The sequence below is a fragment of the Chenopodium album genome, chromosome 11 (assembly GCF_948465745.1).
Source record: "Chenopodium album chromosome 11, dcCheAlbu1.1, whole genome shotgun sequence".
Taxonomy (NCBI): Eukaryota; Viridiplantae; Streptophyta; class Magnoliopsida; order Caryophyllales; family Amaranthaceae; genus Chenopodium; species Chenopodium album.
Genome location: NC_137844.1, coordinates 53,758,456 through 53,828,345, shown reverse-complemented (window position 1 = coordinate 53,828,345; position 69,890 = coordinate 53,758,456). Strand labels below are relative to the sequence as shown.

Genomic DNA, 69,890 nt, shown 5'->3' with positions numbered 1-69,890 from the left:
CAATGGTGCAAAATCAAAATTAAAATTATAAGTTGTGCAGTATTACATGCTCCCTTCATTTTATACTCTTAATAATTCAGACTAATTGATACGGTCAAATTTAACACAAGTAGGTCAACGTATGAGTTTGACCACTATTACATGCAAAGTATAATTAAACATTAATAATAATTACTAAAAAGTTGATATTAATTACTCCATGTTAAACTTCGCAGTTAAACTATTTACAAACATAAAAAATGGTACAAAACTATAGATTGCTTCAAATGTTTTTCATACATTTCTTAAAATATAAAATATAGTAAATAAATAGTTGTTAAAGTCAAAAAATGTTATCCTTTAAAAAAAAGGTCACAAAATGTTAATTATTATAAAGCGAATGGGGTAATATTTGGGTTTGTGGCAACGATTGTATTTTACATAGAAATTTCCAATTACGGTCACTTTTGAGGTGGATATTGACTAATTAAGGGCCTGTTCTCTTCAGGTTAATTTCAGTTCAACTCAGTTCAGTTCCTTGTTTCTTTCTCTTATAAATAATTAATTTCAGCTCTATTCAGTTTAGGTTCAATCAGTTCAGTTCAGTTCAGTTCAGTAAATCAAAACATGCCTTAAGACTCTTAGACAAGTGCAAAAAAACAATACTCCCTTCATCCCTTAATTATATGCCTATTTCTTTCATCTAATATTCACATAATAGAGAAAAATAGATAAGGCATATAGTTAAGGGACGGAGGAAGTAAGTTCTAATAAGATCGGATAAGTAATAAATTCTAACAATTTTAGGCAAGGCAATACAAGTATTTATATTATAACTAAAATAAATTCTAATACGGAGTAAGATTTAGTAAGTTTTAATAAATTTAGGTTAGACAATACAATTATTTATGAAGTTTTAATAAATTCAGATTAATAATAAAACTCATCATCGTAAGAACAAATTAAGTGGAGGTGAGTATAGGGTAGACTCTAATGACCTTTTATATCTTTTGCTTTGGCACCATTATGACATGTATTGAAAATTACGTACAAACAAGAGCATACATATAGAAGAATGTCGGTTTGATTTTTTTTATCTTTTAAATCTTTCTAGTTCATTTGATGTAATAATCTTCTGGTTTGAAAAAAGTTAATTTGATTGATTATTTAAATTAAACACTAATCTTAAAAATAATTTATAAATAAGTCTAAAGTGTCTAACAAGTAACAAGCTTGAAGGTGAAGAGGAAGAAGAAGAAGAATGATAGTGATGAAATGACGCGTTTCATGGTTGTTTGTGAAAGGGAAAGGGTAGAGTGGTGTGTTTTAGAGGTTGGAAGTGAGAAAATGGGGAGTGTGTTGATTTATAAGAAAGATTGGCGTGGAGGGTGGTTGGAGTGTTGGACTACGGTTTGCTATTTTGGGAAATTTTATAGTAATGAGACTAATGACTTGCTCAATGGGATAGAAATATAGAACTTGATGTTAGTTTTGACTACGAGCAGTATTTTTCTTGGAAGATAAATTGAATGTGAGAATTGACGTATAGATCTCGATCAAGATGTTGATCATGATACTACTAGGAATTAGGAAGCATATGATCTTGAGCCTGTAAGGCTATAAATTACTACCTCGGTTTCCTTTTATTTACAATATAAGCATAAGAAACTGAGGTATGTAGTACTTGGGTTTTTTTTTCTTTTTTCTTTTTTTTTTTCACAGAAAGAAAGCATAGATTGTTGAATACACTTTTTGTTATCCTCAAATTTGCCATACAGATATTGGTTTAACTAATTTTGAATCAACAAAGTAAAAGAGTTATGGATCTTAGATTTGCCATATATGAACTTATTTGTGTCCTTGTATGAGAACTTCATTACCTCACCTAGATGTTTAGTTTGTTTATTACTCCCTCCGTCCCTTATTTTTTGCCCTATTTGACTTTTCACGTCTCCAAGACGCGTGTTCAAACGAATATGTATCCATTTCTATACGCGTAAAAATTTTAAAAACTTGATATTAATTAAATATACAATGAGACAATTCTAATAAGATCTTACATGAATATATTTTCAGCTTTTCACTTATAAATTATGAAAATTCATGATCAAAGTTATAAAAGTTGACCGATATACTCCGTATTTGCCATGGGGCAGAAATTAAGGGACGGAGTAGATCTTATCGCATATTCGCATACGCTTTCCGTCCCTCAATCTTTCACCAATATTATCATCTTTTGAGCAAACATTTCAATACTCGCTCCTACAATATGTGAAATCATCAATAGCAAGAATTGATGTTAAACTCTTATACGTATTATCTCATCAATACAATAATACAACATCAAAGAGAAACATCAGATCATTCAACTTTCATATTATATCTAATCATCTAAAACCCACAAAAATTAAATTTTTTAAAAAAAAAAAAAAAAACATTTTATTCATGGTAATAATAATACTACGTACTTTTGTGTGTCATCATTATCTTATACGTAGTATTTTTAAAAGTAACTCAAAAACTTGCCAATCTTTTTCAAAATTTGTTTCTTTCTATCCTCATGATCATCAATTTTATAATCCTTTATCTCTTCTTCATTCACAGCCTCTTTAAACTCAATGACCTCATCCTCCTCGACAGTAGCAAATCCCACCTCGCCAACACCAATGAACCGGACTGGGTTACGGTGGCGGCGATGGTGGTCAAGATCTTCCTTGGCAATAATCTCCGTCTCTTGTGATCTGTTGTGATCGGGTAGTACAGAGGTTGACTCCATATGATCGTCATGATCTGAAAGCTTGGTGGCGCGGGCGAGGTCGAGTTTTGTAACACGAAAAGCAGTTGAGAGGGTGAATAGGAGGAAGAACAAGGATAGGGAGAAAACGACGCGTTTCATGGTGGTTTTGTGAAAGGGAAAGGGTAGAGTGCTGTGTTTTAGAGGATGGAAGTGTTTTGATTTGATTTAAAGACAAGATTGGCGGGTGGGTTCAAATTCTTGGACTCCGTAAATTATTTTTTGTTATTATTACTTTGTATTATTTTATTTTTTTAACAAATAAGAATGGTTTCTTTTATAAAGGAGTGCACTATGGGATAGACTCATAGACTTTTATGTTACGTATTGACTACTACTACTCAGCACTCCGTAATTGTCAACATGTCAATGGTGCTGCATTAACTAATCCAAATTATAACCATGGAACACTTGGATTAATGGTAATAATAGTATTTTGTGGGGGCAATCTCTATTACGAATCTTTTGGCAAATTACAAATTATGGGCCTTGACAGGCTGCCCGTGGGCTTTAGATTAGGCCTCGAGTGGACGCAAAATAAGCTTTGAGCTTGGGGCAGAGCCTCCTACGCCCAAGTTACATACCAAACAATGAGTATTTTGAAAAAAAAGTATGAGTGTGGTCCTGTTAGAGCAAGAGAATGTCCTCCCTTTACCTTTACCCTAAAATGGTATGTATAGTGGTAATAATGGGTTTTTACAGTGTATTTCGCTTATTTAGGTTTTTGGTGTCCATTGGGCTTATAGGAATACCTCCCACATCAAAAGTTGGAGAACGAAATCATCTTTATATGGTAGTCGATACCAATTAGTATTATGTGCAATATGGTGCACCTAGAAATAGGTGCACCACGTCTATACTTTTGAACATTTAGTAAAAAAAAATTAAATATTTTACAAAAAAAATGAACATTTAGTAAAAAAATATGAACACGTCACAAAAACAAAACATAAACATGCAATTATTATGTTCATATTTTATAAAAAAAAATGTTCATTTTGTATACAGTAAATGTTAAGTTTATTTTACAATATTATTGAATTATTACGAGTCAGACAAACTTCTTTCAAAATTTGTCTAACTCGTCAAAATTTAAAATTTGAGATTGTTCAAAATTTTTTTACCAAATGTTCAAAATTTGTTATTGTTCATATTTTTTTTTACTAAATGTTCAAAAGTATAGGTGTGGTGTATTGCGATTGTTCAAATTTTTTTACTAAATGTTCAAAATTCGCGATTGTTCAGATTTTTTTTTCTAAATGTTCAAAATTCGCGATTGTTCATATTTTTTTTACTAAATGTTCAAAAATATAGGCGTGATGCATTGCGATTGTTCAGATTTTTTAACTAAATGTTCAAAATTTGCGATGTTCAGATGTTTTTACTACGTGTTCAAAATTTGTAATTGTTTAGATTTTTTTACTAAATGTTCAAAAGTATAGGCGTGATGCACCTATTTCTAGGTGCACTATGGTGCATCTTAAAATTTGCGTAGTCGATACCTCAATATAGTAGAGGTTTTTTGGGTAAAACTCCTATAGTCCTATCCTACATCAAAGTAAATCTTTATGGGCTAGGGCCTACAGAGGACAATATTTATTAACGGACTCATGTTGACCGAGTTGGGTTAAATTTCAACTTTCCAAGTAATTCGATAGTAGAGATTGAATTGAGGAGCTTTAACCATTTTGGTTTATTGTAGGTTGTAGAAATCTGAAGCTTAAATCTCATATTAGAAGAGTTGATGGCTGAAATCAAACTCTTGACCTAAAGATTAGTCGACCTAGGATCTGAAGAAAAGCCGCTCGATCGGGCCCAATCTTTTTCATGGGCGGTCCTTCTTCTTTTTCCTTTGGGCTTGAACTTTTAGTAGCCCAACTCTTTCTTCTTCCTTGGTCCAATACTTGGTCCATTTTCACGAATCGAGCCCTTAATCACTGAAATCCTCAATCTTGGGCTACGAACAACGGTCATAAATTTGATCATAGCTCTGATACCTCGTAGTGGCTAGAATACCTTAGAAATCACCAAAAATCCAAAAAAATCTACAAAATAAATGTCAATTCTACAAAACACTCGAAATCACACATTAGTATAAAAAATAGCTCCAAAGAGCTCAAACATGCATAAAAATGACCGTGAGACGGAGGATATAATAGCATATAAAATACACATATTAGTGTTAAATATAAGGCAAATTCTCTTTGCAAAAAGACAACTAAAAAGAAAGATAGAGCAATTTTAAAGAAACAAACAGATTATTACTTATTAGCAATTTAGCACAAGACCACAAGTGTTAAGTAGAAGGCAAAGAATCTTTATAAAGTGACTAACTAGTTGGCTACAAGCCCACAAGTCACGGAAATGCAGAGATTTTAGGAGGATTTAGAGGGGACCGAGGGCCAAATGAGTGTGTGACATATTCAGACATGTTTTTCTCAGATGTACAACGCTACATCCTCCCAAGTACTAAGGCAAAATTTGTAGTAACTTCATACTCCCTTTGTTCCTATTTTTTTGCCTCATATCTAATTTTTGAGTCAATTTTTAATAACTTTAACCGTAAATTTCCATTAATGTATAAGAGATAATATAGTCAAGTGGGATCTTGTTTGATTCGTCGAATTATACATTTTATTAATATCAAGTTTTTATAATTTTTACACTTATAGATCTTGAAATATATACGTTTTAACACGCGTCTCGAAGATCGTGAAAAGTCTAATGGAACAAAAAAAAAAAGGGACAGAGGGAGTACTATATTTTTTTTGACAAGTCCTTCATGCTATTACTATTTGGTACTTGTATAGTTTAAAATTTATATATAGAGTACGGTGTAGAAGTAAAACCAGAACTTGTGTGCATAACACGTGCGCGGTCGCGGTCACGCGTGCACGTAAAAGCATTATATTTGCCATACGCTCTTCCACGGGCACACGTGTTGTGCACAAATTGGAGCGTATATATACCATCTTGTGTATTTCTTGATGCATGAAAGGGTAGGGGAAGTGGAGAGCTAGCATTGATAGATGTACTTAATCACAATCGTCCCATTAGTAGTAGTCTCCTTTTAGTGAAATAATTAGGGGTACAAGGTTACGACTTACAACGATGATGCATGTAGTGCAATATAGAGTTTAGAAAAGTACAGCTAGCAGAGTACACTAGTTGTGAGCATTATATTGTACAATTTACCAAGTACAAAAGTTAAACACAGTGTCAACAAGACAACAATATATTCATTGTTTAACTAAATAAAATCAAATAAATGATGAAAATAGTTTATAATTTATTGAAAAGTCAATGTGGCTTAGAGTTGACAAAATTTGATCCGATAATTGACACAAACTAAATACAAAATATGCAAGTAAGCGTCAAGTAAGCCTTTTTAATCTACCTAAATAAATTGTTTAACACAAGTATAACCTCAGAAAGAGATTTCGGCACACCAAAAATTGATTTTGGCACACCCATTGTGAGAGCACGGTTTCCAAGACTCTTCTCACATGAAGGTGTGCCAAAATCAATTTTTGGCGTGCCAAAATCATTTCCCTATAACCTCATATCATAACACTAATTTAATTTCAATATGGTACAAGGACTCGAAAATCCACAGAACAGTACACCTAGCCATAATGTATCATCCTTGGTAATTGAATTGAATGGCCAGCCTAGCTTCAAATCTTTCACCAAACTGTCCTAAGGGATTACAAAGTCCAGACACATTCTGAACTGTGTAAGTGCAACTGAGACTTGAACAAATTGTACATATATACCACTCTGAAATCTGATATTACCAAGCTTTGGTCAGTGAAATATATATGGGCATAGGGAGCTTAGGACGAAGTTGGGCCAATCAACTAACGTAACGTATATTATTCCATTATCTAGTTGGTCTACTATTATCATGGAAAGTTATTATTTGGTAGGTCCATGGTATATTTTTTGTGGGGATTGAATGCTTCTGAGTTCTGATTCTTACTTACTACCCCCTCTTCTGCTGTTGTGACTCAGGTGACATGTATTATTCAATCTCTCTTTGTTTCACATGATTTGGATCTGGTATGGAGTATGATCTTGAATCGGACTTTAACCTGTATGGTTTTTTTATCCATATTTTATAGGACAAGCACTTAATATTGCTCACACAGTTTATTATTCCGTATTTAGTAAGGAGCATGGGTGACCCATGTTCCACTACTTAAATACAACAATAAATGAGTATGCATTGAATGATTAAATTAACATTTTATAAGAGTTCCAACAATTCGTAATCTTATACTCAACATTAGCCGTAATTTTTTTGCAATTCTTAGAATTTTTACAATGTATTGTGTTATGTATAATTGTATGTATTCGGTTTTCCAGATTAATCAATAATGAATTCTCACTAGATTAATACTTCAATATTATTTAAACTCTTATTAATTAAGTTTTTCAATTTTTTTAATTAATTTATTTGGCCTCTTTATCTTTCGATTTGAGGGTTGAACTGTCACACAACATTCCAGCAAACGAAGGGGAACATTTTAAATTAGTATGATAGTGTTAATGGTAATTAATTAGGGATTTTATTATTACACCTAAGGCCGACTAATTTAGCTAGCATTGATTATACATTCATTCATTTTTAGATCAAGATTGGACGGTGCAAAACTTAGCTAGCATTCACACTTAGTGTAATCGTGCGTGTGCATGCTCATAAAGTCATAATGGATCATCAAATCCAAACAGCTAGTACTTCACGTACTACTTCATACCGGAATCTTATAAGCTTAATTATAGCGTTAGGGGAAAAAAAAAAACTATACAGTAATTATTTTTAAATAGGTAAGATGAATTATCCTAGTAGACCGAAATCTCTCATCAATTAACTTAATTTAAGTTTGCAGGCTAGACACATTGAGAGGGGGGGTGAATAAGGAAAATCCCTAGCCTCAAAGTGTATGTTTCTAGTGGAAATTAAACTTCCAACCTCACCTTCAATCCTTACCACTAGGTAAAATACTTAATCAATCATATGAGCAAGATAAGATTTATATTTAAATGAGAGAGATCAATTCAATTGCTTTTAGAGTCTTTCATTACGTTGTATATAATTCGTATAACAATAGGTCACATATGTAAGATGGAACATGTGTTCGAACTGGCTTTACACAATAATGTCTTTACTCTGTATATAGGTTCAATATTACCATTATGTTGGTCATGTATGTAGTTCATTCTTTATGTTTATTCGTAATAATTAGATTATCACACAGCTAAGATTATAAAATTTTCATTTTAGGTATTTTTTTTTTCTTGTGAAAGGTACTTTTGATATACTCTTTCTTTGATCATCAAAGTAATACTTCTTAATAAGGATTGTTGTCATACTTGTCAAAAAAAAAAGGATTGTTGTAGTAGTATAATTAGAACAATAGATAAGCTATGAGACGGTGATTAGTTAAATAAACAAATAATGTTTGACCGGATAATATTATGAATTAAAAATGTGCCTAGATTATGCGTTTGATTGATTAATTATTTACTGTAATAAACATGGAATAGTATGGGTTACCATTAGTGTTGCCAACCAATGGATTCATTCTATTCACATTGCTAAATTCAAGGTACCTACGTGGGGAGGAACTCACGTGCAATCTAAACATGTCGTACATTTGACTGAGAGCTTGTTTATCACTCATTGATTGCATCTTTGACTTAGCATTCATCCCATGAAATAAGTCAGTATTTTTTTTTATTTTTTATTTTTTAAATTTCTATATAAGGGTATGTAATGATAAATTGATAAACTCATTATAATTAAAGTTGCATATGAGCATTCAGTATATGTCATGATATCAAATGCATGATAATATCATGCTACTACACTCAGACATAAATAAATGTTCAATTTTGAGAGAGAGTGATAACTCAAGTGGTTAAAGCTCCTCTCCCGATTTCAAGAGATCTTGACATCGATTCTCATCACTCGTCCTTGTGACTCTCCGAACATTAAAAAAAAAATTGGTTAATTGGGTTCGTTTGGTATCGCCGTAGTTTTCTAGTTTTTTGGTTTTTTGTTTTTCAAAATCATATGATATATATCATGTAATGAATAAAAAATTAGTCAAACTTATCAAAATTATGATAATTTTGAAAACTGATAACAAAAAAGTGAAAACTCCTTTTTATTCTTCCTGCTTTTGGTTTTTAAAAAAATAAAAAAACTGAAAACAAAAAATAATGTCAAGATGTTTCAAATATTTTCTTTTTGCCATAGAGTATTACAATGCAACTAATACATAAAGTAAAGACTTTAGCAAGTTGCAAATTCAGTTTCTAGTAGCTTAATACTTTATAATTAAATTTAATTTGAGATTTTTTTTTTTTTTAAAAAAAAATCTTATAACAAACTCATTGGCTTTTTTATTGTCTCAAATTGAGCCTTCTAAATATGCAATAATTTAAAGAGTCCCATGCATACAGACGATACAGTGATACAGCTTTTTCTTTTTTCTTTTTGAAACTTCGAATAATAGATGAATCACATTAAACAAGTAGTATTTGACAAGAGCTTCGCATTAAGCATAGACGAAGTAGCATTTCAATTACTCATTATCGATAATGAGTATGTAATTGGGTTTAATTATCTTTTTAGATGAGTTCCAGTTATTTGCTGTTCTTAACCGTGAAATTTATCTAATTTAAACTTTATTTTTTTCCCAGATGTAACTCATTATCGTTTTAATAAATGTTGTAATTTCTATATGTCTCTACTAATTAATTTGCCTCCTATAGTCCTATTCATTTTTAATTATGGCTCACATAGTTAGTTGAAGAGCCAAATTTAATTTGCCAAACATATATAGTACACAATTACACAGTTAATTAATCAAATTCTATAATACAATTAATAGTGTGTAGACTAATATTGTAGGTCACGTACGTACGTCCTGTTAAATTAATGATCCAAATGGATCCTATTAAATTGGAGTCAGATAATTAGGCAGTGTAAGCGTGTGCATCTAATTTTTTTAGATTTAAAAAATTACATACAATGATAAAGTCTTCCCAGCAGGAAGCTTCTTGCGGTGAAATAATAAACTATCAATTAATTCCTTAATCTAATTGTATAATACAATAAATAGTGTATAGCGTAATTTATTTTTATTTTTTTGGGTGTTTTTTATTTTTTTGGGTGTTTATATCATAGACTCATAGTATAGAAGTTCTAAAATACACGTCCTTAGTGTTTTTGACCCATGCATCTAACAAGTTGCCCCCATAAAGACGATCCCAGAGAAGACAAAGAAGCTAAGGAAACATAATTTACTACTACAACTACATTGCACGAATATAGAACGGTAAGAAATAGGGACTTCATGACTTAGTCAAGCTAAAAAGTAAGTTATAGACGTTAGGGTCATGTTTTAAAAAATAAGGATAACATGCATATTACATTAATTAACCATTCTTTGACTACAAAGTTTTTATAACACAAGTGTAGGATTGCTAGTCAATATAGTTAAATAAGTCAAAATCTTTGAATAAATCTCAACCACTTAAACCAGTCTTTATACTACGGAGTAAAAAGTGACAACTCATTGTACACTTTAGAGCATAACACAGTATATACATAATATCTTAGGCAATTTTTTTTTTTTTTTTTAAATGACAAGAGGTTGTTAAGCAATATTATACGCGCACGTATCATATTGACGGGTATATAAATTCTTCCTCTATATATTAAAAGTCACCTTCTATATTTACAATGCTATTATGCTAGACAACAAATATATACTCAAATAGGAAGGTAAAAGTGAAAAAATGTTAGTTAAACAAAAGAAAACAAAAGGAAAAGGTAGATTTATACTCGACTTCAATTATGAAGCTCTTGTATTATCTTGACTTCTAGTATGACTTTGTGGTGTAGACTTCTCTATAAATAGCAAACATGTGAAGCTCATACTCATTGCAGTGCCAATAATATCTCAAACAACCAAAAACAAAAGTTAGAGAGAGAGAAACATAAATTGCTTAATAATTTTTGAAAAATTAAGCTAAACTAAATTATAATGGCAAGCAAACAAAAGGAATTATACTTCGTGTTCATGAATTTCGATCCTGAATATGAGCGTCTTCGAGCTGATAGGTATGATTATTATAACTTTTACATTAGACTTTGTATTAATTATGTAAATTTGTAAATAAAGCTAATTATGAGCTAATAATCACATTTTCATCCTTAATTTGGTTGATTAATTTGATATTGTTGTGGTTAAACAGGACAAAGAGAGGAGCATACGAGTTAGATGTGTATCTAAGTAGGAAACATGATGAACTTCTAGCTCGAACCCTTCAACCAGGGTCCTACAACAAGACTTTGTCTCTGGTTATTGTTGATGGTTTTGCTGTTGAAATCACTGATGATCAGGTATTATATTCCTAATTAAGCTGTAATTATTATTGTGATCATGTGCGCGCTTAATTTAACCTACATTGCCTGATATGTACATATACCCGAACTTACGGGGTATAATTAATAACTCGATCTTAATACACAGTATGGGTTGGTAAGAACGAAACTTATAATGTAGGTACAACAACCTAATACATTATCGCAAGAAATATCAATTTTCACCTTAATAAAACAAAGTAAAATGATACAAGTATTAGATTTTGAACTAAAAATGATTAAATGAATATTTGTTTTAAATTTTTAATGATCAATACGAGTTGTTTCGTTATTATCTGCTTTAAGCCCAGTCCGGCCCGGTTAGAAAATATTAGAGATCAGTATACTTTTCTCGCTCTCGTCCTTTTTTTTTTTCTTTTATTATTTTTAATATATATACTTCGTATATACTACGGGTCTACGAGTATCTTTTATATGTACAATGAATTGATAATAATTGGTCTTGTCAAAAAAAAAAAAAAATGATAATAATTGGTTAGAGATAAGATTTTATATGAGATTTTACAAAGTTATAAAGTTGTTGATAAGCAGCATTCTATTCTGTAATGTTGCAGCTTAATAATGCTGCTTTTTTCTTTTTTTTTTTTTTTTTTTTTTTTTTAATCTTTATTATCTGTATTTTAACTTATATTTTTGGTGTACATTTATCATTTTAATGTACAGGCAAAGTTGCTGAGATCTGCGACGGAAGTGCGGGTAGTGGAGAAGAATCAAGAGTTGGCTTAATTACTCATTTTATTTGGCTTATGATGTTTAATCATCAATATAATTAATTAGCATATATACCAATATTATTGGGGCCTAAATATCAAGAAAGTAGGTTTAATTTGTGATTATTATCGTGTGTTTGCATTTTTCTCTTTCCGAAGGCCTATTCTTAAGGTATATATCATCCTAAGTAGGGTATATAAATACTTTATATGCAATGATGATGGCATTATATTATAATGGTGCTTATATAATTTTCTTAAAGTGATGGGATGATTTGGATCTTCTTAAATTGACTACTCTCTCCATAGTAAACCCCTCTCTTATATATTTATTTAGTTAATTGCTTGATTAAATTGAACGAATTAATTAAGTATGACAAATACGACGTAACGGTATAATATTACAAAGTATATACTGAATATCAATACTAATCAAAGACAGCATGCTTGAATTCATCAGAATTAATTTATGAATTGATTTTTTTTTTAGAGAAAAAGAAGTTATTAATTTACATATCTAATTACGTAATTTATCATTTTATAGCTCACAAACACCGCATACTATAATAAATTTTTTTCTTAGTTGTGTTATAGTTACCTGTATTGTCATGTTTGAAAAAGTCTTCTCACGCATCCATAAAAATGATCATATCAATATATCATACAAATTACACTACTTATTAACAATTAGTTTAAGTGAAGAAAACCTTAAATTCATAAATATGGGGTTATATGTTTATGTATTTCAACCTCTATGGTTGAAGCAGCCCTCGCCGATCGGTAGAACCATAAAATGGTTAAGGTTGCTTAATTATATGTTGGATCATTTCAAACTTTACACACATTGTTACATTACATATTTTGGAGTTTTTTTTTTTTTTTTTTTTTTTTTTTTTTTCCTTCACGTTTTTACTCCGTACTACATTCATTTGTATCTACAAACAAAAAAAGAAAAAAAAAATTTTAAAAAAAAATTCAGTCTGCACATGAATGGGTCATTAAATAATTAAATTCCATTGCCCCCACATGCAACCATGCAAAACAACAATGAAATGGATTCAAAAAAAAAAAAAAAAAAAAAAAAAAAAAAAAAAAAAAAAAAAAAAAAAAACTAGCAGTAGACTTTAATTTGATAGGCAAATTGACAAATGGAAATATACGTGATTTGATGTGTTGCAAAGATCACTTGTTGTTCATTCATAGGCTGGTTGAGAAAAATGACAGCCCCTTTATCCAATTAACTACTTTTTCCGTCCCATAATTACAGGCAAATAACTCTAAAAAGTACGGTTTTTAAGGAGGATGGAAAAAGTAGAGGAATTTTGTATGGAAAAACTAAAAAGTGTAGAATGTTGATAAAAAGTAGAGAATATTGTATGAAAAAGTTAAAAAGTAAGTAATGATTTTTTGGGTATATGTGTATTTTGTATGAAAAAGTGAAAAAGTAAGTAATGATTTTTTAGGTATGTGTGTAATTTGTATGGAAAAGGTAAAAAGTAAGTAATGATTGGGGTGTTATTTTTAGTAATAGGAGGAACATTTTGGGACACCCAAAATAGTATATTTGCCTGTAATTATGGGACGGAGGGAGTACTAATTAAGGTTTAGATAAGAAGCCTTAGACTAGACACTTAAAATGGCATCATTTTTTTGACAAAATTACTTCAGAAAGATAGAGACTATTTTGTAAACCCGGACATTTGTGGGACTAGCCTCTTTTATTATCATCACATGCCTCAATTACTTTCACATCAATCTAAATATTTTGCAAATTTTTGTTGTGAGATTAAGCTTGTCTTCTCTAATCTCTACAATTATGGATCTAAGAATAAAAGTATTTGTTACTGGGAATAGCAGGTTAATTCATTGATGGATGTGTGTAATAAACTGTCTTATAGAAGTCAAATAATTTTTTACTTAATTATTTTTCTTGCACATCATAGATGGATGTTTAATTTCACCAGAGCAACCCTGTAGAACATTAACTTAAATTATCTTCTCCTATGATAAACATGTTTTATAGCATGTTGAATAGATAATAGTGCAACATTTAAAAAAAAAGTATGCTTGTCAAAATACAAAGTATACAACCTTTTGAATAGGAAATTTAACAATTTGTTGTAGTTGTCTATTAGGATGATTTTCAATTGAATCGCGTTATTGTATATGACAAGTTGAGAAATGTTGCAATTACGTAACTCTTTAACAACAACCAATTTTATGATATTCCACTTCACCAATAAAAAACCCCGCAAAACTCAAATAAAATTACTGTCATATGGATAATCACGCTCAAATGATTAAAGTATGTTTATTGAAATCTATTTAGGGCCTGTTCTCTTCAGATTATTTTCAGTTCGTTCAGCTCAGTTCAGTTCCAACAAGTTCAGTTCTTAATTTCCTTCTCTCATAAAATATTCAGTTTAATTCAGTTCAGTTTAGTTCAGCTTCAATAAGTTCAGTTCGGCTTAACTTAGTTCAGTCAATAAGAACAGGCCCTTACAATAGCATAAACCTAAATTAAATTAACATATGTTGTTTATACGTCGAATGTGACAAATCAAGCTACAAATATATTATGTAATATGGAGGCTAATAACTTTTTGGTTAATTTCGTGCATCGCACAGACACTAACCTAATACTTCATTATAATCGAGTGTAATGCACAACTTAAATTTTATTAATGCTTCTAGTTCAACAAATTCTTCATACACATTGCTTTTGTTATACTGTACGTAGGTTTTATTGCCACTCTGATCTTATTTTCTGCAATGGACCACGATGGAAGTATTAAGTATACTCTGTTACTTTCTTCTGCAATATACTTAATACAATAATACTCCATCTTCTTTCTATACTTCATCTTTACCATATTTTACGAAAAAATAATTGTCTTCCTAAAATTAGTAAATTACCATAAAAGAGTTACTCCCTTGACCATATAATTGCAGTACAAGAAATGAATTTGCAAGTTGCAACCGGAGTGTTACCTTCCCCTGCGTAATTCCTCATACCATCCCTTCCAAACTTCCTCATAAGTTCTCAAATTTGTTAACCCTCTTCGTTTATTTATTGCTAATTTCAACCATATACTAAATTGGAATTCATGATTTTGAGTACTAATTACTCAAAACATCTAAAGTTTGTATATAATGTTGTGAATTTCAAGTATTAATAGTTTGATTTTTGGGTATGAAATCAAAACTAGGTTCCTTGTAGGAGTAATTTTTTATTTTTTTATAATTTAATTATAGGAGATAATCGCTAGGGAAATCATCGCCAACTCTAGTGCGCTAACTCCTGTAAATTTTTTCTAAAAAAAGTCTTTTTTTTTTTTTTTTTTTTTTTTTTTTTTTTCTTATACTTACGTGGTCAATAGTTAGGGAAATATGAAAAAGTAGCCAAAGTTATGGAATGGAAGCTTTTGCTAGCTAAATTGTGGGAAATCATTACAGTACTTTTTTTAATGTTTGAAGCAGTTATCAAGTTGGAGGGGAAGTTTGAGGTTGAGGTAGTTGAAGCTCTTGCCATGAGACATGCTCTAAACATTGCTCTGGAGTCTGGATTTAGGCATGTGTGTTTGGAGACCGATTGTCTGAAGTTGCATAATCACCTAGTGAAAAGAATCGTCCCTAGTACTGCCTTTGGGATGATTGTGAAGGATATCCTTCAACTTACCCTCTCTTGTCATTCAATTGCTTTTTCTTTTGTGAGAAGGAGTGGTAATTTTGTGGCTCATAATCTTGCAAAACTTTGTATTTCTTTTAATGAGCTTAGAGTGTGGATGGAGGATTATCCTTGTGATGTAACCGAATTTGTTTTGGCTGATCGGAGCCACATTTGATTGAATAAAGCGCTTGCTTCCCGTCAAAAAAAAAAAAGTTTAATGGAAAAGGTAGCTGAAACTGTGTCGTCTGTCGACCTGGAGAGGGACGGCGGTGATATGCAGGAGGCGTCGACGACGGTCCTCAAGAAGTCAAGAATGTGGGTGTTCAAACTGAACACGACAGTGCTGATGAGGCAGAGGCGGCGACGACGACAGTTATGCGCAGCCCCTTCCTGGAAATTTATGGGCCCTGCTTAATGTAAGAAAAAGGCTCCTTACGTAAACAAATTTTTTTTACACGTAATAGCTTTTGAATATAAGACAATGAAAATAGACTATATTATTTGAATAGTAAGTCTTCATACACAATATCGGAGTAATAACTTGCATAATATTTTGGTAATTGAATAAATATGAAACGGTGTAATTGAAAAGATTAATATTTTGAAGCATATACTCATATCGGAAGATTAGAAGAAGAAGTGAAGATGTTATATTGCATTATTATCTCCACCTAATTGACATCTAAGTAATTTAATTAATGTTAATTGTTAACTATGCAGTAATTATCTTTTTAAAAAGTAGCTGTTTTTTAACAAGTAAAAACTACAGGGTAAAATTCTACAGCTATGCAAACTGATTTTTTTTTTTTTTTTTTAAATTTTGGACCCCTTTCTAACGTGGGCCCTAAGCGGTCGCACTCGAGGCCTACCCCTCCAGCCCTCCGGACCGACCCTCGTTATGCGGAATGTGGATGTTGCTCAAGATCCACCTCCTCCCTCTCAGACACTGATAGATATTATATTACATGTTAGACTTCCGTTTTATGATTCAAATACTCATACTTATTCCCCACCACCTATGCGTGGTATACCGCCCTTGCATCCTACTCGACCCCCCCACCATCCCCCCGCATCACCCGTAGTCAACGGGGTATATACAAGCCTAACCCGAAATATTGTAACCTCACCGTTCAACCTTCGAGTCCACCTCATCACAAATCACCCCCTCCAAAGTCTTATAAACAGGCCTTAAATGACCATAATTGGAATGCGGCGATGAAAGATGAGTATAGTGCTTTAATTAAAAAAGGGACATGGGAATTGATGCCTAGGCCTACGGGGGTGAACATTGTTAATTGTATGTGGCTCTTTAAACACAAATACAAGTCTAATGGTGACTTCGAAAGGCACAAAACTCGTCTTGTATGTGATGGCAGGTCGCAAGAAGTTGGTGTGGACTGTGATGAGACTTTTAGTCCGGTAGTTAAACCAGCCACTATTCGCACTGTTCTCAGTTTAGCTCTGGCTAAAAAGTGGTCGATACATTAATTAGATGTCAAAAAGGCCTTTTTACATGGTGACTTGCAGGAAACTGTTTATATGCATCAACCTCCAGGTTTTGTTGATCGGAGGGCTCCCTATCATGTTTGTCGGCTTCGCAAGGCTCTCTATGGTTTGAAACAAGCTCCTAGAGCTTGGTACCAACGATTTGCGAATTTTCTCTTAAAGTTGGGTTTTGTCATTTCTAAGAGTGACAACTCTCTTTTTACTTTTCGGAAGGGAAATGACATGGCATATTTGCTCTTATATGTTGATGATATTATTTTAGCTACCTCATCTGACAGGTTGCGTACAGGGATCATCTCTCAGTTGCAAACTGAGTTTCCTATGTCTGACTTGGGGCCTCTGAGTTACTTTTTGGGGATTGTAGTGACCCGAAAACCTTCTTATTTGCTACTTTCCCAGGAGAAGTATGCCCAGGAAATCTTAGAGCGTGCAGGTATGGCCTCTTGTAAACCTGCAGCCACTCCAGTTGACACTAAGTCCAAACTTAGTGCAGATGCAGGACCACCTTTTTGGGATCCTACCTTGTATCGCAGTTTAGCAGGTGCTCTTCAGTATCTCACTTTCACTGGACCAGATATTTCATATGCGGTATAACAGGTGTGTCTTTTTACGCATGATCCCTGGGAACCTCATTATGAGGCATTGAAACGCATTCTGCGTTATGTACAGGGTACCATTGTTCACGGTTTACATTTATATCCTACTGCTTCCCATCGCTTGATTACTTACACTGACGCTGACTGGGGAGGTTGTCCTGATACCCGATGTTCCACTTCGAGCTACTGTTGTTTTCTTGGGGACAACCTCGTATCTTGGTCATCTAAGCGTCAGCATACATTATCTAAGTCGAGTGTAGAAGCAGAATATCGAGGCGTCGCAAATGTTGTCTCTGAGGCATGCTGGCTCCGTAATCTTTTACTTGAGCTACATTGTTCTCTACGATAGGCTACTATCGTTTATTGTAATAATGTCAGTGCTATCTACCTTTCTGGCAACCCAGTACAGCACCAACGCACCAAACATGTGGAGATGGATATTCATTTTGTTCGAGAAAAGGTTGCTTTGGGACAAGTTTGGGTTCTCCATGTTCCTACTAGATATCAGTTCGCAGACATTTTCACTAAAGGCCTACCGCGAGAATTATTTCTGGAATTTAGGTCCAGTCTTAGCGTACGACCTCCTCCCGCTACGACTGCGGGGGTGTGATAGATATTATATTTAGGATAATATTTGTCGTAGATTAGGATATTTAATGTACCATTGATCAAATATATACAGTTTGATCAAATATATAGAGTTTGATCAATGCTACACACTCCAAATTAAGGAGTTTTCCCGAAATCTTACAGACACAACCTTTCTGGATACGACATCAGTGTTATTACATTACGTTGCTTGTCTTTGTCATACTTTGGCTATGGTATTCTGTTACTCGGCCATTGCATGTGATAGACTGATAGGTAATTATTACTTATATTGTAAAGATATCAAGAATATCAATTAATGGAGTTAATTGATGTATTTTCCTTACTAACCTTTTATGTATAATAAGCTTTGACTTGTATCCTTGTAATCTTTTTAATTAGTTAGCCAAATATTCCTTGTTAGCTGTACTTAATTTTCCCTCACAATGATGTTACTATTTTCCTTAAGTGATTCCTTGCACATATTTAGGCCATAGTTTGTTAATGTGTTATATAAATATATAATCAATTAATCACCTTCATTCCTTCTTACAATTCCACAAATATTGGTTGATATAGATTATTTGTGATATGCATTAAGGCTTGGTTTCTTAACAATCCGTGGATTAATTCCCTTACCGAAAAACTCAATTAATTAATAACAAAAAAATAGTTTGGTTTGTGGTTCAGGTGAATTGAATCACACTGCAAACAACCTTAATGTTAAGAAACTAATGACAATGGCTAATACACTCATATTTATTGGTCTAAACATTACTTAAAATTCACAGTAATTAAGCTTATCTTAATATGTAGCTTATCCTTTAATTAAAGTTTTGAGATGTACACAAGTTCAATACTTAAAAATTATTAACTAACGAAAAATAACAATAAACATGTGTATAAAAGCAATATGAGTTGAGTATACGGCCCAGGCCCATGTAACTTTACGGGCTTACGGATTACACTATATCCATTTGGCGCGAAAATTAAGAAACTCTGAAACTTATTATTTTATTAGGGTTTTTATTTCCTTTAATTTATGGTTTGATTCTCCAGAATTAAACTCAGCAACAATGGCGGATTCATTCCCGTCGTCAAAACGCCGTCGTACTAACCAGCTAGAAGCCCCAAACGACGCCGTTGAATCGTCGAATCTCGAGAATTTGTCACCACTAGTCGTCTTCGCTCACGGTGCTGGTGCTCCTTCCTCTTCCGATTGGATGATCAGGTTTTCTAACTTTCATCTTTCTCGTTTTGCTTCAGATTTTGGTTAAATTGTTGAAATTACAATATGTTACAACATTTGATTTGAAAATTGTGAACATTAGTGGAATTTATCTTTATACTGCTTTAATTTTTGTTTGCATGAATTAGTGGTGGAATTTTTAATGAATTTTGCATGTAATTTTACTCAAAATGATGGTGTATATCTTCTATTTAGTAATACCTAATAATGTTAAGCTATGATTGTGAATTTTATGTTGAACAAATTATATGTTATGTGTAGATGGAAAGAGATGCTAGGAAAGGCCTTGGATGCTGTTGAAGTTGTTACATTTGACTATCCTTGTGAGTTCAATGCTTCAATTTCTTTAATTTTCGAAATCGAAAGGACTTAACGGATTTGATTACATCAGTTTTTCGATTTCGTGCCTGAAATTTATGCTGTTTTTAACTCTTGGAAAATTTATGTGTTGGTAGATTTGGCCGGTGGAAAGAAGAGACCGCCTCCGAAGGCGGAGAAGTTAGTGGATTTTCATGCTGATATTGTTAAGAAGGCGGTTGACAAATACCCCGGTCATCCTTTAATTTTGGCCGGAAAATCGATGGGCTCAAGGTGATAATTGATTTTTGATGTATGCCAAATAGATAACTATTTTTGGTCATTTTGTAATGTTGTTTTTACATATGGTAAATCATGCAGAACAATATGAACTCTATGAGGTTTTGTGCTAAAAATCTGTTTTAAGTTCCTTGCAAATTTCAACTCTTTGTTTGTTTATGGAATCAGCCAATAAGGTATGGTTTTACGAACAGGTTGAATGTACTCTGTAGCTGTTGCTACATCAGTGAAGTAACTATTGAAATAATCAGATAAAATGAATGATACTTTTAAATTTTATTGGTGAATTAGTTGCATGTTCTTCAAAAATTAATATTTTTGTATCTAACTGTAGAATTAGCTGCATGGTGGCCAGCCAAAAGGACATTTTTGCATCAGCAATAGTCTGTCTGGGATACCCATTGAAGGTTCATCTTTAACTTTTGATCCCTGATTCTTATTTATTACATTGATAATTTTGTTGATGTAGCTCAAGATGATGAGTCACAGTAGTTTTTGATAAAGGCAACTTATGATTATGTAGAAAAATGTCACATTACTGACACTAGTACTTTTAGGGATCAAATGGAGCAATACGAGATGAGATACTGGTTCAGCTCACAGTTCCTGTCATGTTTGTGCAGGTATTTTTTACTAGTCATTGTCTCCGTGACCCGTTTTCTGTGATCTTTAAGATTTTAGAAATTAATTGTATTGTGAGAATATTGTGATGTTTATCTTGACAGATTTTATATTGACAGATTTTATATTTCTGTTATTTTTTGGGGGATTGAGATGTGGTTGCTCTGTTGCAGGGTAGCAAAGATGGGTTATGCCCTCTGGGTAAGCTGGAAGTTGTTCGGAAAAGGATCAAAACAGTCAACGACTTGCATGTCATTGAAGGAGGAGATCACTCCTTCAAAGTTGCTGAAAAGCATCTGCAATCAACTGGAACTACTCAAAATGTTGTTGAGGAGTCTGCTGTCCAGTCTATCGCCTTATTTGTTTCCAATAGTCTATGTGATTTGTGATAGTCTCCGGTAGTCCAGCTCTTTCAGTATTAGCGGTGAGAAGCTTTTCTGGTGGGATGATTTTTGTAGTGAGTGTCATACATGATGAGGTCAGTCCAATCTTGATATAAAGTTCTAGTTGGCATAAATCACGATCAGTCTCTTTTTGTATGATATAACCAGTAAAGATATGCTGTTTCATGGCACTTCCTTTTTGGTTTATGCTTTATGTTCATATGTTTGTGTAAATTAGTTTTGGAGATTGTTGCTAGTTATTTCTGTTCATGTAACTTGTAAATATTTCAAGTGTGTAATGATATATTATGCAGAAGTATAATTATGCCTTTGGACTCTTCTTGTTGGTGTTTGTGAATCTTACAAGTTACATAAATGGATAAACATGGAGATGGCCTCCATATCCTGTACTATTCTTACAAGTTACAGGAAATGGAGATGGTCTTCTTTTTGATTGTTGCTAAAGTAATAACCAAGCTACACAAATTGCTGCCAAATTATTCCCTTTTAAAGCTATGTTATAATTCTATATTTTTTTAATAAATTACAATGTATTATGCAATGTTACATAAAATCAAAATCTGATGAAATTTTGAAGATTTTGTTTTAACTGACCATATTGGTCTCCCTTTTTAATTCCGTTTGTAACTACTTTTAGCAATAAACTTTTTCAATGATTATTTTTGCTCCTTATAATTTTATTTAGTCAATGTTTTCATTACAAGCCGTGCATAACCGGGTTATTAACTTGTAGTACTAATACTCATATTATGATATAGGATGCCCTAATGTAGTTATGTATCAAACTGACCATAATGTAAAGCTTTTGCAAACTAAAAAACAATGCCAAAGCAATAGAAAATTTCATCCTAAAAGGAAGAGGGGCTTATTGTTGGAAAGTAACATTTCAACCTTGTACTATAGCAATACACATTGTTCATACTTATCATCTTTTTCCTTGCTGATTCTCCAGAAGTCTCTCTCATTTAGATGAGGTTTTGGTCCCTTGGGAATGTCTCTTCACTCTCTTGTCAGTCTGCAAGAATAAGGTGAAAAAAAAAAATCAAATTGTATGAATCAGACAGTCAAGCATGCCAGTATACCACATAACCTTTTTCTGGGCGGATTTGGAGGGGGATGGGTTAAAGGGGATTGGTGGACATGGACTTATGCTAATATTTACAAAAGACGAACATCTGTAATATCTTTTAATGTATTTTCCTCTCTATGTTAAGCATAGAAATATGGATTATTTTGTGTGAATCATGCTGGAAAGTTAGTGTATGTAGGGAGTTACATATGATAAAATATCTTTATTTGAATATATACCTTCATTATCCCACAGGACTCATCTTCACTGTTGCTGTCACTGCTGCTGCTGCTATCTTTGCCCTTGCTTTCCTTTGGCTTCTTCATTATCGTGATCTTCTCCTTCCAATGATCTGCCATGGTTGAAAAGCAGTGGCTGGTTGGTTCTTCCTTGTTTTGAATGTGCACTTTATTGCTTAATTTGTTGCATGCGTTAGCTGTGTTGCTTTTTGCATGTTGCTCCTTTTCTTTCTTCTTCATCTCAGCATGAGCAGGCTGCTTAGGATCCTTTATTTGGACATTTGTTGTATGCTGTTTTCCCTTCTTCCTCAGCGCAATGCAAGTTGTATGTTTGGCATCCTTATTGACTGTACTTGAGTGCTCTTCCTTCTCCTCCTTTGTCTCCGTGCACAACCCAGGTTTAGTATTTTTGACAGGTATGGTGTCAGCATGTTCTTTCTTCTGCATATGAACACATTTTGGTTTTGTATCCTTGGGTGCCGAGCATTGACATGTAGTACAGTGTTTGGCCACTGCTTGGTGTTCTCGTTGTTTGTGTCCGAACACTCTGCCACCCCAAGCGGTCACCTCTGATATCTTCTGGGTAAACTTGTGTTCTTCATTTGTGGGTTTTTGCAGTTTGTTTGAGGCCATTATATTGAGAATGTTGAAAATTTTCAAGGAGATTTTCCTTTGAGTTCTCTTGCTTGATTCTTTGAGGGAATTGCAACACCAAACTATATAGAAGGCACAAAGTAGTAAGATTCCCTTTTTTTATTTTTATTTTTAAATGGTGTGAAGTCACAAGTGGGTGGAATAACTGCAAGTCTGCAAGACATCAGCTGCTGCAGAGGATCATTGTAATGGAAAAGAGGAATATATCAGTTTGGAATTTGGATGGTGGAGATAAAAAGCATGAGCAGCCATGTTGGAGAACAGCTTTAAATTTTGGTCCTGAAGACTAAGAAACATTAAAGCACAATGTTTAGACATTAACATCAACCCAATACTTCTGATGAAACTTCTGTTTTATGTCAGGAATCCACTTTCGTGCCATAACAGAGGTCATTTCTAGCTGATCTTTATTTGATACGATAGAACTGTCTGTTAAATTAGGTTGTGTGGAAGGTTCAATGAGCCACTTATATTAGTTAAGATCATTATAATCCATATTTTATTTTGTAAAATTCTTATTTAATAACTGTCACCCTTTTACCTAGAAGGGTTTAGGAACCACTTTGAGCTATACTAAAGCCAGCTGATTTTGATCAAGTGGTATACTGTTAAGATTCAAATGAGGTTTATATATATATATATATATATATATACCCTTTTACCTAGAAGGGTTTAGGAACCACTTTGAGCTATACTAAAGCCAGCTGATTTTGATCAAGTGGTATACTGTTAAGATTCAAATGAGGTTTATATATATATATATATATATATATTAGACTAGAGAAGATCTGGGCTACATGAATCCTTGAATGAATGAAAATGACTGGAACATTTATAATTTTGACATTATACAAGAATCAATGTAGTATGTAATGAACTAATGGCTAGTCCATTAGTAGATGCTAGATGGTTTACTTTTTCTTTGTTTCCTCTCTTTTTTTTTGAGAGGGATGTGAGGCAATGGGGTTATGGAGGAGTAAAGAAAGGGATGAAACATATGTTTTGGAACAATAATCAACCTATGGATCATGTTTCCACTTAAAACGTGAGTTCTAATCCCAGTTTAAAAATAGGGATATTACATTAATAATTTTTGTTGTCTCTGTGTGTGTGTGTGTGTGTGTTTGGGGGGGGGGGGGGTGGGGTGGGTGTGGTGCCACTGGGAAATGAAAGCTTCTCAGAATTGGCAATAATGCTTGTTTACGGTCATTACTTTCTGTTGCTTTCTTAACTTCTGCCCCCATATGATTTTTAGCTGCCAAAATTTGTTCAGAGCCATTGAACTAAAAAATGATATCGGTTGGCCAACTATGGGTTTGCAGTTTAAGTTGGGATATGCAATTGCATGGAGTTGTCATGGTTGCTACTTGAAAAGGGGAACAGTTTCAATTTTTCCTTAATATGTGCTGTAAATTAGGGAGAGAAATTGTCTACATTAAGACATACTAATCTTTGATATTGATACTCTTAAGTCTTAATCCTTCAGCCGTGGAACTGCATAACTCCATAAATGCCATTGGTTTTGGATAATTTTTACCAAAAAAAAAATTGTATTTATAATTAGTGACATTTAAGTGTTTACTTTTATTATTTTACCCAATTCGTGTTTTACGACCTTTATTGATTTCCTTTGCTAAAGTTTCCTCAAACCTTTATGTTTTTTACTCACACACTTTTACCACTCTTCCAAAACTTTCTTGAATTTTATTCTTGGTTCCGTTTTAAAACTCTCTTAATTTTTACTCGTATGCTCTTTCTTTTCTCACTTTACACACCTTTTTCAAACTCTTTCAACTGATTATTTTGTTATGTCCCTTAGCCTCATTTTGGGACTATGACTTTGTTGTTGTTTAGTGACATTGTAGTATAACCTGGTGTGGATTATGGAGAGATTGTAGATCAACTTGATTTCTTTCCCCTTGTCTCTGTTAAATTCTTGTTTGAAAGCCATTTCAGTATTTAGTACAAATTTCGTGCTCTGTAACAAGAGGATTAGTTGAATTACAAATGAAGCAGAGGTATTTGCAACTTGCAATATTTTAGGTGATAATCCAATTTCAAGGATTTTTGTGTTCTTATGTTGTTTATATAGTTTGATAAAATTTTAATGCAGAACTCTAGATATTTATCCCTTTTCCTTGTTAATTTGATGGTTGTTTTCAGTAGTTTTAGTTTCATGATATACATATTCTTTGAAAAGTCTAGAGGAGCTTATTTAATAGCAGTGCACCACTGCATATCATGCACTGTTAATTTAAAAGGAAACACACATAGTACAATAGGGACAATTATTTATACTTGGATAACATGCACTAAACCATATCCACCAGGAAATGGTTATGGTGCCTCAGCTATGCTTGTATTTGGGCATCTAATCTCCAGTCTCTGGTCATGGATTGGCTGCTGCTAACTGCTGAGATCTGCTTGTTTAGCACTTCTGTAAACAATATAATAAAGAATTAGCATATGCTGTTATTATATTAGAAGCCAATGTTAAGAAATTTTTGAATTGTGTTTGAGACGATATAATCAAATACTTGCCTTCCCATAGCCTTCATTGTCACTCTCCCTGTCACTGCTGTCATCACTGCACTTCTTGGATGATTTCTTCTTGATCTTCATCTCACTCTTATTGTTTCCTGATTTGTAGACTTTGTATTCTTCTATCTTCTCTTCACAGCTTACATGGTGTGAAGAGTGATGGTGGGTAGCTCCATGATGAGCAGAGTTGTGGTGGTTGATTTCATGATGGACAGTTCCATGCTGGCTAGAGCTATGATTGGCACAGCCATGACCATGGTGGCTAGAGCCATGGCTGACATGGCCGTGGTGGCCAGAGCCATGGCTGACATGGCCGTGATGGCCAGAGCCATGGTTGACATTGCCATGATGGCCAGAGCCATGGCTGACATGGCCAAGGTGACCAGTGCCATGGCTGGTATGGCCGTGATGGCCAAAAGAATGGTTGTTGTGGCTATGATGGTTTTGTGGTATGCCTCCCATGTTGTGAGTCTTGTGACCAACTTGGTTAGTTGCACATCCAGCAAAGCCTCCACTGTTGTGGTTTGCAGCTTGGGCCCTTGGGGTACTGAACACCCACCTGCTTTGTGCACTTCTTTGTAACCCTGAGAGCCATTGCCGCACTTAATTTTTTCGGCTTCGCTCCTGGACATCTGCATGCAAGCCATGGTGGTTGTGAATGTGCTGGCTACTTTAATTTTTACTTTTTAGTGCAAAGGAGATTTTATTTTATTTCTAAGCTTGAATTTTGATGATCAATGTGAGCTAATAAAGCAATCTGTAGTGTGCTGACACCACCTTCTTTTATTGCAAGATGCTTGATAGTTGGTAGTGAGGTGCTTGCCTATCACCTTTGAATCTGCTTCCCTTTCTTCCTTTGTTTTGTCTTGTCTTCTTTTTGGGAAGTGGAGTTAAGTGACATTGATTCTGTTTTCCACTGGCATTCTGATTCAAATGATGCCACATGCGACCATTTTCTAGTAATTTTGCTCTCCTGCTGTTTTGTTTTGTATGATCGAGAACTTTACGGGTTATGCTTTGCTATCCTGCCAGTGTACTGTGTACCTAGCTCTGAATTTGGATAGCAAGGTGGTGCATGCAAAACTTTTACATTGTATGGTATTTTTTCTGCAATTTGTACCATTTGACCTCTACCACTATCCTCTTGACTGCCCTTGATTTGCAGATATTCTCCCTCTCGTGCTTTGTTGCATCAGTTCCTTAAGTTTATGGTCTTTGTCCATTTTGTCAAAGGTAAAGCATTATGGAGTATGTTTTCTCTTGAAAATGGTTGTAATTATGTTTTTGGTGATTTGTCTCTAGCTCTTGCTATTTATGAAACTGGAATTAAGTGTTTGATTTGTATGATTTCTGTATCGAATTACAGGCACTTAAAATTGCTTATATTGTCAACTTCGTAGTGTTTTGTATCACATTTTCTTTTCAAGAGGAAGGAGATAATTTAAGCGCTCATATGTGTTGGTATTTTATTGGTTATTTTAGGAACAAGATAAATTACGCCAACTTCCGAGGGCATAGGGACATGAGGCTTGCCTACTGTGTACGAGAGTACGAGTTGCTGTGATATTCTATGCATCCATATCATAGGTGAATTTTTGGGACTTACAGGTATCATGGAGGTTTAGTACAGGTATATTTTGGTAATTTGGGGTTGTGATATGCAAAATTTTACATGTAGCAATAAAAAATTTGGAGTTTATTGGCCGCATTAACAAAGTTAGAAGTTTGAGATAGTTAATTGTTATGCTAAATGCATATAGTTCAGTTGAGCACAAAAATTATTAATCAAGTATTTTTTAAGTTTATTTGGAGATGAAACTCTTCTTTTGGAGTTTTGGGTTAAGGGTTCACCGTCCATGGAGTGGGAATGTCTCAAATTTTTAAGCTGCTGAAATTGAAAGTGCATATTTCTTACCGCTTAATTCTGATAGGATGATCATGTTTTTGTAATTCTGCAGCTACATTATTATATGCTGAGACCGAGTGTCTGATTTACTGCCTGTTAGGTTAGGTGATCTGCAATTAGATCGTCAAATTGTAGTTGTTATTGGGCGAAAATGGTAATGGCAATGGGAAAAAAATGAGCTATACCCAGTTAATTCCCTAGATAAACAAAATTTGTTTATCTGGGGGTATAATCGTCTTTTTAAGTACCAGTAGAGGGGTACATGCGTCTTTTCATGTATTAGTTGAGGGGTACATGTGTAATTTCCTCACCAAACAGTAAATGCAAGTTGCAAATAATAATTGGACAGGTCATCAAAAGTACTGAATAAATGACCACGCGTTTTCAACATATTTACAGAAATGCTATCAGATTAACAAAAATTCGTTTATCTAGCAGATAAACTTGTATTTGCCCAAAAAAAATCTTTGATTTGCTCTTTTATTTATTTATTTATTTTGTTATGTGAAGTGTGAATATTAGATCTGGAAGTACAAGTGTTGGTTCAAGTTTCCACTTGGACTAGCCATCGCAAGCACGGGTTTGGTGTGATGGACTAATACTAGATTACTCTAATTGGATATGAAATTTTGACCTATTTGAAATAAGTAATTTGATGTCAACCTAAATCTAGATTGTTGTGATTGGGATATAACTTAATCAATATTTGAATTGGGTATTTAATGGTTTGAATATGAGCTTAATGAATTTAATTTGAATGAACAAAATGTTTGGCTGCTCATTTATATAGCTCTTTTAGAGCCCTTTCCCTAAATATTTGTTGGGAAATTATCTAATTCCCAAATTACAGCTAATCTTTTTTTAATTCCCACCGTACCGCCCACGTCAGCTAAGGAAAAACAAACCGGTTTTTTTTTCTCGGTCAGCAACAAACTGCTACTTTAAGTAGCGGTGTTATGAGAATAAACCGCTATTTGAAGTAGTGGTTTTAATTTTGTAAACCGCTACTTGAAGTGGCGGTTTTCCTCCTAACACCGCTACTTCAAGTAGCGGTTTGTTCTGTAAATTTTTTTTTTAAAACAAAATATCAGTAAATCAGCCAAATAATAAACCCACTTTGATGGATCCTTGTTTCTGGTTATTTGATAAAGTGAAAGTGCTTGTATCCCCAAGTTGCATGAACCTTTGATAATCGGTGCAATTTGGCGTGCAATCGTTGTCGGCAATCGCAAATCCTTTGATAAATCTTTGTTTCTGGTTATTTTCTCACAGAATTGGTGTCGGCAAACAACCGTGAGGAAGGCAGCGATGGCGGCGAAAACGGCTTTCGGCATGGGGATTGATGCGTTGGCAGGCTGTTTGAGGAGTGTCGAATTTTTTTGTTTTTTTTTTTTTGGATGATTCTGTTGAACTATTTTACAAGGGAAAGGGGGAAAGTGATTTTGTTAAAAAATAATTAGTAAATACAAACCGCTACTTCAAGTAGCGGTTTCTAATAAGTAAACCGCTATGTGAAGTAGCGGTTTTTAGTAGCACACCGCTACTTGAAGTAGCGGTTTTCTAATAAACCCGTTTTTAAAAAAATTCCCACTGAACCGGTGACGTGGACAGTACGGTGGGAATTAAAAAAAGAGTAGCTGTAATTTGGGAATTAGATAACTTCCCAACATTATTTAAGGAAAGGGCTCGCTCTTTTAAGTAAAACGTTATCTCAATATTTATGGGGAATCGTAAATGATTATGCAATTTAATTTACGGTGTGTTAGCCTATTAGGGGTAGATCAATCCAACCCTTTTTGAAAGCCGGCTTAAAGTCAGCAATGATTCCATACTCTGTGTTCTGTAATGACATGAGGGTTAGGCTAACTGCACTCTCCAAAGGTGGTTGCAATGAAGTTTAGTGGTGCACCGATTTTTAGAAATTTGTATTTTTAAGTTAATTTTATGGAGTGATGACTTCTACTTGGATAACTCTGATCGCATTTCTAGATGGTCTGATGATGAATGTCCATAGTTAATGATTCATTGGTATATGTATGCTTGAAAAAGTCTGCAGGAGTTTTAGTAGCATTGTTCATCAAAAGAAACGACAACAATTAGGAAAGTCATCCATTCTTACATAATACACACTGAGCCAATCCAGCTATGCTAGTAATTGGGCATTATTTATGACATACTATATTTTTTATCAGTAGCATATGATCTCCAGTCTGATCCTGGGTTAGCTGATGCTAACTGCTGAGTTCTTCCTGTTTAGCACTTCTGTAAGCAATAGAAAAAAGTATTAGCATTTCTTGTTACATGAAATCAAGGTTAAGAAATTTTTGAAATGGGATTGAGACAAGTTAAGCAAATTCTCGCCTTCCGACAGCCTTCATTGTCACTCTCGCTGTCACTGCTGTCATCACTGCACTTCTTGGATGACTTCTTCTTGATCTTCATCTCACTCTTGTTGTGTCCTGATTTGTAAACTTTGTATTCTTCCTTCTTCTCATCGCAGCTTGCGTGGTGTGAAGAGTGGTGGTGGGTACTGCCATGGTGGGCAGAGTTGTGGTGGTTGATTCCATGATGGGCAGAGCCATGTTGTCCACAACCATGGCTGGCATGGCCATGGTGGCCAGAGCCATGGCTGACATGGCCGTGGTGGCCAGAGCCATGGCTGGCATGGCCATGGTGGCCAGAGCCATGGCTGGCATGGCCATTGTGGCCAGTGCCTTGGCAGGCATGGCCGTGATGGCCAGTGCCTTGGGTGGCATGGCCGTGGTGGCCAGTGCCTTGGGTGGCATGGCCGTGGTGGCCAGTGCCTTGGGTGGCATGGCCGTGGTGGGGCACTGCACACCCAGCTACTTTGTGCACCTCTTGCTTGTGATCAGATGAGTAGTAACCCTGAGAGACATCGCTGCACTTCTTCTCTGTGGATTCACTCCTGGACATTTGCATGCAAGCCATGATGGTAGTGAACTAGTGACTGGGCTGTGGGCACTTTGATTATTAGTGTATAGGATGTTTTTATGATGAGCTTGATGATCATAGTGAGCTATCAAGTACTCTTATATAGCAATCAGATTAGTGCCCCCTCTGTCTTCTTTTGGTGTCTGGATACTTGGTAGTGCGATGCTTGCATTACCACCTTTGAATATTGGCATTTTTAATTTTGTCTTTCTTTTTTAGGGTAGTGGAGTATATTGGCATTGATTCTATGTTCATGGGTGTTCTAATTCAAATGATACCATTTATGACCATTTCCTAATTTATTTATATGCTATCTTATTTTGTATGATGGTAAAAATTGCAGGACAGGCTTTGCAAAGTGTTAAGACTGTTTTTTCTATTTGTCAAGATCTGAATTTGAATGGAACAGTGGTACATGCAAAACTTTCACATCATATGGTTATTTTTCTGTAATTTGAATCGCTTGATCTTCCACCACTTGATGTGATGTTATTATCCTTTTGACTGCCCATGACTTGCTGATATTCTTTCCATTGTGCTTTGCAGCATCAGTTCCTAAAGTTTATGATCTTTGTTCCTTTGAAGGTAAAGCTTCATATATTCTTATGCTAATGACTATAATAATATTTTAGGTGATTTGTCAGACTTGTGCTATATTTTTAATTGGAATAAAGTGTGTGATTTTTATAATTGCTGCCTAGAACAGGCATTGAAACTGCATACATTTCCATCTGCATACCTTTTTATCTCATATGTTATAGTTATGAGGAAGAAGCCTATTTTAAGTGTTCTTGTTAGTAGTTATTTTATCTCTTTTTTTAGACAATATTAAAAAGACAACTTTCTAGTGTATAGGGGCATTACGAGGCTCATCTACTGTGTAAATGTGATATCCTAACGGTTCATATTTCAGGGTATTTTAGAGACTTGTAGAGGGACATATTTGCATCTTGGGTATATAAGGAGTAATTAGGTTATTTGGGGTTGCGCTGCGCAAATTTTGCTCATATCAATTTGGAAAATTTGTATAGTACCCTTGTATTGTTGGAATTTCAGTTTGGTGCACAATTTTTTTCATTTATATTTTTTCTACAGAGTACATTTCAGTTTTAGGCTAGATTGCCACAACTATTAATCCGTTAATTAACTGTTAAGTAGGAAAGAATTTTTGAAAAATACATCTTTGTCTCATTAAAAAGTTTTCCTCTGTTTTAAAAAAGCAAGAATGAAAGATAGTTCTTTCTTCCTCTTCCTCTTCCTCTTCCCTCTCCCCCCTTCCCCATTGTTCTTTCAGGATTTATCCCCTAGAATCAAAATATCAAATGGTCTTTTTGTTTCACTTTGTTTGATATCTTTTCTTGGCTAAAAAAAAACCATATAATGAGACTAATATCACAAAATATGTAGATCGAATAATCATCAAACAAAACAAGTTATTTGTTACCTTTATTATTTTTGTTGTGTTGATCATATCTTTTATACATCAAATACTACTTTCCCATTTCAAATAATCGCCAATTTGACTTTTGTCCTATTTATATATTAACTTTGAGTCTCCAACTATGTTTTTTTTGCTAGTATATATTATTATGTTAAATGTTGTTGGTATCCTAAATGATTATATTTTTAATATCAACTAATAATTTTTGCTATGTCAACTAATAATTTTTGCTTGTAGATATGTAAAGGTAATAATCATCATATTTGTGCATAACTGTATTAGTAAGTGTAAAAGCCAGATTGCTGTGATTTATTTTAAAACAATGGGAATATGGGTTATATTTTGATCCCAGATGAATAGAGTTTTTTATAAATGGATTCGACTAAAATCTGAATGATTATAAAACTCCATAGATTGAAAACAAGAAATTTTAAATTTTAAAGTATTGATGAAATGCAAGTTAATACTATCAGATAAATAGACTTTAGTCAACTAGAATCCCATTTTCCTTTGCAAGACATGACTTCAATTTAATCCGTGAAGAGAAAAGGGTCTGGAAGCATTAGTCATGGGTGCGGGAAGAGGAATTAGGATTTACAGGGTGGATGAGAGATAGGTAGGACAGGAGCCTGGCATTGCTGGGTGCGATGGTGGTTGCAGTAGCTGAGCCATGGAAGTTGGGAAGGAGCTGAGGAGAAAGGGGGAAGGAGACGGAGGGTGAAAAGAATTCTTGCATACAAATCTAAATTAAAAGGCAAACTAGATATAATGTCAGAATTTCCTAAACAATAATAGATTTGGAGTTTCTTGACATTAGCCTTGTTTAAAAAGTTAGAATCTCGAGACTTTCAACTGATGGGATACTTACCTACAGTTCGTGAGCTGAGCACATTATTTCATAAGTTATGACAAATTAAGATTCTTACATCCCTTGGTTTAATTGAAGATGATTCCTTGATAGAGCTAAAACTCATCGCGGGCGGGGGTTTTTAAAGTTTGCCTCTCCTTGGTGTGCACATATCTGATTGTCTAAGCTTCTGAAACTAAGATTGCAGATTTCATGCCTCTTGAATCAGATATGATTATCAGGCATTTTATGCTACAGCTACCTTATTTTTTTTGCTGAAATTTAGAGTGTCTAATTAAGGCCTGTTGTTGGTTGGTACTCTGTAACTTGATTTTCAAATTTTGGTTTGATAATGGAAGAAATGGTGATAGAAATAATACACTTTGATTTACTTTCCGTTTCATTTCTTTCTCTGCTAATGCTATGTTGAACTTGGTATCACAAAAATAGGTTCAGTGTTATTCCTAATAACATAATTACTCGAATCGGATTTAACCAGTTTGAAATCATGTAATTTGATTTCAACTCAAATTTGGATCAATGTGACTGAAACTCAACTTGCTTGAAATATGTTGGCTGGCAAGCTCCTATTTACAGTTCAAGTTGGAATTTTATTAACATGGAGCAGCCATGAATTGTTTGATAGGGGAAACCAGTTTCAAATTTGCATTTATATGTAAGATATACTAGGGGGAGAAATGGTCAGTTCAAGCTACTTAAAGTCAAATAATCTCCCATTTGATACTATTACTTAATGCTTTTAACCATGGAACGGCAATGCCACATAAATGCCATCAATTCTGCTTGAATCTACTCATATTGATATACTGTGTTACAGTTAGTTATGAATTTTGGAGGGGTCGGAGATCAATATACTTTCTTTCTCTCAGTTTCAATGCTTAATCTTTGCTTTAAAGCCAGCTCAGTAATTGTACTTTTTATATATTTTGTAATGACATTAAGGTTGAGCAAAGTTAGTTGCAGATTGCAAATTTTCTTTACACCTTTTGAGTGGAGTGGAAAATTATATATGGAGAACTCTAGATAGTGATTTTGTTTTCTAAATGGTTTGATGAAGATTTTCCATAGTTTTTGGTCAATTGGTGTAAACATATGCTTGGAATGATCTGCTGGAGTTTCTAATAGCAGTGCATAACGTGCACTGTTCATTTATAAGAAAACACACTTAGTACAATAAATAAAGTCATCCATTCTTACATAGCTCACACTGAAGCATATCCACTAGGTAGTGATTCAGCTGTGCTAGTAGTTGGGCATTATTTATGGAAATTCTATATTTGTAAACATAATTATATTTTATCAGAAGCACCTAATCATCAGTCTGGTCTTGAGTTGGCTGGTGCTAATTGCTGACTTCTGCTTGTTTAGCACTTCTGTGATCAAAAAAAGAGTAAGCATATCCTGTTATTTTATAAAAAATTAAGGTTTAGAAAATTGAATTGCATTTGAGACAAGTTAATGCGACACTTGCCTTCTCACAGCCTTCATTGTCACTCTCACTGTCACTGCTGTCATCACTGCACTTCTTGGACAATTTCTTCTTGATCTTCCTCTCACTCATATCATGCCCTGACTTGTAGACTTTGTATTCTTCTTTCTTCGCATTGCAGGTTGCATGGCGTGTAGAGTTGTGTTGGGTAGTGACAGGGGAGATGTAGTTCTGGTCGTTGTAGTCAGGAGCGACAGAGGCATATTGAACAGGCTGGACGTGGGTAGGTCGGTTCAAGGAGTTCTGGTCATTATAGTCATAAATGGCATAGCCTTGTTGGCCAGACTGCTGGTGGGTAGCGCCATGGTGGGCAGAGTTGTGGCCAGAGATGTGGTTGACATAGCCGTGTTGGCCAGAGATATGGTTTGCATGACTGTGCTGGGCAGAGCCATGGCTGACATGGCTGTGGTGGCCAGAGCCATGGCTGACATGGCTGTGGTGGCCAGAGCCATGTGTGGCACAGCCTTGGTGTCCTGAGCCATGGGTGGCACAGCCATGGTGTCCAGAGCCATGGGTGGCGTAGCCTTGGTGGCCAGAGACATGGCTAACATGTCCGTGGTGGCATGAAGAGTGGCTGCCTCCCATGTTGTGTCCAACTTGGTTAGCTGCACATCCAGCATTGCCTCCAATGTTGTGGCTCCCAGCTTGGGGCACTGCACACCCTGTTGCTTTGTGCACCTCTTGCTTGTAATCAGATGAGTAGTAACCTTGAGTGCCATTGTTGCACTTCATCTTTTCAGCTTCGCTCCTGGACATCTGCATGCAAGCCATGATGGTGATGAATGTGCTGTGGGCACTTGATTTATTTTTAGTGTAAAGGAGGTTTTTATGCTGAGATTGATGATCAAAGTGAGTAATCAAGTGGTCTTATATAGCAATCAGAAGAATGTTTCTCCCCCTTTCTTCTTTTGGTGTCTGGGTGCTTGGTGGTAAGATGCTCCCTTTTCCTCTTTTCTTTTATCTTTTTTTTGGGGGAAGTTGAGTAAATGGAAAATGATTCTATTTTCCATTGGCATTTGAATTCAAACTATCCCATGCCATCTGTGACTTGCAAGTTGTTAAAACTGGTTCTATATGTCAAGCTCTAGATTCAAATAGCACGGCGTTGTATGCATTTTACATCACTTGGTAATTTTTCTGCAATATGGATTATTTGGCGTTCGCCACTCGAGATGATGTGTTTCTCCTTCATGTTATCAGGTTCTTGATTCAGCCCATGACTTGCAGATATTCTCCCTATCCTTTGTGCCTTTTGACAAAGGTAAGGCATTATATCTTCTCAGCAATGATAATGCATAATAATTTTGAGAATCATCACTACATAGTGCAATTTTTGTAACTAGAATAAAGTGATTTATATTATATTATATTTGCAATGATAAACGTGCTTTCAAATTGCATTTTTTTTGTTATCTCAGTATCCTTTTCGAGAAGGGACATATTCTAATTGTTCATGTCAGTGTATTATTATTGCTCTTTTATAAATCACACCCCAATTAAGACTTTTTGTTGTTGCTAATGTATGTTAGTATGTACTCCGTAAGATGTTGGGTTCATTTTAATTTGAAGTTGCAAATACGAAGTATTACTAGTAGACAATTATATGCTCCGTATTGATGGTTGATCTGTTGATGATGCCTGTGACAGAGAATATAAATCCATATCATGGGGATATTTTATCTTCAGTTGTTCAGACTTATAGAGGGGCATATTGGAACTTTGCGTATCACAATTTTAAATTTGGAGTTTCTCAACATTGGATTGGTCTGTGGATTTCAAATTGAGACAATTAGCTAATGGATTACAGAGTACTTCATTTTCAAGTAATTGTTTAGTTGAGCACAAAAATTATGCCAAATCAAGAGGTTTAAAGCCTTTTAAATCGTTTGGTTATCTGGATAATGCTTTCTTGACAGTGCTGAAACTCAGCAAAAATGAGTCAAGGTTTGGCTGTCTTCACCTTGGGTGTGCACATATTTTGTCAACCATACTGCAAATGAGAGCGCCAATGTCACGCCTCTTGAATCAGATGAGATAAACATGCTTGTCATTTTGCGGCTAGTTTTTATGTTTGCCTGAAAATGAGTGTCTAATTTCATGTTGTTGAATGGACATGGGTTGGGAAATTTAACTTTGAATTGATTTCCCCTACTTTTCCATCTCTATGCAGATTTTGCTTCTAATGTTCCTACTTAGACTTGACGAACCAAGCATATGTTCAATGGTACACAAGTTCATCGCTTACTCTGCAATGCTAACTAGAAAATATTAACTTCAAGAAAGGAACATACTGAACTTTTACGTGGTCGTTGCCTTTGCTCATCATGTTCAGAAGTTTTAGAACCACAAACTTACTCTGTTGATTATTTTTGTTTTCTTTGATAAGTTGAGATTTTGTTAGAGGGAAGATGATCCGAACTTTTTGTATATAGTTTATTTACAAATAATAAAGAAACTAAATTGGAAGCAACAAAAATTGACATTGTTCAATTGCTTGTAACCTGTGATCATTTATTACAAGACGGAGGGAATAAGAATGAAGAGCTTCATACACATAATGGGACTGGTAGTTGGAAGTCAGCAGAAGTACTAAACAATTATAAATTAAACAAAAAAAAAAAATCGTAAATAGTGGTAACAAAATACGAAGTACGTAGTATATTACTCCTTAATTAAAAAAAAAAAAAAAAAAACAATAAGCCCAATAATTCTAAACCCGTTTTCTATCCATATTCTTTACAAGGTGGCCCATTTGCAATCTCCAAAAAGCAAAATAAGCCAAGCCCAGCCCAATCAACACAAACGGCCACAACCAACTCTCTTCTTCCTCACTCTCTCTCTTTGACTTTATCTCCTCAATCCTAAACCATTCTCTCTCCTCCGAAATTCCCTTTATACCCTCCTGAATATACCCATATACCACATATACCCTTCCTCCACCTCCTACTGTTACTGACGTGGCATACCCTTCTTTATCAAGGGCAATTTTGTCAATTACTACTCCCTGGGCCCAGCTGTCGTCACTCTTCAAGAACCACGCGCTGTTCATGGAAACCACCACCACTACGCCGTCATCTCTAATGGTTATTCCGTCGGCTAACGGTAGATTTTCCGGCAAGATAACGGTTCTGGTGGTGCCGTCATCGGTGTCGATTTTGAACATTTTTCCGGTGTTTGATTGGACGGCTAGGATGTATTCTTTGGTATTGACGTAAACGACGCCGTTTATGCCGCAGTAGGAGTACGGTGAGGTGTGATCTACTGGATATTGTGAGAAGAGTTTAGATTTTGAGAGGATTGAAACGGTGCCGTTTTCGGTGATTTTCCAGATGAAATTTTCGTCGGAGTTGGTGACGTAAGCGTTGCCGTAGGGGTCTAAAGCGACGCCGTTTGCGATGCCGGAGGATGGGAGAGGAGAGAGAAAATGGAGGTCGAGGGAGGAGCGGTGGAGGTTGAAGGAGGCGAGGAAGGGTTGAGATTCGGAGTTGACGGCGGCGAGGAGACGGCGACGGCGGTGGTCGACGGCGAGGCCGAGAATGGTGGAGTTTAGGGGGATTGGTGAGGATTTTAGGGTTAGGGTTTCGGTGACGCCGGCATCGGAGACGGAGATGAAGGTGGTGTCGCCGGTGCTGCGGAGGGAGGCGACGATGAAGTGTTGGGAGGCAGCGTCGTATGTTAGGCCTTCGGGGTAGAGGCCCGGTGATCGAAATTTAATCGTGTGGGGTTCTCGCGCTTTGGAGGCGACGAATGATGAGAGGAGGATGATGATAATGAGGAGAGGGAAGGAATTGGATGAAAGGTTTGACATTGTTAATCTGAGGTTTAATTTAATTTGTTGTGAAGAGGATGATGAAAGAGTAGTGTTTTTATAGGTTAGGGATGTGTTTGGTTTGATGGAAAAAGTTTGCAGAAGAAGAAGCCTCTTGCACAAGTAGCTGAGTTTTGTTGACTTTAATCTTCTGGGAAAAACATGTCAAGTAAGATTCTTAATTTTGATACAATTTCATATATTTGGTCCAAAGATTGATTCATTATAATTAGGAAATTGTGTAAATTTGGAAATATTTGAGTTAGACTTTAGTAAGCATAATTTTATCCAATTAGTAAGATCTATCTTTTAATAAGTAGAAAAATCGAAAATTTAGTCAATTCTATGAAAATATCTGAATTTGTTCAATCTCATAACATAAATAGTAGAAATTGATAGCTTGAAACTAAAACGTTAATGATTAGTCTTCATAGACTTCCTCAGGATTATAGTTTCTTATTGGCAAATTCTGTCATTAAAAGTGTTGAAGTATATCATGCAATAGAAAAACAGTAACAATATATATAAATATCTTAAGCATAATGATCATCAACCACAACTGATTTGGTCCAATAATCTGATAATGGTCCCTTACATGTTTGTCGTTGTTTTAATTAGCATATGCTTGCTTTGCCTGAATAAGGGATTAGAGCTTCCATGAATCAACTGGTAGTTGATTTCTCTAAAGCCTTGGTGAGAGGTGTCTAAACTGGCAATCTAGCGTTTACAGTAGCCAATAGAATTTTTTTCAAGTGCTAGGAGTGAAGGAAAAAAAAAGTCTTTTGTAATTTGTGCAATACTACTGTTAATCCAAGTGATTAAAGTAGGTACTATCTTCTAAAAGCTAATAGAGATGGTTGGTAACAATCAAATTACTTTACTTTGTTTAAGTTCAATTGGTTTCTTAACATTTGAAGATGATTTGCGTTTGCTAGACAGAAAAAAATTAATATGGCATGTACTCCGGAGCAATTAGCAGTCCAACTAGGCATGAGTATATTGATTGAAGTACGGAGCATGTCATAAGAGCAATTAGGACATAATAGAGAATGACTTGATGATACAGTACAATTGTAATACACCACTAGCAAACTGCACTCCTTTACTAAGTTGCCCACGGCTTGTTGGGTTTTTATTCTAAATATTACATAGTACATAATGTTACCAGAATTCTGAATTTTGGATTACAAGATGGTTCCTGAATCCGGATTCTGGAACACTGATTAACAGGGACATTCTTCGCCTCAGAAAAACTGCAAACCACAATAAAAAGGACAAATAAGAAAATATGTTAGGACAATACACACATTTACAAGCTTATAAGTATGGAGTATTATTATGTTAAGTGAAATTTCAAAATGTTTTCTTGATAAAAAAATTACCCTCTTGCATGGGTCGCAGGAATTATTGCCAGAGTAATAGCTACTCTCATGGTTCATGGCGTAGTTGGAAACTAACCCACCACCACCATGGTTGTAGCCCTGCCCATAGTGATTCCCCATCCCATTGTGGTGTCCCAGCCCGTATCCTGTATTGGCATGGCCATAGCCGGAGTAACCAGCCATCTGGCTACTGCACATATCATTCCCAAGTCCGTGGTGGCTGTTGTGGGCACTGTGTCCCATGTACCCCATGCCCCCCATTGAGCTGTAAGAGTAGTTTTCATTCTCTGCCTCACTGTAGGAACTCTGGTAGCGGTAGGCCATGGTGATTGGTTTCTAGTTGAGGCTTTGCAATTGATGCTTGATTTGGCTTGACTCAATGCTGTAAGCGACTGCAAATTGGTATGCTTATATAGCGGGAAAAGATATAGTGAATAACTTCTTTTTTTTCTTTTCTTTGTTTACTCCAAATCATTTATGAAACTTATGCTCATAGAGAGTGAATCTCAAATAGTATTGCCCTTTATAGTATATGTCCACGTTTTAGGATCTGTTCAATATTTAACTACTGGTAAAATTTGTGGTGCTGGCATGATATATTGTCTGGTAGAAAGTAGTGACTAAGGCGTAGAGTTTATTAATATATAAACTACAATTAAAGTCATCTTTAGAACTTATTCTGGTCTAAATCTCTCTTGTGCTGTATTGTGTAGTTGTGCTTGCCTTCTATCTTTGAATCTTATGCTCACTGAGACTGAATTTTAAATTTGTAGCCTCTTGTAGTGGTCACTGGAATTATATTCAAATTTTACCACATGTCAGCCCATATTACAGATTCTTTCCAGTTTCTTATTACTGAATGACTTTAGTGGATGATGGCACATAATCTTGTTTGGTGATCTGACCATTGTAAATGGAGGATCAATATCAAGGTTAAATATACCACTTAGTATTATTTTTTAGATATTAGTTTGGCACAGGGACAAATTTTCAGGTTACTTATTTTAGGCCTTTCCTATTTTACTTTTTCAGTTTGGAGGAGGGTCTTCGGTTTGGTAGTGATGATTGGCGAGGTTGTTACTGTAAGTGGAGATCGTTCTGTGGATTGCTAGTATGCAACTTCCATTTGATACGCTTATACAAATACAAAATCGATGCATGTCTGTCCTCCTTGACAGTATTCTTCTACAGCCTACAATATTTTGCAGAAATGCGCATACCTATGAAGGTCTTGTGGCCAAAGGAATTCAATTGTCGTGGCATCTCCCACAACATATTACCTTGGCCAGATTGTAGGCTTAGCATAATAGACTACTTGGTAAACATTACACTTTTAGTTGGACTGTTTAGAATATCTGCCCCTTTGCATTGTTTAGTTTAGTTTGTAGGATCAAGTGGGCATCTGCGACTCTGCTTAAATAAGGACTAGCAAACACTCCCTAGAACTGCCGAAAAGCATTAAAGCAGTGACAGGGCCTCCCTAGATTTAGAACCGCCGAATAACAGTGACAGGGCCAATCTGACAAGATTACTAGAAAACTTATTTCAGCAAGTTAACAGGAAACCACAAATTTTTTAATGAAGGTAGAACAATAGAAGTTGAGTTTAATAATGTTAGTTTTCTACATATGGGCTGTCTATTCTATAGCAAAGTGGCTGGGATTATACTTAGAAATACGGTATTTTGTTTAAGACATGCTAAAGACTGAGTTTTGTATGGAGCTGTGACTCGTGACTTCTGCTAGCCTAGCTTGAGAAAATTATACCTATCTAAAGTTTATGTAGTACTATCTATATGGCCGACATGAATAATCATGCCATGCATCCCATTGATGGCTTAAGGTGCTTCATTGCATAATAATTAATAATTGGAAGTTTGGAACAATTTTTTGCTGTTATATACAATGTACTACCTTGAATTGTATAATTGGCCAGTTGGAGGACTGAATTGTTTGTTAATATTTCGAACAACTCATAGGGTCCAATTACTGTGTTTCATGAAAATTGTGGGATATTTGAGTTCAAATTTTGTAACTGGAAGAGCAGTTCTCAAATTTAATCTAGCTTATTTTCCTGGAGGAGGCAAATTCTGATGTGTTCAATGTTCTGCTCTACGGGAGTAATAGTATATTTTTGCTTTTATTCTTAGGTGCTCATTATTTTCATAGTGAGGTTGTCTGGGAAGCTATACAAATTTGTAATCTGTCTCTATATATTTGGAACACATTTTTGAGGTAATGAAATTCAATCCATTAGGTTTTTCAGGTAATCTCCTATTTCTTCTGATATCTTTCTCTTTTTTTTTTTTTTCCTAAACTTTTGCTAGTGAAAGGCTGGCAGTAGTTATGCACTTAGAACTTTCGTACCATGTATGCTGAGTAGTATGTTTGTGATCTTGATCTAGTTGCATATTCTATAGGGCGGCTTGATGTCAAATGAAACTGATGATTTATCAAAGATATTGGTTTTGTCAATATCATAATAATCTATGGATCTACGTAGTATATGATTGGCCTTATTAAACCTTGTGTCTTATCAGCTTTATGGTCTGATCCTTGATTTTTCCTTTTCATATATTCATAAGAAAATCAATTTCTAATTTTGCAAGTTGTAATCTTTGTTGTCGTAAATTATTTGGTCAATTAAGTTTTCTTCATTGCTTACTTCTTAAATAAGTAATGTTGGGAACTAGAGTGAAAACCAGTTAAGGCCCTGTTCTTTTGAGCTAAATTGAACTGAACTGGACTAAGATGTAGTATCATACAAGAAAAGAAAATTGTAATAGACTGATTTTCTGGCTTTATATTTCAGATTCGACAATACAAGTAAATATTGATTGGAAAATGGCAAAAGGTTTACAAATGATAGGTTTAAAAGCTTTAGGCTGTTACTCTCAAAATAACTTGAGGTGTTGAGGCTATAACTCTCTACCAATGGCTTCAGGCCATAACTCTCTTAGGTTTCTCAATACAAATTTCTGCCTATCTTCCTTCTACTACTCTCTAGCTATTTATACTACTTAGCTAGGTAAGTACAACTTCAATTGCTACCCTTACTAATATTAGTCTTCATCCCTCAAAGCCATCAACTACCCCTAAAAGCTAACTATTGCAGCTTTGAGGTAGTGCTTCCCATTGTGGTGGTGTGTTAGCCTACCCATTTTTTTCTGCCTCTTGCTGCCAGTGTGAAGAAAAGGTGGTGTGTTGGGCCTGATTCGTTACAGAATTATATGCATAGAATTTCTTTTAGGCAACACAACCACTAAATTGTTAATCTATAGATTGATTGCTTTCAACCGTTGATCAATCGGTAAATCGTTTGAGTTACAGTCTGACGAGTCTTTGTCCTTGATTTTTTAGCTTAATTTAATTGATAGAATTGGAGGTGATCAAGAATGTTGTACTCTATGACCTGTGAGTCGTTATTTTACTGGTTTCGTATCTCTGTCTTCTTGTTGCTTAATGGGGTATACTGTAAAGAGTGATATGAAATCATAAGTGGTTCTTGACAATTGTTGTGTTGTAATTCTGTGTGTAAAGCCACTGTAGATCCTTAAGTCATGAGTCAACACATAATCCCTTTATAAAAAGAAAAACGCCATATTGATTCATTGGAACAATTGATTACATTACAAATCATATTACTAATACATTGTAGTAGAGGAAGCATCCTGCCAATTTTAGTAGCAAATAGAACATATCTAATTTCTTAGGGGCCAATTTATTGTACTAATCCCCATACTTGATGACTTGATGTTAGATCTTGCAGGCAGGAGCTGGTTTGGTGCGTTAATCTAGTACATCTGCAAATGAGAAAAAATTAATAAACGGAAATTGGGTGACAGAAAAATTATGAGAAAACAAATTTGGAGCCAGTTAAATAAGTAATGTTTAGAATTCATACCCTTCTGCATGGGTCGAATTCATTTTCATAAACAATCCGCTCTTCCTTCCTCTCAATAACCTCAGCTCCACCATGGTGGTGGTGGCCATAGCTAGGGATGGTGCTGGACTCATATACAACATCAGTTACCACATTGTGGGGGTTGTGGTGGTGGTTGTGATGGTGGCCTATTGGGTAGGCAGGCCTTCCATATCCACCCTCAACCCTGTTGAATTCAGAGTAAGAGTCACATGGGGTGTCACGGATGACCTCCCTCTCGTAGTAGTTGTTTCCGTAGTATGCCATTGAGGATTTTCTTAGTAGTACTTCTGGTGCTTGTTTTTTGTTGCTTGGTGAGACTATAAGGAGCAAGATGATGTGCTTATATAGAGGTAAAAATGGGAATATTGTGGGTTCTTTTTGCTGCTTGTATGCCTTGTTTGAATGCTTTTATTCTTTTTTTTTTTTATGGTGAAGATATATCATAATAGTGCTAGATGCCTATTATCTTCATGCAGATGACTATGGCATCATTTAGATCAAGTTGCTAAGATGTCTTGCAGTTGCAAAATAGGGAATAATTGCCCATTTTCTTGCTTTATATCTTGCTCTGATCCTACTTTCTTTTCCTGAAGTAGGCAAATACTGACTTATTCCATTTGCTTGGTGTAGGACATTTTGAATTGCTCCTTTGGCTCTTATTGCCTTCACACTGATTAATGATGATTATGACATCTGAAGTTAAGTTGCAGAGGGCCAAGACTCCCACTTAAAATCTGTCTCTATTCGGAACCTATTCTTTAGGTAATAAAAGAAGCTTCCAGTCACCCTTCTGATCAAATTGTTCAATAAATGATTTAATGTATTTACTAAATGATAATTAACCAAGTGCTGCTGCAAAATGCTGCTCTACTTAGCATTATGGGTCCAGAATAATGATCCAAAATGTGTTATATCACCAATTGTGTGACATAAATTTTTGACTTGTTCACAAGACATAGTACTAATAAAACTTGAAAAATTTATTGTAATGTTATTTGCTCATTATGCCCATATATGTCTTCTCTTGGGGATTGTCTGTGCAAAACTTCAGCTTACTAGCCTACTTTGTTGATCAAAAATCTTCACTGTTTTAATTGATGGACTGGTAAATCAGATTTCAGCATCACATTGACGAAGTGATCCAAGTTGAACCATTGTATTGAAATCTACTCCATTCAGATTATCTGAAATAGGCGCTTTGTTAAAGAGATGTGAAAGCTGCACCCACTATCTCAGCTACAAAGAATCAAAAACATTATAGCTTGCAGGATTCTCTACAACTCTCTAGTACTTCGAATCTATCAGGTAAAGTAAATATACTGTCTTCAATATCAATTTTTTAACTCATTGTTGCCCGTAATTTTAATTGTAATCAAATACATCCTACCACTCCTTTCAGAATATTATCTCTTTGGTCTTTGAAAGAGGGGTATAATCATAGAAGTCTTGACTAATCTATATCCATAGATGATGCATGTGTTTTTATGATATCCATGTCACTGCAAGTTGAGGAATATGGCTTGTTACATCTAATTAAGTATGCTAATTAATGAGGAATTATTCTGATCCTCTCATTATATCAGGAAAGATACACTGAAGAACAAGTATAATTACTTTAATTGTTCTTAGCTTTGTTACCATTCTAGCTGCAAGTTTGTGATCTGCTTTTATCACTTTTCCCTTCATGTTTTGGTTAAATAAACAGAATCTTAGGTTTGCAAACCAGTTGGTGTAATTGCTGTCTTTTCTATATATATATATTTTTTTCACTTATAAAATCCTCGCAAATAGTACCTGTACCAGAACTGGAGAAATAATACCAAAAGCCAAAATAACACATAGTTAGGCCTTGTTCTCTTCACCTGATTATTGCTGAACTTATATTTATTGAAATTAAATTATTTTTGCTAAACTTAATTTATTTTAATACTAAACATAAATTAGTTACTCAATACTATTTAAATACGATGGAGAACAGGGCCTTAGTGGTATAAGTCAAGCTCAAGGACCACAATGATTGTCCACCTTACCAAACATGTTGTTTATGGAAGTCAATATAACTAAATTTGTAAAGGAAGAGCAAAAAAAGTACAGATTTACAAGTTCAATATGTTCAAGTTGATGAGGTTAGAACGAGACGATTAAATTCTCAAGTTTAAAACCTGACAGATTCAGTTTAATGGGGAAAGCAAATGATAGGGAGAGAGTGAACTTTGAGTAAAACACTCGCCGGATCAATCCTACCTACATCAAACTACTTGAGGCTACAATTATCCGCTTATATCAAGAATTTGATAATAACCTGATTATTTGTTCATTTACTGATCATCATCTCTCCTTCTGCACCCAAGAGGCTTCCTTTTATACCTGTTCTTAGCTGTTCTTCACTTACAAGTTTCAAACTAGTTTCTCCATTTGACATTTTAAGGTCAAAGTTTATCGGTTTTGACTGCATTTTCTTACTAATATGTACAAAAAATTGAATATTATCGATATTGTTAGATTTTTTAATGCGTGTTTTCAAAAATATCAAATTTGTACTTCTATTTGTACATAATTAAAGATATTATCAGTAGACACACTAAGAGAAAGTTCTAAGAATATGCTTGATTGATAAGATCACTTCTTCCCTTGACAATACGCCTTTCTGCTTCTTAGACTTTTTCTTCTCAGGAATGTCTGACAATTGATTTTTGTATTTGATAACACTGCTTAGCTAGGGATAACAATGTGTACATCTTGTCCTCTCTAGACTTCATGTCCTCATTACTGACAGGAAATATGCTAATTATTGCTGTTGAATTAGAGAACTGATATTTTTATAACTCTGAGCTTCATGATACAATTTTTTTTGTAGGTATATTAATCATACGATTAGTCTGATGTGATTTATCTGTTTTTTTTTTTTTTTTTTTTTTTTAAGCGTTTAGCTGTTATATTGAAAACTTTATAAAAACTGGACAAGAATTAATCCATTTCTTTAGGTAAACTATTAAATTAAAACTTCATTAAAAGTAGAGTACATCATTAAACAACATAATGTAAAGTTACAGCACAATACCAAACCCTAGAGACTAGCCCAAGCCAAGAGGCTAAGGGGTGATTTTTATTTTACTAATAGTTGCTGTCACTTTCCCAGAATCATGTAGGCACGCAGCAGGCATTACTTAGTACATCTGCAAATCATAAAAGAGCCATATGAATAGAGCAAGTTAGGCGACAATATAATCATACAAAAAAGAAGAAAAATGTTAAACTAAAGCTTATATAGAAATCTTTAGATATCATTATGAGCTTTTAGAGTCAAATATCTTGAAAACAAAAACCATATTTTATGAGTGATTCCATGGTTCCTTTAGTTTCCCTGCTCAAATTTTTTTTTAAAATTCTTAATAGAAGTGTTTGTAATATAGACCAGCGCTTGAGACTTGTAAAAAGTAGTTGAAACCAAAAGATTGGACACCTATAAGTAAACCCTAAATAAATAAGTAGAAGCTAAGAAACGCGTACCCTCCTGTATGGATCATAGGTACTGTCAACAATACGCTCTTCCCTCCTCTCAATGTATTCAGTTGGACCATGGTGGTGGTGGTGGTTGTTGTGGTTGTGTTTGTGGCCCCCAGACATGACTTCACTCACAATTTCCTTTACAACTCCGGCCACCCCATTTTGGTGGTGGTGGTTTTGGTTGTAGTTGTGGTGGGGTACACGGTTTCCATATTCATCAATCCTGTACTCAGCTGAGTAGTTGCCATATGGACCCTCACGAATGACCTCTCTGTCAGCCTCGTAGTAGTTGCTTTCATAGGGACGGTTAAGGTATGACATTGTTGTTGGTTTGCTTAGGAGTGCTTTGGGACTAATGCAATGATTTTTTTTTTTTTTCTATGCTTCAGTAAGATGAAGATAACACACTGACATGGAGGTCCTTATATAGTGGTGAATATGGGGATATCTTTAGGTACATTTTCTCATTTACATGCATGAATCGATATTTTTTTTATTCTCCTCTTTTGGTAAAGGACTTGCCAGCATTCTTAGATGCTTTTAATGTTCATCTAGATGATTGTGGCATCTATAAGGCCGAGTTGTAGACTTGTAGGTGTAAAAAAACAAGTGAATAATCGTGTCCATTTGCACTTCAATGTCTTCTTCGAATCCAACTTTCCTTTCCTGAAGCAAATTCTTTTTTACTACAATATCTTGGTGAAGGGAAATTTGATATGCTCCTTTGACACCTAATATTTTCATGCTGAGAATTATAGAATCTTTGAGTTGAAGTTTCTGAGCTGTCAAATTATTAATGTTTAGAACCTATTCTTGACCCTTGTTTGATGAAAGAAGCTTAAGGTCACTCTTTAAATCATCAAATCGGTGGTTAATTTTCTTATTTATTTTGTTCCTTATCTTCCTTTCTTAGTATATTTTTCGCAATGATTTTTGTTTTATTTGAGCCAAAATTGCTATTGCAGACCGCCTTTTTCTGTCCAACGTGCTAATTCAAAATGTAATTCACCAAAAATGTGAACTAACATATCGAATTGTGAAATAACTGAAAAGGCTCTCAGGCAAATAGAAGATATTGGAACATTAACATGAACTTGTAAATTTTTTCTTGTATTTCATTGTTGGCTCTATTTGCCAATCAGCAAAGAAAGTCATTTGTATGAAGCTGTTATTTACTGGCCTAATTTGGCAAACTAAAATATTACTGTTTTGGTTAATTGGTAAATAAACTTTAACTTTTAGTGTTACTATTGATGATTAGTTTTGTGTTGAACAGCTATTGGTGCAGAACCCAATTTAATAGTCTGAAATAGGTGCTTCGTAAAAGAAGTGTGAAAGACGCAGAACTTTTTAGCAATCAAGATTCCTCACAACTCTCTTGGATTCGCCTGGTAAGTGTTCACTCTTTTATTTCAACATTTTCAAATCTGTAATATTGATCACGATCAAAGATAATAGGCATTTCTTGGAAGTACAGACATACAGGGCAATGCAATTGATCAAATATGATTTTTAACCATGTATATTTCATTCTCACGTCTTTATCCATGGATGATGGTTATATTCTGTTATTTATGTCTTTGGAATTAGCTGAGAAATATGGACTTTTAAAATTGAATTAATTGGTTTGAATATAAATCTATAAAATTCTATTGCGGTCATTAGTAGAAGATTAGAACATGGTTTCATAATTCATACATGAGAGAATGTGTTCCAACTTCTAAGTGTTTGGTCCCATGAATCCTATCCGCAGCCATTTTATTATTTTCACTTATCAAAATGCACTTATATTTTTGTATGTCTGTAATGGGATTGAGTCTTCATTCAGTAATGAAACTTTGTAGTTGGGGAAAGAAGACTGAAATTTGGTTGATGCTATAGATTGGGATTCAGTTTGCACATTGCAATATTTGGACTTTAGTGTATATGTTATTTTTTCGGCCTCTTTCACCTAAAGATTCTATACTAGTAAGTGGTAGTTGATCAAAAGGGCCATAATGGTTTTTGACTTTTTTCCACCCTGCTAAGCAATTTTTTTTTTCCAGAAGGCAAACTTTAACCAATTGATTTATTCATGAACAGATCAAGTTATACTGTCCAAAAAGTACTTGCTCTTCACAACTGGTGTTGCATGATAGGTTTGGTCTAGACTCTAGAGTGATTGAGTCTGGTAGTCTTTTAGCTAAATGTAAAGATGAACCAAAATTTGCATATTAAATCCAAATATGTTAAGTAAATAAGGTTAGAAGAAGAAGGTTTATGTAAGGTTTTTGCTAAAAAAAAAAAAGTCTGACTTTGATCACACTGCCTTCTGCTATTACTATAAAGGCTCAAATCAAGGATATTGATTAGACTGAAGTTCTTTTGCCAAACTCCATGAGTTTTGAAAGCTATAAGTTCCAGAAGCTTATTCAGGCACTATTTCTGTTGGTTGTCAGTTTAATCATATACAGTCTAAGAGCCATCCTTTATGACAAGTTTCTTCACTAAACACTATCTTCAGTCCGAAAGTCTGCACAGAAGAAGAGTTCATATTTATCAATTAAGATAGGCTGTGGCTTTCAAGTTTTACAGTCATCCTCATCACTTCGTAGTAGGTGAATTTTGCATTTTTGCCTATGCTGGCTGGGGTGGGGGGGGGGGGGGGGGGGTGTTGAACCTTAATTCCATAATTTGTTCTTTATATCTATCTTGGATAGTAAATAACACAATGAACTTTTTATAGCTTTATTAAGATTGAAAGGAGATATATCTGCAACAACCAGTAATCCAGTATTAAGAAACTGGTTTCATATGTAGTGCTGTAGTGCATATCCTTGTGGGTAATCAATAATTTTTTGTGATATAGTGCAGATTACGAGCAAGATTATATTTTGCTTTATGAACAAATTCTGGGGGGAACTTAGCTTGCAGGATGTTGATAGACATCTTGTTCCATCCTTTAAACATGCTTATTACTACTCTGAAAACCTCCTCAAGTTCTGTACAATTCGATAATGTTCTTGTAACTGCCTCTTGAATGTGTTTGTTGCATTTGTGCTGTTCAAACACTTGGGAGTTGGGGTCTGTCATTTGTGTAGTCTAATCCATATCCCATAATTACAGAGTACATAAATTTTTTTTTTCTGGATTTATGCAAAGTGCATTATAGATTTATATAATATATTCTTATAATGCCGGTTTAGGCAAAGTGTGTGTTAAATAGAAATCGCAGCTGTTGTTTAAATTCTTACTTCTAACTTATTTGTTCATAATTTGCAGATGATGAAAATGGAAGCAAAGAAAATTTGACAGACATGTTTGTTATATCCTCTAAATCTGAAGCCGGCTTAAACATCATATTTTGAGTCTGAAAGTGTCCAAAAAAGCTCTGTTCAGAAATTTAATGATCTTGTGAGTACCTTCTGAATGTATATGGCTAGCTTGCATTTGTGCTAATCAAACATATTGGTCATTGTAGTCTTATCCTTTATTTCAGCTAAATGAAATTAGATTTTTATATTAGGCTTCTTTCCTGTCTACTGACTAGTGACTGATTGACTGCTTGTTATTACTTTTTAGAAACATCTGATTGCTGATTATTTCAGCACTAGTACCCTCTTATTACCAAAAAGTTCTTAAAATTTATTTGTTTCGGATATCTCATAGTATTAAACACTCAAAATTATATTCGGGACAAGGTTGAGTACATCTTGTCCTTTTTGGACTCGGCCATAGAGAAGAGAATTGTTAGTTCATGCTGTTATAAGGGCATGGGATTGCTTTCTGAAGAAAGATCAGGAGCTGCAAGGAAGGCTAATATTGATTTAGTGCAATCTCATATCATTTGACAGGAAATGACTCCCTGTTTTAGAAAGCAAAACACCATATATTATAACTTCATAATGGAACCGAGATACAAAGTCAAACAACAGTAGGTTACATTACAAGATAGATAAGCACACATTATACCGAATACCATCCCATAGCAACTAGCCTATGTGACTATGTCTAGAGGCTAAGGGTACATTTTATTATACTAATACTGTAAGGGTCATGAAGGTTCCAAGCCTTAGTACATCTGCAGAACAAAAAATAGTGGATTAGCTGATGGAATAATCATTCAGAACAAAAAAGAGTAAATAAGTAGAAGTTGAATAAACACATACCCTCCTGTATGGATCATAGGCAGCATCAACAATGCGCTCTTCCCTCCTTTCAATGATCTCACCTGGTACACCAAGGTGTTGGTGGTGGTGGTGGTGGTGAGCAGGGACTTCACTCACAATCTCAGTTACGGTGTTTCCCAAGCCATTGCGGTGGTGGTGGATGCGGTTTCCATATTCATCCACCCTGTAGTCAGCTGCGTAGGAGCCATATGGACCTTCACGGATGACCTCTCTCTCAGCCTCATAGTAGTTGTTTCCATAGGGGCGGTTGACGTATGCCATTGCTGTTGGTTTGCTTAGGGGATTACTACTATGATTGATGGTTTGCTTTGTTTGAGTGAGAGATGCAAATGAGCAATGTCCATGGTGTGCTTATATAGTTGAGAAAATAGGAATCATATCACTTCGTACTTTGCATGCTTCATGACCTGACGAATCTATTCCTTGTGTTTTTCTTTTCTTTTTATGTCCTAATATTACGATTTTACACTATTATTATAGGACTATTATGATTTTGGTGGAGTCTTTCTGGCACAATCTGTTCTAGTAGTTGATATTGTTAGAGATTATTTTTCTTTTAATTACTACTCCATCCATTTCATAATCTTAGTCCCATATATTATTTTAGGCGTTTTAAAAATATCTACCCATATTAAATATATTTCATTTATAACTTGATTTTTTTTATTTTAATTGATTGTGAATTGATGACATGACTCCAAGTAAGGAAATTTTTACCTTAAATTATGCAATTATGACTTGTGCTTTCCTAATAAAAAATCAAAAAAGTTAAATAAGGTAAACTAATTATGAATTATGTTGTACTTTAATGTTAGATTCCAAATATATTTCTTTTCTTATTTTATGTGATTGATTCCATATGAGACTAACATTATGAAACGAAGGAAGTAATATAAATTATGAAAATATGATAATCAGATATTACACATTAAAATGATTCTAATAGGATATAAATGATAATTGGTTATTTATTTATTTTTATTTGTACAAATAGATGGTCAAAGTTACTAAGTTTGGCTTTTTTTTATGTGAGTTGAACAAAAAGAACGAAAGTAACAGATGGCTTCTTTTTTTTTTTTTTTTTTTGTGTGTGTGTGTTATTAACTTATTATACACATTTTATTACAACATATAATCCTTGTCCAAAAAAAAAATTAATTACTACATATAAAATATACTTACATGAGTAATAATTATCGATCTTAGATGGATATAGGATTAAGAAACTATCAGTATAAAAATTCTCAAACAATACTAAGGGTCTGTTCACTTCAGCTTAATTTCAATTCAGTTCACTTCAGCTCCTAATTTCCTTCTCTCATAAAATATTCATTTCAGTTCAATTCAATTCAGCACTAATTAGTTCATTTCAACTCAGGTCAGTAAATATGAACAGGTCCTAATATGCACCAATTTTGCATGAATTTTATACGGAGTAGTAAACTTACTAACTGTAAAATACTCAATTATGAAGCTTTTTTTTTAGTTTTTTAGAAGTAAAATTTTCTTTTTCCTCTTAATCGGAATTTATCTTGGTATTATATATCTTCAAAAACTTGTGTAGGATACTCAAATTTTTTTTGATTATCCTCTTATACTTTGTCTACTAAACACGTAATTTTAATAATAGATCAGACAAGAAGTGTATCAACATAGATGATTGGACCTTTGATTATGTATACTACTCTATACTCTCGCTTGTTTATTGAAAAACGAAAATATGGTTTGTAAATATTACGTAGTACTATATAGACATATACTCTAGGCCCGTAATCTTTCGTGTGATATTACACGCATAACTTACAATTTTTTTTTTTAACCGAGCAAAACTTGATTTATTGAAGATGTTTACAATTCACAATTAACCAAAACCATAAGGTTGTAGGATTAGTTACCACGTACTTTGAAATCACAGGGAGTACTTTGAAATCTCGAGAGTATAGTGATTAGTGAGGAATTGAGGATCCCTTAAAGCTTCCCTCCTAGACCACTCGGACCTTCTTTTTGCCTTAAAAATAGAGTAAATATCGTTTTTTTTTTTTTTTTTTTGGTTTTATTTTCTTTGAACACAATTTTGTAAACTTAGATTATTAAATATAAAAAAATTATATATATATATATATATATTAAAAAAATTTTTAAAAAAAAAGTACAAATAAAAACTTGGAAGCTAACTAGAAGCTCATTATCGAATAAAGCTTTATTTTCCTAAGTAGATAAAAGTGGAATTTTATTCCTTTGATATTTCTTGTTAAGATGTATGAACATACACTTGGAGTTATGCTGCTGAAATTGCGATGTTATAGGCACCAAATCTACAATATATAGTATCTTTCTTGGTTGGTCTAAATTGTCTGAAGATGACTGATGATCCTTTTGTCATTGTATTAGAACTTGTTCTCAGATTATGAAAACTACTTCCACTTAATTTTCTCCCTTTTTCATCTTTGTCGTATTATTATTAGTGCTAAAGTTTTATTTGATGGATTGTTCTCATTTTATTTTCTTACTTTTATTGTACGAGATGGTCGATCAAGAAGCTATTTCAATACAGGGGTGAGATACTTATTTCCACGTATAGCTTTTTAATACTATAACTCTCATCTCTTTACTTGCTACTTTTGTACTGTAACGTTTATTTAAAATTTGGAACATGTATGCTATTTAAGAAACCTTTACAAGTTTGAACCTTTTTTTTTTTTTTTTTTTCCTTCTCTAATAATAAATTCATAGTAGTTTGAAATGTAAAGTTGATTCAATTGTGCTATTTGAATCAGTTAAGGTAATAACTCATTAAATTGTTGAATTTAAGGCCTAGCTAACAAATATGGACAAAGAAATGGATGATTTACTAAAATATGGTTACTTTAAAATTTATTTACACTTTTGCGTCGGAATAAAACTTAATTACGGAATTACTGTCCACGTAGCCTCGAATAAGTTTATTTTTGTTTTTTTAATTTTTCAGAGTAAAACTGCTACCTCAAGTAGCGGTTTATATACTAAAACCACTACTTGAGGTAGCGGTTTTACCCTTTATAATGTTACTCTGTATCTTTAGTTGGAGTGTACTAAAGGCAAACCGCTACCTGGTTTTAGACTATAACCGCTACTTAAGGTAGCGATTTGTCTTTAAATAAAAAATTACCCCAAATGTATTACCGAGCTTACGTGGACTGTATATTCGTAAATAAGTTTCATTCCAACGCAAAACTGTAAATAAGTTTTTTAAAGGAAAAATTGTCAAAAATAATACAAACTTTCACCCATCCGCTAAAAACAAGTTGAACTATCGATTTTTTCTAAATAATACAAACTTTGAGGGGGCATCCGCTTTAAATGAGATATTTTACCTACAACCTATATAGCCGGTTAACTTTTTTTTTAAATTTGATAAATTCATTTAAGATTTTAATTAACTGCTAATTAAAACTTTAACTACAGCTTATTAAAAAAAAAAAACTTTAACCTTGATTAAATAATTAAATAATTTAAAAAACCAATTAATTAAAAAAACCTCACCCCTCACCACTAGCAACCCCTCCTCCCTCACCACCAGCAACCCCTCCTCTCCCCCATACCCGGCGGCGCCAACCAGCCACCCTGCCGCGACGGCCCTCGCCACCTATTCCTACCCCGCCGTTGTCCTCCCCTCCCCCGAACCACCAGCAACAAAATCACCTCCCTCCCCACGAAACTGTCCTGCTCCGTCCCTGAAATCCCTAACTGTAGGAAGTCGGAGGAAGTGCGGCAAGCCGCGAAGAAGATTCTATAGGCGGTGGAGTGGAGGTCGAGGAGAGAGAAGATGACAATGGGTTTGGAAATCGGCGAGTGAGCTCCTGTCTCGGAAGAAGAGCAACGACATTGTTGATTGTTGAGAGAGAATGAGTGAGGAGAGAGAAACTTGGAGTCGGGGAAGGGAGAGGGAAGAGGTAGGGATATATGCACGGGTCGGGTCGTCGGCCTGGGGTAATGGGGCGCCGGCAAGGGGTTGCCGGAGAGCCAGGCGCAGGGGAGGCAGTTGGTGCGTCGGCTGGAGGTCACCAGAGAGTGGAGCGCCGGAAAAAACGGGTGGTTAGGGTGTTTTTTTTTAAAAAATTAATAATAATAATAATAATAATTTGATTGAACCCTTAAAAAAATAATAAATATAATTTTATATCTTTTAAAAATTAAAAATATTTAGGGCGTGTTCGACGCTAGCGTTTGAGTAGCTTTTAGTGGTTTGACTTGGTCAAACCACTACTTAATAAAAAATGTGAGTGTTTGGCAAAGTAGTGGTTATGGTAGCTTTTAGTGGTATAAGTAGATTTTATGAAAAGTTAGAAATATTAGCTTTTGAAAGTAGAGGTAGCTTTTGAGGTAACTGTTGAAAATTTAATCTATAGTTTTTAATATAATATACTGATTTTTATATGTAACAGCTAGTCAACCGCTACTTTACCGAACACTCATACCTAAATTACCTATCTTCGCAACTACAGCTTGTTGACAGCTAAAAGCTATCTACACAGCTTACAGCTACCTTCACAGCTAACAGCTACCTTCACAGCTATATTTTGCCGAACACGCCCTTAATAAATTTTAAAAAATCAAATTAAATTGTCCAACCAATTAAAACAATGACACGTGTCCCGCATACCTATTAATCAAGTAAGCAACAGGTCATAACCTGTTTAAGGGTCTGTTCAGATTTACTTAATTTCAGTTCAGTTCAGCTCCAATCAGTTTAGTTCAGTTCAGCTCCAATCAGTTCAGTTCAGTTCAGCTCCAATCAGTTCAGTTCAGTTCAGCTCATCTCCTAATTTTCCTCTCTCATAAAATATTCAGTTCAGTTCATCTCCAATCAGTTCAGTTCAGCTCCAATCAGTTTAGTTTAGTTCAGTTCAGCTCAGTTCAGTAAATGTGAACAGACCCTAAAGCGGATGCCCCTGAAAGTTTGTATTATTCAAGAAAAATCGAAAGTTCGACTTGTTTTTAGCGGATGGATGAAAATTTGTATTATTTTTGACAAATTTTCCTTTTTTAAAAGCTATATTTTTGTAAATCGTCCCAAAGAAATTTAATAAATAGAATGACCTTCACCTTAAACATATTCAGTACGTTTTTTTTTTTTTTTTTTTTTTTTTTTTGAGGAAACCGGCCTCGGCAAATATTATACTACTATAAGATCAATGTCCCTCAAAGTCAACAAACTTTAGGAAAAAGGACCAAGATATACAAACTCATCGCAATCTCTCAAAATAATTAGTTACAAAGACATACAATCAAGTTTATTTTTTCAAAAGATTATAGTGGATATAATTATGTTCACGTTCTTTATGAAAATTTTATAGTGGTCGATTGAAAGGCCACAATAATGTTTTAATGATTGACTTTATTTTCTTCAACTAATAAAGTACGAAGTATATAGGTATATTTCTTTATTATTGGTATAAAATAGTATCATTAACATTTTCTTCTATTTATCCAATTTTTAATTTCATTTATGTAATATTTATTTATTTTTATTTTTTTTATGTTGCATTAAAAATTTTAAAAATTTTATTTGCGTTGTAGAGATTATAAGGGGTGGCAAACCCAAACCACAACCAAATCCTATGAAGAAAAAATTTACATAAGCTTATATAAGTTAACTCTTCATAAGCTTATACTTAAGTTCTTGTATAATTGGTTATCTAAACTTTAAGTGGTTGTGCATGTTTTTTTCTTCATGATGATATTTGCCTAATTTGCCAGTTTAATACTTCTAACTCTAAACCTATAGACAATCTCTTAAGACATTGGAAAAGTAACAAGATAAACAAAGAGTGAACACTTTATTTAATTAATGGTTTTGAAATAGAATCTTAAAATAGTATACAAATGGAAATGATGTGGACGAGTGACAAATGAAGAGATAGATCGCTTAAGTGTTTTTTTTTTTGTTTTTTCTTTCCCGATTTTCCCTAATTGTTTGCTCATCTTTAATTAAGAATCAAAGTTTATTAACTTTGACAGTAAAATTCAATGAATTATAGGAAGAAAAAACAAAATAGTAATATAAAATCTAAATATATTCATAATCGAATATATTATTTGGAGATAGTCAAAATGATGCAAATAATTAAGGACAGAGAGGAATAACATTGATGTCACCCTAAGTTGGTCTCTTTCAGTAGAAGTTGGATTCGACACGAAATGAACTAAGCATTTCCAAATAAACCGGCTCTTAAGTATGCATACTTGCACGTTGCACCACTATATAAGCACACCATGCACGTTTTCCCTTTTGCATAACCTCGAACATCAACCAAAGCGAAACAAAACTACAATTAAGAGCTTAGAATTGTAAACCATCCAATTAACCCACTATGGCATACGTGAACCGCCCCTACGGAAACAACTACTACGAGGCGGACAGGGAAGTCGTCCGTGAAGGTCCATATGGTGGCTCGTACTCATCCGAGTATAGGGTCGATGAATATGGTAACCGTGTGCTTCCAGTTGGTCACCACAACGAGGTCGTGGCCGAGGTTGTGACTGATGTCGTGCCAGGCCACCGCCACCATCACCACGGTGGGCCAACCGAGTACATCGAGAGGACTGGTGAGCGCTATGTTGACAATGTCTATGATCCCTACAGGAGGGTATGTCTTAGCTTCTTTTTTTTTTTTTTTTTTGAGAACCAGCTTCTTATTTTAAATTATAGTTTGTTATCAAATTTGAGTTTTCAGACATTCTGATTTACGGAGTACATATAATATTATATCTTCTCCGTTTTATATTAGATGACACATAATTTGTTTTGACTTCATTTTATGATTTCATGATAAGAAAAAATAAAGTCATGTTAAAAAAATGTTCTCGTAACTAACTATACAAATAAAGTTGTTACTGTATTATATATGTAAAACATCATTTGTTTTACAAGAAGAAGAAGAAGAAAAAAAAAAACTCTCAAATTGAAGTTAAATCAATTTCCATCATATTTTTTTTGGCTTAATTTTTTCTTTTATTTGTGTTTAATTAATTCTGTTACGTATAATTTGTTCTTTGGCAATGAAATAACGTATTTTTCGTATTTTGCAGACCTACTAAGAGAACAGTAAGAGGCAGTACGACGTAGCAACTAATTATGAGTATTATTAGAAGAATAAAAGAGACCTAGTTAGTTTGCCTTAGGCTTGGGCAAATTACTACTGTATTACCTATTTGGTAGAGTTTGTGATCTGAGATCATGTATTAATCTACATAGTTTATCTATACGACTATACTTTGTTTGTACTCCTCGTTTATTATAGATTATAAAGCTATAGTTAATCATATATATATTGTCTTACACTCTCGAATTTCATTTTACTTAAATGGTGGAGTTTTGGACTTTATGGGGTGGGGGTTATCAAACAAGTCAAATCTCGTCTACATCAATATCATATATGACTTCTTAGACTCCAAAAGAAATGAAATTGATTTAGATGATATTTGACTAATATGAATTTGGAACCAGTATAAAATTTTCGAACATATATTTAAAGTTCAATAATTAGGCCTAGACAAGATAGTCAAAACTTCAACTAGTCGGACAGAAGGGAGGGAGAAGTAGTTCTAGAAAAATATGGTACGAATATGTACAAATTGGTTTGTAATTACATACGGAGTATAACGGAAATTTCTAAGTGGCACAAATTATTGTTGGAAGAGAAATAGGACGAATGTCGTACCACAAAGAACAACTACAAATAGGAGCATTTACTATGTTTTTCTTAGAAAATTCAAATGGTGAAAGAGTAGTCAAATACTATGTAAATACTTCGAACCAAATGTAGTTGTAAAATTATAGTTTGTATAAGCTTAGGGAAGTGCTGAGTGCATGTAATATTACTCGTATATCATTGATGTACATTGAAAAAATCACTCGTTTTTAAATAAGTTACTTCCAAAATTATAAATATAAGAGATGAACCGAAAACTACTCGTAATATACATATAATTTGTGTATCTTACACTTCTAAATTCTAATGTAACTATTGATTTCAAATCTTAAATGAAAGTTTAAGATTGTGTACTTGAAACAGTGGATCCAACGAAACCAAAAAAATGCAAGTTTGATTGGTTAAGTTGTTGATAAATGATAACCAATATTATCAAAAACATAAACAAAATGCATGTAGAGACTTGACCATCAATCAGATCAATGCCTTAAGATTTTTTTAAGTATCCTAGTTGTACGTGTTAGGTTTATGAATATCGTGATATGTTAATCGTCTTCCTAGTAAAGCTAGGTATATCCGTTGTAGCAATATCACTAATACTTCCTCCGTTTTTTTTTTTTTTTTTTTTTTTATAGTTGTAACACACATTTTATCACAATATTTAAGAAACGTGGATCTCACATGATATAATATACTTAGAATGGGATTAAAAGGTTGTTAAAAGTTTAATCAAGTGGGCCATGAGCTTTAAATAAAGGTAATACTCTGTAGTACAATTTTCATCATAAACACTTTCCTTTTATAGTGTGTTGCAACTATTGTGACATTTGTATTTTAGGAAAGTGTTGCAATTATAAAGAAACAAAGAAAGTATTTACTAGTATAAATACATGTTTAGTGTGAGCATAAAACCTAAGCTGCCTACTCCTAATTTTGTTTCACACGTACTAAACTTAACCCAGTTCAAAATGCATAAAAGTTAATTTTTCATGATAGCAAAAACATGTTTTTGTAGGAAAAATAATAACTTAGGACTTGTTTTGCATCATTTTTTATTTTCAGTTTCTTTTTTTTTTTTTTTTTTTTTTTTACAGGAAATAAGAAAAAGTGTTTCCACTTTTCTATTGTCAGTTTTCAAAATTATTATGATTTTGATAAATTTAAATAATTTTTTATTCATTATGGGACATATATTGTATACAAAAAACCAAAAAACAGAAAAACACAACAATGCCAAACGAACTCTTAGCTTTTAGTGCATACCATAAACAGGGTCAAGAATTGTCGAGATCAGACATAATTTAATTACCATGCACCAAGAGATGGTCTAAAGAATGGAAACTTTGAAAATTAAGTACCAAATTGAAAAACCCAACCTAATTCAATTCATAGGAGATTTGAGACAATAACGTAGAGGAAGGAGCCATGATGTGCTCCACGTACTTGGGTAAAAATATGCACTTCACTGGGTTATCAATTATATTGTGGTTAATTGGTCATTAGTTTCGGATTTAGGTCTATTTTGTCCAAATGGAGTTGAGAATGTAAATACAGAGTACAATATTAAATTTTTTATTTTTTATTTTTTTAAAAGAACGCTAGCCGGGCAATATTATTAAAACACATCAAGTTCCGCCAAAATTGTGAAACTTTGAGGGAAATTTTTGGTCCATACAAAGCACGATTCACTAACATTATATTGCACATGTGGGCATATATTAAACATACAACATGTGGGCATTTAGTTTATTAAACATACAAGATTTTTTTTTTTTTTTTTAAAAAAAAAAAAAAAAAACTACATTTATCTCTAAAAATTACCTATAATTACTATATTTTCTTTAAATAAAAATCATTAAAGAGAGTTTTTGACAAGTGTGAATATAAAATCGATCAAATATACAAAAATCAAATAAGTGTTTTATCCGAGTTAAATTTTTATAATTTAGGTCACTTCAAACATTGATCATCAGATTCATCACCATAAATGTATAACTCCATCTTGATCTGAATAATTCAAGCTAGTTCGGATTCAGTTTAACTTCACATCATTAATTTCGGATATCAACAAATAAAGTCTTATTTTACCACTTCTCGAACAAGGGGGTCAACAAGACAATAACAAACCACAAAAAAATAAAAGAAGAAAGAAAATATGAGATAGGAAGTCATTGTCTAGGACTAGGAGGACCCATAAATCATTTAGCCTTAGAAAAAATAAACATTGCACAATATTTTCTGATTCATAATTTTATAATACATAAATTAATAAATTACTACAACCTTAAAAATACTAGTCCTAATCATTGCTTAAAGTAAGAAAATTCAATTATCCCATGAATTATTTTTTTAAAAAAAATATATATATATATACACGCGGAAACGAAAGTTTGAACGAGTCCAAGCCCTTTTTATTCAACACTTAAATTAAAATCAAAACTATTTTTTTTCAATAATTGACCAATCAAAACAAAGTTTGAAAAAGTCAGCACTATATACAACACTCCAATTTTTAACTCATTTTTCATCCCTTGTTCTTTACTCTCAATTTCTATTGACCATAGACTATTCTTCTGCAGGAAATTTATACTTTCATTTGTCAACAACTTGATTGTCAGTCAAATTCTCTCTCTTTCCTACCACTTTATAAATCTTTCCTATATAACCAACTTCAATTTACACCCTTTTGAAGCATAAACTCAGCACTTCTCTTTCTCTCTCCTGCTTCAGAGTCTCAGACACATTTTTGAAACAGTTAAACTTCCACTCTGCCTTTTTTTACAGAAAACACCGGCAACTGTAAACTTTCCCGGTTTCTTTTCGTTACTTGATCATCCTCTTCTTGTAAGTGTATGTCTTAATACGTATTCGTGTTATGCCCTGTAACACACCTGAGACATGCAACTTACATCAAGAGAGTAACAAGAATAGCTGGTGATCGGGTATACGACTGTACAACAGGCAGTTCAGATAACCAGAGCAGCATTTTGCATTTCTTTCACTCTGAAGAATTACAAGGGAAATGGAAAACGGTTGTGGCAATTACGAGCAAGAATCATTGATCGTGGAGCTAAACCAGGGGGTAGCGCTAGCTAAACAGCTGAAGGCTCAAATGAGTTCAGAAATACTTGCAGGTGAAACTAAAGGAATGTTGGCACAACGGATACATTCTTGCCTTGAGAAGGCTCTTTTGATTCTGAGATTGGGTGGGTCAATGGAACAGTTTCACCAGCATTTAGTCCCATCAACCATGGCGCCTGAATCACCACTTTCGGTCATTGAAAGTCCTAAGAGTGAAGATTTGAACCCTGGGATTCATGTTCAACAAGATAGCAGAGAGCCGTCAAAAAAAAGGTAAGACTTTCAAGCTGAGTTTTAATGCTATAGTCCTTGAGAATTCTACTACATTTCCTGGTTACAAAGACCTCGAGAAGTTTCTAATAATTTTGGGATACTTGTTGCAGAAAGATGATGCCAACTTGGACAGACCAAGTCAGGGCATGCTCTGAGAATGCAGCCGAAGGGCCACCCGAGGACGGGTATAGCTGGAGGAAGTATGGTCAGAAAGATATACTCGGAGCCAAACACCCCAGGTAAGGTTTCTGCTTCTCAAGATAAAACTAATACAGTAAAAAGACAAAAAGTCCATCAGAACATGCATATTTATCATCAGACCAGGTCTTTGTCAGAAAATCTTAAACATGTCCAAATAGATCCTAAGGTCTCTAGAAAGCAAAGACTTGATCAAATGTAGACCAATCCTTTTTTGTATATTTTCCCTCCACTGTTTCAACTAGAAACTTAAAAGAAAACTCATGCAATTCCTGTTTAAAAAAGTAGGAATAATATGCATAACCTGACTCATGAAAGGATTTTTTTTTTTTTTTTTTTTAAGAAAAAAAAAAAATCAAACTACTACAATTTTGACTATAAATGTACAAAGTGTACATCATATCAAAGGTAGGACTACAATAAAATCTCAGATCCCTATTAAATTTAAAATAATAAACTTAATACTTATATCATAACAATCAGCCTTTTAGGTGATTAAGGGGTAATTAAAGTAGAGCAAATAACTAGAATCAGAATCTAACAGCAAGATTAATTTCTTCATTTACAGAAGCTACTACAGATGCACGTACCGGAACATTCAAGGCTGTTACGCTACCAAACAGGTGCAACGAAATGATGAAGATCCCATGCAATTCAACGTCACCTATAAGGGAACTCATACTTGTACACTAGCCCCACGTTCAAAGTCTGCACCAACATCACCACAAAAACAAGAACGCAACAAACAAAGCAATTTTCCCATCACCCACTACCAGCAGCCGCCCGATATGCTGCTAAATTTTCAGACAGGGCTAAGAGTTGACATTCAGAGCCTAGAAAATCAAGAGACAGGATTTTTCTTTCCTACAAGAGATTTTGGATATGAAAACCATGCCTTTACTCCGTCAACAGTCCATAACAGTCACCCTAGTAACAGTTTTCCTCAGTCGTTCATACAATCACCAGCCACCTCAGAATCAACTTATTTCTCCACATCACCTTGCAAGGTCAGCACCTTTGGAGGAGTTAACTATGGACAACATTTTGAATCAGATATTACAGAAATAATTTCAGCTACTACTTCAGGAACCAACTCCCCAATAATAGGCATTGATTATTCAATGGATCCATGGGAGGGTTTTCTGTCTGATAACCAAGCATTTCCTAACAGCTTCTCTCAAGCTAAAGAATAATGTCATCAACAGCAAGAAAACAATCCAACATGTAATCCCATGGTTGGCTATTTTTGGGAAAGTTCAATTTGAGCATTTCATTTAATTAGAGAAGACAGGCAGAGAGGATAAACAATAGAATCATTAGTTACTTGTAAATTATCAGAGAACTAGCATCTAGGAAACAAACGGGGTTAGTACCTTATATAACAAAATAGGGGGAAGCTTGTCCTAGGTTTATAAGGAGTCAGTGGTACAAGCAAAGAGCTTCATGCTAGTTGACGACAATTTAATTATTTAGTTTTTTTTTCTCCTTCCCTTGTAACCTACTCCGTAAATTCTTTAGTTAACTAAAACAGCCCTTCAGTCAATTTTTATGAAAACAGAGTGAATATTGCAGTACAGAAAAGTATCTTACCTTCAATTCGCTTCCTTTTTTTAGTAAGACAGATGATGTCTAGTTCAAGCCTTACAAAGTCCTTGCTCTATCCAAAGGCTTACTCCTCCTGTATGAAACAAAAATTTTGCAATGTCTCGGAAAGATTTCACATTTCCTAAATTAAAAGTAGTTTATGATTGAATTCTCTGCCTTACCCCAGCTTACATTTTATGGTGGAAACTTCCCAGAGAGAATGGGAAGTTTACAACTATGACAAATGTTGGACAATGTTACAGCTAAATTTGGACAAAGAGAGTAGTTGTTTAAGGTTTGAGTATTTGGCAACTATAATTTTGGTATTTATTTTTGGTATTTATTTAAGACAAACAAAATTGCACAGGTACTCTAGAATGACAAGTAATATAAAACTTAAGTGACTAGAATTATGTATGAAAACAAATTAGTACTGAGCCATAGCTTACGAGTCTAGGACTATGTTCTCTTCTTAATTTAGGAAGTTATTACTAGTGCTTATTATTAACATCTCCGGCCATGTCAGACCAAAAAAATCACAATAGACCAAACCAGATCTTATTTGCGTCTGTCTATTTCCATATTTTTGGAAGTTCGTGGAAAAACAAAACAGCTATGAAGTGAAAACTACACATTAAGACAAATCTAATTAGACCCATTGACAAGTGTTTCTCAGAGTATATTTCAGTATACAAATGCAGTAAAAGTTCAATCAAACCATAGAGATAAAATAACAGATCAGATCAGAAAATTCAGATCAAACCATATCAGACCTTAAGAAATTCAAACCAAAACACATTATTTCATGTGAAGAGTACATAGTTGGGCTCTTTGCTTGTACTAGTATTCTAGTTAACACATTATTTAAAAAAAAAAAAAAAAAAAAAAAAAAGGATTACAGCTAGGCTCTGAACTGCGATGGGAATTAGCTGGGATGAAGGTTAAAGCTAATCGCAAGCACAATCTGAAGAACTTGACAGAGCTAGAATAGAGAGGGGAAGACCTTGAATTTTTTTTAAAAATGGGGGCTTCACAGCTGGAAAAGCAAGGGGAAGGCCTAATTTTATATTTTTTATATTTTTTTGAGGATTGGGGCTGGAAATCAGCTAGTGATCCAGATCTTTAGGAAAATAAGCTAAAATGAATGTGAATAGAGGAGCTCTAGTACTACAAAAGCAGGGCCATTAAGCCATATTCTCACATTGAGAAAAGGGGCAACAGTTTGGATAGTTTTGTAAGGGTTGTTTCCTTTTGAAAGGGTGAGGACTTGAGCCTTTATCTCTAGAAACTCACATAAATCGATTTGAAAAGGAAAAAAAAATTAATGGTTAAAGAAGATCCTTGTCAAGAATAATCATACCCAAGTTATAGAAATTGAATAGCACAGCGAAATGGAAATGGGGAATTAAAACAAACCCATAGTCCTATGTAAGGTCCACTTAATTTAGAGACTATTGAACCCTATTTGAAGATACAGGCAAATTAAGTAGATAATCATGTATTATCTGAATAAGAGTGTGGACAACAAATGGAAGAAAAGATGGATAAGTTTAACATAAGCAACATGTATAGTAATAAAAATAAATTTACAACAAAATGAGCTCAGGAAATCCCATCTTTCCAGCACGATATCTACAAGATGCACCATGTGGCAACATTTGGCAGTTGAGGTAACATTAACCTTCAAATTCATTAGTTGCAGCAGCAATTGCATTAGTATATCTGCAAATGTAATATGCTTATTACTCAAGACACAATCTACAATTGGGGAAACATTATAAGGTAGTCAACCAAACTCAACTAAACACAGCAAGACATGAAGACAATCCATACCTACGAGGAAGGGTTCTCCTCTTTCAATCTTGAAACTTCTTTAGATTGATTCTCTTCAGAATGTATAGGTTTCTTTAGAGCCCTTCTCAACCCCAGCACAACAAATAGGTTTGACAAAGTGAGCAGAGACTCAGCCCCACCGTGCAACCAGTCCACATTAGAGAGGGATGTTCCATAGTGTATCTTCGCTATCACCAACAACTTACTAGAATTCAGGCATCAATTCAATATCTAGTCTTTATAAACCATGAAGGATTATTAACTAATCTTGTTTAAGTAACTTACCATAGATTCCAGCAGGAACTACCAATGAGGAAGACAGAGCAGCAAAATCCAACAAGGGACAATTAGTAGATGTAAATCAGAAAGAATGAAATGCTAAAATCATATCCACAAGGACTACAATGAAAAAATTAACAAACAAAAGGCCGCAATAGAACCAACAATGTCAGGACAATTAGGTAATCTCCCAAATGGCCAGCTTTTAATTCTGGCAATCACACTCAAAATAGAAATATATCATATGTGTGAGTGTCTTTACAAAGGATAATATAAAGTACAGGAAAAATAGACGGGGATTCACAGCCAAGAAACAAAAACCTAAATATCCATTTTTTAAGTTTATAACTCACATTTGTGAGACACTTCCAGGAAGCCAGTCGCTAATGATCGCCAGGATCATAGATGACAATAGATTCAAATCATTCAATAATAGTTGACATTGGGAAGGCCAAACTCTTTTCATGGTTCAACAAAGCATATAAACCAAATTTGTATGGAGCTCATGAGCTCATCACAATCAACAAATACCTCTTAAGTATCCAGGTTTGAGGTTTTCTGCCCACAAGAATCACAATGATATACAAAGTATAACTTAGAATCAGCCAAGAATTTCCATATGAAAGGTTTTAACTATATCTTAAGGTTAGCAAAATTTTATCAAAGGATTCTTGAGGGAAGTTTACTTGAGTCCTCAAAAGCCACATGAAAAATGAATGGCAAACCTAAGATCTTTTCACACATCAAAAGCCGCAAATTATGTTATTGAGACCCTTCCTGGTGGCCCATGGAACATATGACAGAAGGTTGTAACAGTATCCCCACCGCTACTGATAGCATAGATTTCACTGGATCCACATCAGGCATGGATGTGTGGTAACAGTTTCCCTTTGTCAGGGTTGTAACTCTCCTCCTCCGAACTAACTTGCAGGCCAACAGAAAATTTCTCCATAAAGAGAGAATAAACCTTCCAATGATCGTGACTTCGTGAGACCTCGAGTGCTAAGCAATTAAGCATTGTTTAAGGAACCCTAAAGCCATATTGTTGCTATATAAAACCTACTGATCATCGTGTATTAAAACCTGCAACTTAAGCATTTCATAGCATTATGTATCACCTGATTAGCCATTCCCACTCATAAACCTTGTAGACAAATTTCATGTCTGAGCTTAGTGTTATGGATTCGAGAGCTAAAGAGTTATCAATCGCTCTAGGAAGAAAAAAAAAAATGTATAATTTAACAAATAAATCCAGTCTAAGGATCAAACTTAACCAAAATGCTATCATTTATCCCAATATTAAGTGGATAGGTTCTACATACTACATAGTGAAGCCGGAAAATTATCAATACAGGTGTGGCATCACTGACATATAACAGTACTTTAAGCAAAAAGAGAAATCATATCAATGGCCTCTTTAATGGTTGTTAAACCAAATGGCCATATAGGAAAAACACCAACATGGCTAAGGGAAGGGGAGGACCGGAGGATAGACTTCTATAAAACGGATATGATTTTATCACAAAAGAAGGCTTTTAATCAAACAAATCATAAAGGTACAAAGTCATCGAGGTTAAGATGACATAGATACATATTTATTGTTACTTCTAGCATATGTTGGATACACGAAATGTTCAGAATCAGAACATAGAAGCCTCAATCAAGCGTATGACCGTAATCCACAGCATAAGCCACTAGGTGATCAATCTCCTCCTCATTTATGACTCCATCAATATCAATATCAGTGTAATAGATTGCACGATCTGCCCTCCAACTAGGCATAAATGAACCCAGTCTCCGAAAGGCTTCCTTCAGTTCTTCCTTATTCAAGTGGCCATCACCATTGATATCATGTTTCCTGAATAATGCCCTCAGCGGCACTTCATCAATAGTTGCCTTATGGGACTCAGACTGTTTGACATTCATGTTCAACCTAGACCTAGGTGGGTTTCCAATACAAAGATCTAACTGCACTAAATCAAGAACGTTGCTGAGTGATTTTATATAGGACCTTAATATTCCCTGCTTCCTAGAACTCTGACTCTTACAATATGCTATCAACACCTATCAAAACCAAACAAACCGACTTTTCTGCAATGCTAGGAAATTTCCAATTTCTTGTAAAGACCACAGAGGGAATCAGATTCCATCCACCTTACGCAAAGTAAGCGAATCTCTGATGATAATACAATTTTCCTAATCCCTTGCCATTTCAACCACAAGGCAAGCATCAATCCACACATCAATTTATACCGTGAAGATACCATATGGTCCACCAAACTACAAATACTTTTTAGAGTTTGATAATCAACACTTAACAGGACAACAAATACAAACCAGCAAGTAACTAGTTTTCTCTTCTTCCTCAGTTTTGACTTTTGAGAATTGTTGATCCCATTTTTGCTTATTCAATAGCACCTCCTATAGTTTGCTGATCACCATGAACTTTTATAATCAGAATAATCAAACACAAAACAGTGATTAGCTACCTCTATCTCTAGTCCTCAGTTTCAACTTTCGAGCTTTCTCAATCACATTCCTACCTATCCAGACCCATTGTTTAGTTTAAATGGCCTTCAGGAATCATCCTAACTTATCTTCATAACTTATCAAACTAATCTAATTCAGCTAAATGTTATCTAATCTAATTTTGACTAACCACAGAAAGTGAGTTCTCATAAACAGCAAAACTAACAGAAAAACCATCAAATCAACAAATGTCAATATTAACAGAAAATTCCTAATAATTGCAACAAAAAGATATAACATAATAAAAAAACCCACAAAACAAAATATTTAAACAAAAATTATGACAGAAAAAATTAAACCAAAACAAAAAGAAGAATAAACAGGAGGAAGAAGAACTTACTGGTAGCACCGACAAAAGCAAGCAAGAAATAGAACCCAAAAACGGTGAGTTTAGGAGCAGACTTAGACTTGGTGATGAAGTAGAGAAAACCCAGATAAGGGAAGAGAGAGAAAGCGAAAAGCTGAGAAGCAATGCTTTGAGAATCAATGGTGGGTGCCCATGGATCTACTGGTAGAAATCCGCAGACAATTCCTCCCTTTCTTCTTCTCATTCCAATTGTTGTTGTAAAAACGCCATTGTTAAGTTTGGGGTTATCCCTAATCTTCAGAAATGAAGAGGATGGAATTTGAAGGGAGTTTGAAGGAGTTAAGGGGAAGAGTGAAGTTGGGGTTGAATTGCTATGAATTGAGAGAATGCAATTAGCTGCCATTGTTGTTTGATTTTCTGAGCTTTTTCGGTTTTTATCGTTTGGAGAAAGAGTGCAACTAAGCCACCGGTTTTTCTTTTGTGTGGTAACCCGAGTATGTGTCAATAATTTGGGTGCTGCAAAATTTACAAATAGGTCTTTTGGTTATGGTTTTGGTTTTTGTTTTCAGGTTTCCATTTTTTAAAATTAAAAAAGTTTAAAACCAAAAACAAGAAATAAAAGTGTAATTTATACTTATATATTAAAAAGCGTTCTTAAAACAGAATATGTTCCACGTATCACCTTCACATCTAAAAAATGCTTATAACAAGACTTGAACTCAAGACCAACAAGTCTTAAGTTAAGAGTCTTACCATCTTAGTCATTTATTAATTTTATTTTTTTATCCAACAAAATTATAGTTAACTTAGATAAGTTGATTTGTGTCTTATTATACTATTTGTTTCCATTATGTAATGATTGAGTTCGACAGCTAAAAAATATTTATAACAAGACTTAAACTCAAAACCAACAAGTCTTACTATCTAAACAGTCGAATTTGATAAGCAAATTAATCAAGTACAAACTATCAACCTGGGGCATCGCCCG

At 34.3% G+C, this 69,890-nt stretch overlaps 10 protein-coding genes and 3 long non-coding RNA genes across 13 annotated transcripts; 5 read left to right on the top strand and 8 right to left on the bottom strand.

Moving 5' to 3' along the window:
- The first annotated feature begins 10,747 nt into the window (after window positions 1-10,747).
- On the top strand, window positions 10,748-12,129 carry LOC145569209 (subtilisin-like protease SBT2.5). Its single transcript, XM_081628563.1, has 3 exons — window positions 10,748-10,910; window positions 11,045-11,192; window positions 11,898-12,129. Exons 1-3 carry the CDS (start codon window positions 10,834-10,836, stop codon window positions 11,958-11,960), a joined length of 288 nt encoding a protein of 95 aa, XP_081484689.1. The 5' UTR covers window positions 10,748-10,833; the 3' UTR covers window positions 11,961-12,129.
- Window positions 12,130-19,360: 7,231 nt separating this feature from the next.
- Window positions 19,361-21,329, top strand: LOC145569208 (uncharacterized). Its single transcript, XM_081628562.1, has 6 exons — window positions 19,361-19,535; window positions 19,815-19,876; window positions 20,009-20,144; window positions 20,485-20,557; window positions 20,708-20,773; window positions 20,945-21,329. Exons 1-6 carry the CDS (start codon window positions 19,381-19,383, stop codon window positions 21,158-21,160), a joined length of 708 nt encoding a protein of 235 aa, XP_081484688.1. The 5' UTR covers window positions 19,361-19,380; the 3' UTR covers window positions 21,161-21,329.
- Window positions 21,330-21,998: 669 nt separating this feature from the next.
- LOC145567774 (uncharacterized) lies at window positions 21,999-23,446 on the bottom strand. Its single transcript, XM_081627149.1, has 2 exons — window positions 22,484-23,446; window positions 21,999-22,190 (listed from the first exon to the last, which is right to left on the bottom strand). The coding sequence occupies exons 1-2, from the start codon at window positions 23,114-23,116 to the stop codon at window positions 22,137-22,139; spliced, it is 687 nt and encodes a 228-aa protein (XP_081483275.1). The 5' UTR covers window positions 23,117-23,446; the 3' UTR covers window positions 21,999-22,136.
- Window positions 23,447-24,286: 840 nt separating this feature from the next.
- On the bottom strand, window positions 24,287-26,402 carry LOC145567775 (uncharacterized). Its single transcript, XM_081627150.1, has 2 exons — window positions 25,679-26,402; window positions 24,287-25,574 (listed from the first exon to the last, which is right to left on the bottom strand). The coding sequence occupies exons 1-2, from the start codon at window positions 26,138-26,140 to the stop codon at window positions 25,566-25,568; spliced, it is 471 nt and encodes a 156-aa protein (XP_081483276.1). The 5' UTR covers window positions 26,141-26,402; the 3' UTR covers window positions 24,287-25,565.
- Window positions 26,403-29,617: 3,215 nt separating this feature from the next.
- LOC145567773 (uncharacterized) lies at window positions 29,618-30,604 on the bottom strand. Its single transcript, XM_081627148.1, has 2 exons — window positions 29,946-30,604; window positions 29,618-29,846 (listed from the first exon to the last, which is right to left on the bottom strand). Exons 1-2 carry the CDS (start codon window positions 30,531-30,533, stop codon window positions 29,838-29,840), a joined length of 597 nt encoding a protein of 198 aa, XP_081483274.1. The 5' UTR covers window positions 30,534-30,604; the 3' UTR covers window positions 29,618-29,837.
- A 3,354-nt stretch (window positions 30,605-33,958) lies between these two features.
- Window positions 33,959-35,229, bottom strand: LOC145567771 (uncharacterized). Its single transcript, XM_081627147.1, has 2 exons — window positions 34,317-35,229; window positions 33,959-34,218 (listed from the first exon to the last, which is right to left on the bottom strand). The coding sequence occupies exons 1-2, from the start codon at window positions 35,103-35,105 to the stop codon at window positions 34,210-34,212; spliced, it is 798 nt and encodes a 265-aa protein (XP_081483273.1). The 5' UTR covers window positions 35,106-35,229; the 3' UTR covers window positions 33,959-34,209.
- On the top strand, window positions 35,154-36,731 carry LOC145567772 (uncharacterized). Its single transcript, XR_014095736.1, has 3 exons — window positions 35,154-35,263; window positions 35,535-35,595; window positions 35,982-36,731. It is a non-coding gene; the product is annotated as an uncharacterized LOC145567772 (long non-coding RNA).
- A 232-nt stretch (window positions 36,732-36,963) lies between these two features.
- LOC145567769 (uncharacterized) lies at window positions 36,964-38,257 on the bottom strand. The gene has a single exon (XM_081627146.1). The coding sequence runs from the start codon at window positions 38,140-38,142 to the stop codon at window positions 37,045-37,047; it is 1,098 nt and encodes a 365-aa protein (XP_081483272.1). The 5' UTR covers window positions 38,143-38,257; the 3' UTR covers window positions 36,964-37,044.
- A 4,846-nt stretch (window positions 38,258-43,103) lies between these two features.
- Window positions 43,104-43,771, bottom strand: LOC145567767 (uncharacterized). Its single transcript, XR_014095734.1, has 2 exons — window positions 43,428-43,771; window positions 43,104-43,326 (listed from the first exon to the last, which is right to left on the bottom strand). It is a non-coding gene; the product is annotated as an uncharacterized LOC145567767 (long non-coding RNA).
- Window positions 43,772-44,100: 329 nt separating this feature from the next.
- On the top strand, window positions 44,101-50,368 carry LOC145567768 (uncharacterized). Its single transcript, XR_014095735.1, has 5 exons — window positions 44,101-44,210; window positions 44,563-44,753; window positions 47,345-47,409; window positions 48,232-48,346; window positions 50,217-50,368. It is a non-coding gene; the product is annotated as an uncharacterized LOC145567768 (long non-coding RNA).
- Window positions 50,369-50,802: 434 nt separating this feature from the next.
- On the bottom strand, window positions 50,803-51,462 carry LOC145567766 (uncharacterized). Its single transcript, XM_081627145.1, has 2 exons — window positions 51,104-51,462; window positions 50,803-51,015 (listed from the first exon to the last, which is right to left on the bottom strand). The coding sequence occupies exons 1-2, from the start codon at window positions 51,383-51,385 to the stop codon at window positions 51,007-51,009; spliced, it is 291 nt and encodes a 96-aa protein (XP_081483271.1). The 5' UTR covers window positions 51,386-51,462; the 3' UTR covers window positions 50,803-51,006.
- A 10,378-nt stretch (window positions 51,463-61,840) lies between these two features.
- LOC145567764 (putative WRKY transcription factor 41) lies at window positions 61,841-63,855 on the top strand. The gene is made up of 3 exons (XM_081627143.1): window positions 61,841-62,172; window positions 62,283-62,411; window positions 62,939-63,855. The coding sequence occupies exons 1-3, from the start codon at window positions 61,841-61,843 to the stop codon at window positions 63,561-63,563; spliced, it is 1,086 nt and encodes a 361-aa protein (XP_081483269.1). The 3' UTR covers window positions 63,564-63,855.
- Window positions 63,856-65,426: 1,571 nt separating this feature from the next.
- LOC145567765 (uncharacterized) lies at window positions 65,427-69,420 on the bottom strand. The gene is made up of 4 exons (XM_081627144.1): window positions 68,936-69,420; window positions 66,073-66,090; window positions 65,788-65,975; window positions 65,427-65,676 (listed from the first exon to the last, which is right to left on the bottom strand). Exons 1-3 carry the CDS (start codon window positions 69,303-69,305, stop codon window positions 65,788-65,790), a joined length of 576 nt encoding a protein of 191 aa, XP_081483270.1. The 5' UTR covers window positions 69,306-69,420; the 3' UTR covers window positions 65,427-65,676.
- Window positions 69,421-69,890: the final 470 nt, after the last annotated feature.

What these genes read in the sequence shown, in the direction of transcription:
- LOC145567774 (XM_081627149.1), bottom strand. Translation starts at nt 23,116, where the DNA reads ATGGCCTCAAACAAACTGCAAAAACCCACAAATGAAGAACACAAGTTT. An exon ending in AGTCCTGTGGGATAATGAAG is followed by an intron (nt 22,191 to 22,483) that starts GTATATATTCAA and finishes TTATTCTTGCAG; the next exon opens with ACTGACAAGAGAGTGAAGAG.
- LOC145567765 (XM_081627144.1), bottom strand. Translation starts at nt 69,305, where the DNA reads ATGGCAGCTAATTGCATTCTCTCAATTCATAGCAATTCAACCCCAACT.
- LOC145567771 (XM_081627147.1), bottom strand. Translation starts at nt 35,105, where the DNA reads ATGGCTTGCATGCAGATGTCCAGGAGCGAAGCTGAAAAGATGAAGTGC.
- LOC145567773 (XM_081627148.1), bottom strand. Translation starts at nt 30,533, where the DNA reads ATGGCTTGCATGCAAATGTCCAGGAGTGAATCCACAGAGAAGAAGTGC.
- LOC145567775 (XM_081627150.1), bottom strand. Translation starts at nt 26,140, where the DNA reads ATGGGAGGCATACCACAAAACCATCATAGCCACAACAACCATTCTTTT.
- LOC145569208 (XM_081628562.1), top strand. Translation starts at nt 19,381, where the DNA reads ATGGCGGATTCATTCCCGTCGTCAAAACGCCGTCGTACTAACCAGCTA. An exon ending in TGTTACATTTGACTATCCTT is followed by an intron (nt 19,877 to 20,008) that starts GTGAGTTCAATG and finishes ATGTGTTGGTAG; the next exon opens with ATTTGGCCGGTGGAAAGAAG. An exon ending in TTCCTGTCATGTTTGTGCAG is followed by an intron (nt 20,774 to 20,944) that starts GTATTTTTTACT and finishes GCTCTGTTGCAG; the next exon opens with GGTAGCAAAGATGGGTTATG.
- LOC145567766 (XM_081627145.1), bottom strand. Translation starts at nt 51,385, where the DNA reads ATGGCATACGTCAACCGCCCCTATGGAAACAACTACTATGAGGCTGAG.
- LOC145569209 (XM_081628563.1), top strand. Translation starts at nt 10,834, where the DNA reads ATGGCAAGCAAACAAAAGGAATTATACTTCGTGTTCATGAATTTCGAT. An exon ending in GAGCGTCTTCGAGCTGATAG is followed by an intron (nt 10,911 to 11,044) that starts GTATGATTATTA and finishes GTGGTTAAACAG; the next exon opens with GACAAAGAGAGGAGCATACG. An exon ending in TTGAAATCACTGATGATCAG is followed by an intron (nt 11,193 to 11,897) that starts GTATTATATTCC and finishes TTTAATGTACAG; the next exon opens with GCAAAGTTGCTGAGATCTGC.
- LOC145567764 (XM_081627143.1), top strand. Translation starts at nt 61,841, where the DNA reads ATGGAAAACGGTTGTGGCAATTACGAGCAAGAATCATTGATCGTGGAG. An exon ending in AGAGAGCCGTCAAAAAAAAG is followed by an intron (nt 62,173 to 62,282) that starts GTAAGACTTTCA and finishes TACTTGTTGCAG; the next exon opens with AAAGATGATGCCAACTTGGA. An exon ending in CTCGGAGCCAAACACCCCAG is followed by an intron (nt 62,412 to 62,938) that starts GTAAGGTTTCTG and finishes CTTCATTTACAG; the next exon opens with AAGCTACTACAGATGCACGT.
- LOC145567769 (XM_081627146.1), bottom strand. Translation starts at nt 38,142, where the DNA reads ATGTCAAACCTTTCATCCAATTCCTTCCCTCTCCTCATTATCATCATC.